This window comes from Ixodes scapularis, unplaced genomic scaffold (assembly GCF_016920785.2).
Source record: "Ixodes scapularis isolate PalLabHiFi unplaced genomic scaffold, ASM1692078v2 PGA_scaffold38__2_contigs__length_395552, whole genome shotgun sequence".
Classification (NCBI taxonomy): Eukaryota; Metazoa; Arthropoda; class Arachnida; order Ixodida; family Ixodidae; genus Ixodes; species Ixodes scapularis.
The window spans coordinates 1,284-73,372 of NW_024609866.1; the positions used below are offsets into that span (position 1 = coordinate 1,284).

At 46.0% G+C, this 72,089-nt stretch overlaps 2 protein-coding genes and 1 pseudogene across 2 annotated transcripts; all 3 read left to right on the forward strand.

Moving 5' to 3' along the window:
- The first annotated feature begins 6,749 nt into the window (after window positions 1-6,749).
- LOC120849102 lies at window positions 6,750-8,792 on the forward strand (annotated as a pseudogene).
- A 23,515-nt stretch (window positions 8,793-32,307) lies between these two features.
- Window positions 32,308-33,556, forward strand: LOC115331287. The gene has a single exon (XM_040221227.3). The coding sequence runs from the start codon at window positions 32,339-32,341 to the stop codon at window positions 33,554-33,556; it is 1,218 nt and encodes a 405-aa protein (XP_040077161.1). The 5' UTR covers window positions 32,308-32,338.
- A 2,544-nt stretch (window positions 33,557-36,100) lies between these two features.
- LOC115322401 lies at window positions 36,101-37,001 on the forward strand. The gene has a single exon (XM_029982749.4). It carries the CDS (start codon window positions 36,141-36,143, stop codon window positions 36,999-37,001), a length of 861 nt encoding a protein of 286 aa, XP_029838609.2. The 5' UTR covers window positions 36,101-36,140.
- Window positions 37,002-72,089: the final 35,088 nt, after the last annotated feature.

A 72,089-nucleotide genomic window follows, 5' to 3' on the forward strand; every position in this document is an offset into this window, starting at 1 on the left:
TGCCGTCCGTGGACATCAAAGAGGATAGAAGGGTAGGAGAGGGCATGAAGTTAGCCGCGTAGCCTCTACAAGCCATGCTCCCTTGACGCCTCGCCTCGTTCTCATTTTCCTCCTTACTCTCCTCACTCACCACGCCAACGTGACCACATCGCGTGACCGTAGCTAGCCTTCGTCTTGCTATAGGGTACTAGAATACACCGGAGTCTAGCCTTCGATCTCATAAAACCTACCGGATGGAGCGCGCGCAAGCCTGCAAGGAGCCCTTCTACAATCAACCATCCATCTCACACGTGACATGTCACGCGCACCAATCGCCAGAAAAGATCTGCGGTCACGCTGGGCACAAAAATCGTTTAAACTTTTTATGACTAGCTTCACCAATATTGCAACGTGCCCTCTCCTAGTACTTATAACCTCCTTGGTGGACATACGTTTGGCGTTGTTTTTTTTTGTCACGCGATGGTGTGGTCCGTCCGATGAACCAATGAGTTTGTTAGAATTGTGTCACGAGGTATAAAATGGCGGATGAAATAAATATAATAAATGAAAAGAAGCGCGCAGTTCCCCCTTCCTCCTCGGTGCTTTATTCTTCCAGGGGCGAGCATCGCAGTGCCATGGCGTTCAACTTGTGCCGTCTTCATGGCGCCATGAAAGACCCCCTTGAAGCAATTAATTTGCTTTAGCGCATTGGCCTGCTCCTGGCTTCTGGGTTTTCGTCCGTCTCCAGAGTGCGAAGCTGCGACGACAAGCTGCAAGTCCGCGCTAGATCTACGGATGGCTACGGGGGGGGGGGGGGGGGGGGGGGGGGTGCGGTGTGTGGATGATTCGTGAGGTGGCCAAGAGGAAGCCGGTGTCAAAGTACAGTGCCGGGGCGATGTCTCGGTACGGAGCGGTTCCCTTTTCGAAGGATCGCACGCACCTGACGCTTCTCCAACTCATGAAAATCATTCTCCGGATGCCAGAACCTACCGTGCGCAGTCATTCAGCGGGAGGCTGATATCGCAAGTGAGACAATAACTGATCGGGCGAGCCTTTGTCGGTAGGTTGTGGTAAATGCCGTCTTTAAGCATTCAGACATGATTGGTGGCGAAGGCGTGACTGTAGAACTAGACGAGAGTATGTTCGGTCGGCACAAGTACCATCGTGGGTATTTAAGGCCTGGCCAGTGGGTTTTCGGCGGTGTGGCGCGTTGCAGCGGGTGCTGCTTTTTTGTTCCCGTGGAGACCCGTGACGCTAAAACCCTGCAAGGGCTAATAGCCGAGTGGGTCCGCCCTGAAACAAGAATAATCACTGATTGTTGGGCTGGCTATCGCAAGCTTACAGATGACGCTTGCTTCACGCACCTCACCGTCAACCACAAGCTTAACTTTGTTGACGCGAACACTGGTGCGCACACCAATACGGTGGATTGCACCTGGGCCCACGTCAAAAACTCGCTTTCATCTGGACGGCGCGAGAGCCACCATTTCACTGGTCACCTTGCAAAGTTCATGTTATGGAGGAGAGCGCGCGGAAACACTGACAGATTCCAGTCGTTCGTCGCCACGGCCGCCAAAATCTAGAGCCCCGACACAGACAGGGCGAGGATTCTGACGGCCCCGGTGACTTCGAGGGATCCGCTGCGTTGAGCCCGTCACCCGCCTGCATGCATAAAGACGACTTATGCGCGAACCGCTCGTCAAGTGCTCGTTACGTCAGTTATAGGTTCTGGTAGCGGTCTAAACGGTCCTTTCCAGGGCCCCCATATTTTGCTAACGGAGCTGTGTTTTGAATGCGGCACCCCGTGTCTCTGTAAAAAAGTTCACAGGAAAGACCCAGCAAAGGTATGTGGTCCCCAACTTGGATATCGTGTGTTATGATTCAAATAAAAATTGTTCTTGCTTATTTCGCGCCTTTGAACCCAATAAATGCCGCAGTTGCAGTCGTCCCGCAGTGCTGTTGCTCGCCCGTTCGTCGTCGGCGTGGCTTACTGCATGTCTGTCTGTCTCAGGGTGAAGACATCCATTGTTGCACTGAATGTGCCAGCGCGTGACGCTCTCGCGCACTCGGTGCATGACTTGGGCGGTAAAATGGCGTCTATGCATTAGCCAAAGCTACGCGCTCGAGCTGAGTGACACCAGATTGCGCGCACTTCAAAAGGCATGAAAAACAATTGAGCGGAAAAATGGCTGAGATGTCACCACTCAAGCAAAGGCGCGCGTGTGTATGAAGGCTCTCTAGCGTGGCTCAGCTTCGTCGTCTTTGCTAGCGGCGCACCGGCGGAGCCGGCCTTTGATCTGAATAAATGCCGCCGTTGCAGTCGTCCCCCGGTGTTGTTGCTTGCTCGATCGCCGTCGGCGTGTCTCAGCTTCGTCGTCTTTGCCAACGGCGCACCGGCGGAGGCGGTTGATCTGCCAAACCGCGTTCGGCTTTGGCTAGCAGACGGCGTTCGTAAAATAGCGTCAGCTGTTGCTGGCTTCACGCGGCGGTACCGTTCGTGCTTCTATTCATTCGGGGTTCGTTGCCATGGTGACGGCGAGGAAAGCAGACTAACTTTTTGATGCGGAAGAACGCTGCGGCGCAGCGATACCAGGTGCGTTTTAAGGCCCTTCCCGCATGCTTTTCAATGGGCGGAAGGCGAACAAAAAGAGTTCGAAATAAGGACTTAACGCAGAAGGCTGCATTTCTCCAGCGCCTCATAATTTGACGAGCCTTGCACGAAAAGCATGTTTTTCTGGCCATTCCGCGTCCTGTTTTTTTTTATCCGGAACATGGGTCTAAAGTATCAAACTGCCGAACTTCTTTGGCAGCTCTTAAGCCTGCAGCCCAAGTGATAGCGTTGCTGAACGATGTGTCAGTACTGGGGGGGGGGGGGGTAGTCAATATTAATTAAATAATCTCCCTGAAAACACGGGAATATTTCAAGTAGAGGATAGCACACACTCTAGAGGCATTAGTCCAAAGGCAGAACTACGATTTATTATACTTCGTTTCACCTTATGTTGTACCGCAGCGAAGGCTAGAGGTGCGAGCTCATAGCGTTGGCAGCTGCTCTTAATTCACGAGCGCGTGTGCCGCCGAGATGTGCCCCAGAGCAAAGAGCTCGCGCTTGTAGCATTTCCTGCGGTACATCATAAGGTGAAACAGAGTATACAGAACAACATTAGCAGTTGTTTCGCACAGCGAAAAGCTCCAGTCAAACCACAGTAGTAAGCGCCGAACAGCGCTGATGATGGGGCTGCCGGGGGCGCGCTCCTAGGGCACAGAAGAGCAGCGGCATGGTGTCGTCTACGCGCAAAATCTTCACAAAGCGGCCGCCGCTCTTGCCACTACAACCCCCTCTAGAACACCGTAGTCTCGTTTTTGTTCCTTGCGACGCACGTTTCCGCGATTCCTGCTGATCTCAAATGTTTGCCCCTTTTCTTTTTGCCCAACCGATCCACCGGTGACGAGGAGCTAAGCTTCTCTTCACCGTTGAATTGCTGGCCACCGGGAATATGTAGAAACCTCGATGATGTCGGCATACTGTCGGCGCACTGCGAACAGAAAAACAGTACAATGTCCCAGCTGTTCACCCGGAACGAAGAGTTTATCGAGGATAACACCCTTTCTTCGCAAAGTGTAACAAAAAAAAATGTTAGTATAAATATATACCAACACTCGTTCGCAAAACATTTTTTTACTCACCAAAAAAACACTTGCAAGGCTTATGTACCGTCATATGTCTTGGATCCCGGACTGCTGAAGAGTGATGCGTTCGCGTAATGCTGGCGTCGGTTAGTTTAGTAGTCCCTCTGAACTACCGCTTTGCTTGACGTGCTAATAGGTTGATGGTGCGTCATTAATATAACAGCCGGATCGAAATGGAATTTCAGAAGAACCAAGAAGAACTATTAGCCCTCATTAAGCGACGTCGCGGCCATTTTGCTTGTAGGTACCTCTCCACCCTTGGCGCCCCTGCTCTCCCAGTCACGTGACCTAGAATTCCCTCTTCTAGGGACAATAGTTAACTTTAGCCCACGGTTCGCGTTCGAGAAGACCGGCCCAGGGGGGGCCGACATTTTTATGCCATCACGTGGCCTGCCTTCCGAGGAGTCGCCCGCTGTACGGTTGGGCCGGAAAATGTTCGCACACTGCCTGAGTCCAGCTATAGTCGTTTTCTGTTTCATGTCCTTCTCAGTCACGGGGTAAGCGGTAAATGGTATAGGGGAGAAAAGCATATTAAAACATTTCAACCTGGATTAGAGGAGAAAATATAGGTGAGGCAATACCAGAACTTGTGATAATCACGCATTATTTGTAAACCCCTTTCCGCAGCGTGGTAAAATCCCCTATTGAAAAAAACCACACAAGCTGGTCCCAGCATCCCAGCTTCATGCTGGGTTATTGTTCCAGCATGCCCAGCTTGCCGTCCCGCCCAGCTTGCCGTCCTGGTCGTCTTTTTGGATGCTGGGTCGTGCTGGGTAAATGCTGGGCAAATGCTGGGTCATGCTGGGTGAACTACCCATGCTGGTTAGGCTGGTGTACTTCCCCAGCCAGCTGCAGAGCGTAAACTCACGTTTGCGGACGCCGTTCGGATGGCCAACACCGACACTGCAACCCAGACTATTAATACGACAGAAAGGAGAGGGTGTAAACATGCTCAAAAATCGCGAACCTCGCGCATTCTGGAACCGGTGGCACAAGTCAGTGAGGAGACGCAGACAGAAACAGCTGTACGCATCTCAGCATCTACAACACCGAGCACACAAATCACCCTCGAGGCACAGCTCGAGCGCCGCATTGCTCAACTTGAACAACGCGTAATGGAGCACGTGCAAAAGACAATAGACCGGGCCATTGAGACATGTGTCCGCACCCTTATGGAACGACTCATGCTCTCCAGTACGAGCCCATTCGGGGCGCCCATCACACAACCGGCTCCGGCCGCCTCTAAGGTAACCTCATCAATTGCTATTAACGCCAACAGCTCCAATAGCGCACTTGCCACCGGGCACCCACCCTGGGCTACAGTCGTGCAATAGAATTGTCGAACACTTCGAAAAAAAAAGGCCGACCTAGTAGCAGAATTTCATTGTAACGGCACCACACAAGGACCATCCATACACGCACTTCAAGAAGTAGATGGCCCAGTACTCAAACTCCCGGGTTGCGAAGGGTACCCGTCTTATAGCGATCCCGGGCAGACCACATCCGTGGCTCTATACGTATTAAGAACGCTCGACCACGTCCAACTGGATACCGAACCCTGGAATACTAGCGCCACCACTACGGTAGGGTGTAGGGTCAAATTGACGACTGATCACACCGTTTTAATTTTTTCCTTGTACGCACGCCCGAAGTACAACCGCAACAAAGGGCACAAGCCTCTTATTGACCTCGGTTTTATACAGCATTTCCATAGGCTCTATCCTCGCGATCAGGTAATCCTATGTGGAGACTTCAACGCAAGGCACACAGCATGGGGTTACGACAAATGCAGTCCTAGGGGGCGCAAGGTAATGGCTGATACCCAAAACTACCACCTTAGTTTGATCAACACCCCCGATGACCCCACACGGATTGGACAATCTATTCGCCAGGCGGACACGACCCCTGATCTGACTTGGGCATCACACCCGCGCAGCGTCACCTGGCACCTTCACGAAGACCTAATGGGAAGCGATCATTTCCCTATAGTGATCAAGATAAAAATCCGTCGCACTCTGGGATGCGCGGTAGGTGCACGCACAGCCACGAGACCATCATTTTTGACGCACTGGGACAAATACCGAAAGCTGCTGGAGGAGACATCTCCCAGCGGCGATATCGCACACCTAACTGGTCAAATATTAGACGCCAAGCAACACGCCACCCGTCGAATACAAGTCCTCTATGATCATCCGGACCCAGACAAACGCCTTCTAACGCTCTGGAATCGCAGGTTGCGCCTATTGGCCAAGTACCGCAAATCTGGGCGCAGACGCTCTATCAAACGCAAGTTGAGGATCACGCAACAGACAATAGAGGATTACACCACCGCCCTTGCATCTGAGAGATGGATGACCCTCTGTGAAGGCTTTAACGGGAATACGTCTGCACCCCGAGTTTGGAGTATACTACGGTCCCTTCTTGGACAAACCAAGACCTACAATGGGGCCAGACGGGTGGCCCTTAAAGAAGCGATAAGCCCACAGGAGCTAGCCGAACGCGCCGCTTCTGAATTCTTTCCCAGCACTTCTCAACCCATCGCTACCACTTATGAAAGGGACGACCCCGTGGAGGACTTTGAATCCTACAATCAACCATTCACCCTTTTTGAGCTTAATAACGCTCTTAACACTGCCAACACACACAGTGCACCTGGGGCAGATCAAGTCACCACGACACAACTGAGAAACCTCCCAGATACCTACAAACAAGCTCTGTTGGAGGAAATCAACAGGATCTGGGAAGAAGAAAAGCTTCCACCCACATGGCGTTTCTCTCTGGTGAAACCAATTCCCAAACCCGGGAAACCGCCACATAACCTGGCCAACCTCCGACCTATATCCCTGACGTCCTGCCTATGTAAAACGATGGAGAGGATGGTCAATACGCGCCTTACATGGTACTTGGAAAATAATGGCATTCTCGCCCCAACGCAAATAGGGTTCAGAGCGGGGTTGTCCACACAGGACGCGCTTCTTCAACTTAAGGAGGCAGTCCTCGACCCGCAATCTACACAACCGAGAGCTGTCGTTGGGGTTGACATTAAAAAGGCATTTGACGGGGTCCCGCACAACACAATCATGTCCCAAACCAGAACTGCCGGCCTAAAAGGAGGACTATATAACTTCATTGCCGCGTTTTTGGAAGGTCGCTGATTTCAAGTGCAGGTAGACCAAGCCACAAGTGCCACGCGAGCCAACAAAGTAGGGGTACCGCAGGGGTCAGTTATCTCACCGACCCTCTTCAACTTGGCGATGCACACCCTCCCACACCGTCTTGATGCAGTGCCTGGACTAGGTCATACAATATATGCCGATGACATCACGCTTTGGGCAGCAGGCGGGTCCATCGGCCAGCAGGAAGACATACTCCGAAATGCCCTAAACATTATCTACAGTTTTGCAACCGAAATTGGCCTCAGCACATCCCCAGAGAAGACTGAATACTTAGTCATACACGGCGGCCGTAGTACTCCCTCCAAGAGAGCCGAGAAGAACATGTACAACCTCTCTATCGGAGACCAACCCATCACCAGGAAGTCTACCATTCGCATCCTGGGCATGTACCTGGACGAAAATTGCACAGCCAACACATGGTTCCAGAAAACGACTGGATCAGTAAAAAAGATCTACACGTCCTTCAACGAAGATCTACACGTCCTTCGCGGACACGCACCCGTGGTGTCCGCGAACGCGAGATGAGGCAATTCCTGCAGGCATTTGTCGTCTCACGGCTCCTGTATGGTCTTCCCTATCATCCAGTCAATCGGACTCAGATGCTCGCTCTAGAAAGACTTATGAACGAGGCCCGAAGACTGATTACTGGCCTTCCCAGGTACACACGCCTAGACGCGCTCAAGAGTTGCGGGGGCATTAATGATCTCAGCGAACTCGTATCCGCGCACTACAACATCCAGGAGGCACGGCTTCGCACAACACCAGCCGGCCGGTCTATCCTTGCAAAACTAGGCTACGCCGTGCACGATCTGCCCGAACTCCCACAACAGACCCCGCCGTGGGAACACATTGTCCTCACCGACGGGACTCCTCCCTCAGCGGATACAGAGCACCGGCAGGCGCCTCCCTCTCGAGAGACGGCACTTAAAGTACATTCGTTCGCTTGACGATTGCACCCACGTGATCTACGTCGATGCATCCCTGCCAGCTGATCACAAATGCGCTGTCTACGCCACGGCGTGGTACAATTGTAACACAGAAGCACAGGCACGATACCTGCACGCAACGGCTACGCCCCCGCTCAGCACCCAAGCTGAGCTTCAAACCATCACGGACTATGCGCGCGACGCACTTCTTACGGCAAAGGAAGACGCACCAGTCACGCACATCATTTATACTGACTCGCAAGCGGCACACCACATATGCTCGGACACCAAATATACCGGACCTACCTTACACGAGCTCAAGGTGGCCGTCTCATCTCTGAGAGCGTCCGGCCATCAATTCATCATACGATGGGTCCCTGCCCACTGTGGCATACCCGGTAATGAGAAAGCCCACAGACTAGCGCGCGCACACCTCCTCTCCGCGCTGGCCAAGGGACCCTCCTCTTCCTCATCTCTAGGCAACCCCTCACAGGAAATTGCCAACCCTTGGCACGACTTGCGCTCTACCAAAGCCCAGCGAGCCACCTACCTCTCCATGGCCGCTAACCCGCTATCCATCCTTAAGATTCCCTCCCAACATTTCTCTCGTAGGGAAGCCGTCATGATTCGGCAAATTCAGACAGGGACCCTACTGACACCGCATCTCTTACAGCGGTTTCGCGGGAACGACGGGGCGGGACCTTCCGCAGCCTCTGGCATCTGCAAGAACTGCAATTCTAAGGCAGACCTGGTCCATCTCATGTGGTTTTGCCCTTTGTATAATATTCCACGACAACAGGCTTTGGACCTAATCACAAACGCCCCAGTACCCGCATCCCTGAACGCCTGGGCATGTCCAGACACCACCATATCCCCCAAGCATGCTCTGGAGCTCTGGGAGGCACTACTCACCTTCATAAAAGACCCAACTGCGCCTCCAGTGGGGGACCGGCTCCTTCCGGCTGCAGCCAAGAGGATACGGCCTCCCCCTCCCTCGTCGACGAAGGCCTTGATGCCATGAAGTGTTGCCCTCCTCCTCCTCCTCTCCTCTTCTTTGGCCCCCACTTCCTAATCCCTTATCCTCCTTCTAACTGACCTCCGCAGCGCGCTCCGCGCAATATAAGATCAATAAACGTGTTTTCAATCAATCACGATTACACAAAATAAACAGGCCAAACTTTTTCAGAAAAGCCAGCTCGGCATCTAATTTGTTATTTTCGTATTCGCGGTCTGCTCACATGAGCTCAGATGCTACACATCCACTGCGCTGACACAGAACTAACCGACGCACAGATAGTGGTTCTCGGTGCAAGACAAACAATGCTATTAAATCTAGATCGTTTATCTCTCAACGCGAAAAATACTAGACACACGCCAAAAACAGGCAATAACAAAAAAAATTTTACACGGATGAGAGAAGCGAACTTGGGTTCCGCCAGTGATGGGGGCGAAGCGGCCTCTTGCGTGGTCGGTAGAGGCGAGTAAATCCGTGTGGCTTGGACGGCATTGGCGATACTCCTCGGCACCACCGTCATTCACGAGCACACATATGTTCGAAGACATGAAATGACGCCTCAGTCGGGGCATCCGACTTCTTCCAGAGCTGAACGGACTGCCGCTCGCTGTCTTCTTAAATCCCGCTTCGCTTGCACCGCCGTTCAAGTAGTCGCCAAACAACGCGCACACAGCCGTCCCTTCAAAAATCTGCCCAAGATAGCGAAACCTGTCTCGAATTCCCCGTTCCTACACTCACTCTCTCTCTTTTCTCGCACACAAAGGAAGCTCGCAGCGTGCCTGAAGCGCCCGGTCGTCTACCAAAAACGAGAGGACAAAGAACAGGACGTGGCATCGTCCCCACCCCAGCCGACCTTGGCGCGCGCGATCCCGGCAATGCCAGTTCGACAAGCTCTCGCCCAGCTTGGCGTGCCCGCTCCCAGCAAGACCAGCTTGAACCAGCTTGGGCCACATTCAAAACCAGCTCGAACCAGCATGACAAGCTTGAACCAGCTCAAGTACCAGTTGGCCCATCTGCAGTGCCAGCTCAAACCAGCTTGAACCAGCTTGACAAGCTTGAACCAGCTTCAGTACCAGCTCTAACCAGCTTGCCCAGCTGCAGTGCCAGCTTGAACCAGCTTGAACCAGCTTGATTATTACCTAGACCAGCTCGAACCAGCTCGAACCAGCCTAAAAACTAGCTAAACAAGCTTGCCCAGCTTGATATCTTTGCTGTTTTTTTCAATAGGGAAGTCAGAGTACCTGCACAAATCGCCGCGCTCCGTTTGAAAAGAATGGGCTCCAGTCGCCTGTGAGCACAGATGCTGAAGCCTTCAGGCCGCGAAATCCAACACTTTTGAAATCATGGTTCAAGGGTTGGCCTATGATAACACAAGTTTGTGTTCCATGGATTCAAAGGAATCATGACAGGCATTTAAGCGAGAGGCTCGTGCAGCTCTTGTGGTGTGCAGGTGCGTTTTCTGCCCAATCACCATAAACCGGTGATTTCCACAAGAGGTGGATTGGAGGGCATCAAAACTCTCCCTCTGGTTTTCCGACTGAAGCGGAATGGCGGATTTGTAAAAGAGATGCGCATGGCGAAGTGCAGTTTCATAAAAATTGTCCATTGGGACTTTCTTATCTTTAGGTCTCCGGAAGTTCAGGCGACAAGTCCTTGCTTTGTCGATGGCTCCTTTATCATTTCTGGACAACGAAAAAGCGGTTTCTCGTGCTCTCAGATAAAGCTTGGGATAATTGGCAAAAATGATTTTACGCACCGAAATGGCTGATGTTTTGTGACTGAGCTGTTGCTTATTCAGTGTCCCTAATGTAACCGCTCCCAACTATTTACAAGTAGCAGAGTCTAAATAAACCCGCCTTCGAAGAGGCTATTTACAAGACGGAGACACCGGACTCCTTGTTCCTACACTCCGTTTCACTTTAAGTGTGAGCGCAGCAGAACCTACAAGAGCGAGATCCGGGCTTTCAGCGTCCCTGCCATGCACGTACGTTCGTGCAATGCAAGCACTGATCAGGTCCACACACTCGCGCTTGTAGCATCGGCTGCATATAGACTTAAAGGGACCATGAAATCATCTTTCAGCTGCTACCTTCTTAGTTTTAATGCTCAACTCTAAAGCGAAATGAGAAGTAACGTGGTCGTGACGTGCATGGGCATCAGAGGCGATGACTCCAATTTTCCGCCGTGCTATTTAGGCACACCATAGAACTTGTAATTCTCAAGCGATGATAAGTGCCGCCACGGAACTCATGGGCCACGAACACGAAATCAAATATTCATCGACGGATTGATTGTTGACAGGCGCATACGTCCGAGTAATCCAGTGCTCGTGTTCAATGCGTGAGCTGGGTTCGGCTGACGAGCTTGGTCATCGCGGATGCATCACAGTCAAATTGGGGAGAGATTTCCAAGGAAAGGAAGTACGAAACAGTCAGCTATTTTGTCTAACTTTTGTGCCCAATAGCAGGCTTTATACCTTCTACGCTCGTGCGCTAGTTTTATTTTGGCTACACTTAAGGATATGCGCTTAGCAGAATGCCAATTTATCCCAGCCGAAAGTGTTTTATTTTTTTTGTCACTTTAAAGGGAAGTTGAGGTAGGTCGTGAAAAAAATACGAGTAAGAGTTGAATTCGAAACCTTTTCTAGTCCGCGAATTTGAATATCACGTTTGTTTTTCCGGTAGTTGAACGCAAGACAAAACGAAAAGCATCTAGGTGGACCCATATCGAGTTGCTCAGCTTGGGTCCATCAAAATAATGTCTCAAGTGTAGAGCGGGAAAAATAGGTTATTAAAGAGGGGCATTGAAGTACTACTAAGCTTTTATATACACAAAGTATATGTAATTAGTGTAGCCGTATTTATTTACAATTCAAAGAATGGTAATGACGGGGAAGATGATTTAACAAGAAAGGAAATGGCAATTTTTCAGTGCTTCGTTGCAGTGGAACTGAAGAGGAACTGAAAAAACAACCGCATCTCCACGTGGTGAATGATGTTGATTGGGGCGAAGCTCTGGTGGTGCTTGTCTGCGTTGACGGTGAGCCGCAGCATGCCGAGCCTTTCGTTCGTTTTCATCCATGTCACGCTGCGGTCAAATGCTCAAATGCGTATATCACCACGTTCCGTACTACACATTCTCTTTCTGACATGGATGAAAACGAACGAAAGGCTTGGCATGCTGCGGCTCACCGTCTGCGCGGACAAGCACCACCAGAGCTTCGCCCCAATCAACATCATTCACCACGTGGAGATGCGTTTTCTTTGTTTTTTTTTGCCCTACACGAGCACGGGAGCACGTACTGACGTGCTCGTGAGCACGTGAGCGCGTGAGCTCACGAGCATGAGCACGTTCACCCGACGGCGGACGGATATACCGACAAGGGGTATTCACACGAGGGAGAAATCCCGGGGATTTCTCCCCGGCACGCGCATTCCACGACGAAAACGTCAAGCTTTGCGATGTGCAAAAGCCTCGCGTTTTCATCTCGTGATGCGCGCGTGCCGGGGAGAAATCCCCGGGATTTCTCCCTCGTGTGAATACCCCTTTAGGAGCTTCACCCCTAAAACCTCCGATAATCATTCGTCATACCAGCATCTTTCGGTCAAGCGTGTGGGGAATCGGTGGCCGAGTGGGCTAGCGCACACCAGCTCGGAGCACGTGGTGCGAAAGCTCGCGCTGCAGAACCCAGGGATCTTGGGTTGAATCCCCACCCCTGCCCATTTCGATCTGGATGAGCATCGTACCGGTGTGCGGTCATGTATCACTACTGCGTGGTACACGTTACAGACCCCAGGTTAGCGGTTGTACTGCACTGGCTAAATTTACATTGCTCATCTACAGCGAGTGACTCGTCGCAACTCTGGAATGGCTGACCACCAACACACTGTATAAATATCCACACAACCCCAATTATTTTTCAAGCGTGTGTTCATCGTGTGGGCAGCGCGTGCAATTGCAATCTTGTCAGGTATATTCCCGCGCACTGACACCAGTCGTGGCGTCCTTCTTCGACCTTTTTGAAAATAGCAAGTGTGCGCGTGGATAGCTTTGATAGGCGGTGAACATGCGAGAAAGCGGAGATTCCGAAAACTTCTAATATGACGTCAAGCTCCGGGGAGAAGGGGCTTCAGTGGTACTTTGAAAATGATTTTCTGAAATTTTCGTGCACCGAGTTAAAGAACAATCTAAATAATAGAAATCAGGAGGCCAAATGAAGAGGATTAAAGGGTTGCTCTTTTTTTTAATACGGAACCGGTATATTAGCGGCGAGATGTTTTAGTGGCGCCCTCCTATGTTTACCTTTCATGACGTCATTACCTTGCGAACACTAAGTTTGATGGTGTTTGTAAGGAGCATGGGGGAAGCTTGAAATCATTACGATCTTAAAACAACACTACCAACACCGTCGAAATTGAAGTTCTTCCATTCCTCTTATTTCCGTCGATGAGAAATCCTTTGCTGACGTCATAGTCAGCATTCGGCCAATCGGGGAAGGCCGACCGCAGCGACGGTTTCGATCGCGCACGTCGCCAATAGCTACAAGCCATACACGACGCGATCAAAGCTGTCATCAGTCTGCCCGACATCAAGAAAGTCCATAAACACTGACTCGCTAAACGCAATTTAGCATCAGACAAAAGTTACTCAGACGCTACACATATGTCAGTAGATACACACACTACACAAAATTTCAACCATCAACATAAAAGTTCCCTGGGTACAGGGCTATAGCCACGACCACTCTAACCTCTTTGGCTGACCACCATGCCCACTAATCACAACCCTCATTTGACCTACCACCCTATTGCCTCCCTTCAAATCACCGGTCCGACCTCATAGCCCAGAAATCCCTCCTCCCACGGGCCACACGCGCTTTATTACTTTAGTGTGTCTGCATTCTTCCCCGTACCCTTACCCCGATGGAGGTAGTTTCTCACTGGAGGATTTGGGCTGGGGCGGCTCTAACACCTTCCGTCACCTGGCCCTGGGAACACCCACCTGCCGACCCGGGTACCGCAGTCCAGCGGAGTGTACGAGGCGATTTTAACATCTCCGCTTTGACCCTCAGGCTAACATCGCCGGTCGTCTGCAACTGCACTACCATCGCAGCTGCAACGTCACCACGCAAGGACCGCTGACGGGCTGCGGATGTCGAAGATGCGGAGCAACGCCCACCGACGCCGCGGCATATAAGCGACAGACAAGCGTGGAAGCAGCGCAGTCCAGCGGAGTGTACGAGGCGATTTTAACATCTCCGCTTTGACCCTCAGGCTAACATCGCCGGTCGTCTGCAACTGCTCTACCATCGCAGCTGCAACGTCACCACGCAAGGACCGCTGACGGGCTAGGGATGTCGAAGATGCGGAGCAACGCCCACCGACGCCGCGGCCTATAAGCGACAGACAAGCGTGGAAGCAGCGCAGTCCAGCGGAGTGTACGAGGCGATTTTAACATCTCCGCTTTGACCCTCAGGTGGGTGCAGGTCTTAGTTTGACCTTTGACTGCATTCATCACTCCGCTGGTCTGCCTGCTGTTGTACATTGCTGTGGTATATTGCAAATCATGTCTTCGCCAGAAGAGAGCATTGATTGCATCGCTTGTTTGAAACAATTAACACCTGACAGCCAAAAGCTAAAATGTGCAGAATGCAACCTTTTCTATCATGTTGGAAAATGTGCGGGAGTTAGCAAAACTAAATTCAAAGCTATGACTCCCTCTGATGTGTTGTCTTGGAGGTGTACAACATGTACTGTACACTCCCAGCGGCAATCACTGCCAACTGATAGTCAGACAGGAGCACTAGCCCCCGAAACTGAAGAAGGCACTCAGTCTCAGAAAAACCTGATGACGCAGCTCTTAAAAACTAACCAAACACTAATGGAGGTCTTGAGTAGAATCGAGACCATTGAAAAAAAACTAAATTTGCAGTCAACAAAGCATGACACAGTTATTCAGAAACTGGATAAGCAGGAAAAGACCATCGAAGCGATCGAGAAAACAACTCACATGCTGTCGAAGCAGTACGACGACTTGATAAAAAAAGTTGACTCACTCTCACATGTCACAAACGAGCTGAAAAAAAAGACAAAAGAACTAGAAAAACTAGGTACAGAAAGGGAGGCGCGAATTAAAGAGCTTGAATGGGCGGTTGAAAACGCTGAGCAATATTCGCGGCGGAAGAACATAGAAATTCACGGTATCGTCCAGAATAATCAAGAAGACCTGGCAGCGGTTCTCGGTAATCTAGCAGCAAGGCTGGACCTTCCTGTGCCTCAACCGGATAAGATTGAGTCTGTGCATAGATTGAAAGCGAGGGAAGGAAAAATCCCGCCAATCATCGTGCGGTTCAGGGACAGGTCGGAGAGAGATAGATGGGTCAATAAGCGTTCCGCATTAAAATCTAAACGCATTTTTATCAACGAGAACCTAACGAAGCTCCAGCGATGGTTGTTTTGGAACGCGAAAGAATGTGCAAAGGAAAAAGGCTATAAATATGTCTGGATGAGTAATGGAAAAGTTCTAGTAAGGCGGAAAGACGGGGCGGCTGTGATACGTATCGAGGATGAGAGTGACTTGAACCACATCCGCTGATATGACCTCGTGCAACTCATTTACAGATTGGGACAGGTACACCAAACATTTACTAGTTGAGGACGGAATAGAAGGCAGCCGGCAGATTCTCCATCTCATTCAAATCAATGTTAGAAGCCTTAAAAAACACTGGGGCGAACTAAATGTATACCTGCGGGATACACTCATAGATATAGATGTACTAATACTAACCGAAATAAATATCGAGGCGACAGAGCCTTTACCTTTTAATTTTGATGAATTTCACGCATTTTCAGCACTCCGCCAAGGCAGAAAAGGAGGAGGAATTCTCGTATACGTAAAAAATACCTGGCTAACTGATCGTATTGAGCTGCCCATGAAACACGCAGAAGTTCTTGTGATTACTATTCATAAAGCAGAACTGTCATTTACAATTTGTTCTGTGTATAGACCGCCCAGCAATAATTTAGAGTTGTTCTATGAAGAATTCTCGAAATTACTAAATAGGTTTAATAACAATGATCAACTCGTATTAGCAGGTAACTCTAATATAGATACCATGTGCCATAAGAAAACGGGAGTTACGGAATATCTCGACATATTGTCTAACTACGGTTTATATAATTTAATTAACGATTACACAAGGGAAGAGTACCTAGGGCATACAATTACCAGATCGTGCATTGATCATGTGATAGTAAGGTTGAGTAATTTAAAATTTCTAGGGGGAACTATTAAACAAAAGGTAGCAGATCATTATTTTGTTGCGCTTAGTATAATAAACGAAGAGCATACGACCGTGAGAGGGAAACATGAACGTAAACAAATCATTGACAATAAGAAAGTAGATGACATTATTCAAAGATATAACTGGAATGCTTTGCTTCATCTGGATCACATCAACCTCTATGATGCGTTAGTTGAAACATTTAAAAATATATACAAACAGTCTACTAGAACAATAAAGCTAAAGCCGAGAAAACCTGGAAATAATTGGATCGATAAAGAAATACTAGAAATGAGTGTTGAAAAAAACAAATTATGGAATAGGTGTAAGCAAAATCCGCATGACATAAAATTAAAAGAAGAATTCAGACGAGTACGAAACAACCTCACTGCGAAAATTAGACTTGCTAAAAAGAGATTTCATATGACGCAACTCCAGCAGTGCGGGAAGAACTTAAGAGAAACATGGAATATCGTAAATCAAATAATTGGCAGACCCCCTAAAGATAATATAGATGCATGTATACAAAAAACTTTCGGTGCAACTGACTTAGATAAGCTTAGCAATGAGTTTAATAACACCTTCATCACAAAGATACAAGACTTGCGTAACCAAGTAAACAGCATGGTAGGAACAGCTAAGCTATTAGGGAATTCAACTGTTTCGGCGTACTTGCCCCAAATGACAGAATCAGATCTAGAATACATAGTTAACAATATGTCTATAACAAAGCCAGCGGGATTTGATGAAATAAGATTTAGAGATATAAAACATAACATAGACTGCTTAAAACGCGTTCTGCTTGCTATAATAAATGGTATGTTGTCTACAGGAAATATACCCAGTAAGTTAAAAGTTTCAATAGTACGGCCAATTTATAAGAAAGGAAACAAGAAAGATATTGCTAATTACAGGCCCATCGCGTTGTTGCCGGCAATTTCTCAGATAATGGAAAAAATTGTTTTACAAGTCATGACTTCGTTTTGTGACAAATTCTCACTAATAAGCAACTGCCAGTATGGATTCCGGCAACAAAGAGGCACGATACTTCTACTGGAGGAGATAACAGACTTAATTAATGAACAAATTGATAATAACAAAATAGTACTTACACTGTTTTTAGACCTGACAAAGGCCTTTGATACAATAGATCACTCACTTTTAATTGAGAAACTAGATAAAATTGGTTTCAGAGGGCATTTCCGTACATTTTTTAAAGGTTACTTCACTGAAAGAACCCAACGAAATTCGAATAGGAAATAGCACAAGTTCTACTGCGCACCTGAACTCTGGGGTGCCTCAGGGTTCGGTTTTGGGTCCCATGCTGTTTAACATATATGTAAACGATCTATCTTTGCTTCCTTTGAAATCAAAAATGTATCAATACGCTGATGACACAGCCTTGGTTATTACACACGAAGATTATAATACTGCCGTTTCAATTTTACAGGATGACATCAAACAAATTATGAGTTGGTTTTCAAAAAATTATATTTTTGTGAACAATGATAAATCAAACCTCGTGTGCTTTCGAACTCACCAGAAACGAATTAACCTTAATCAACCCATCTTTTTGGATTCATCGGAATGTAGACAATGTTCTTGCTTACCACTACTTTACGCCAGTGAAACTAGGTACCTTGGTATACACTTTGATGAGTATTTATCTTGGAATCATCATATTGACTACCTACTCAAACACCTGCGAATAATTTCTTCATACCTCTATAAACTCCGAAGTTCTGCAAGCATTAATCTAAGGCGATTGATTTATCAGATGTTAGGTGAGTCAAAACTAAGATATGGTATCCACATATATGCACTTTCATCCAAATACAAACTACAGAAAATAAATAACCTAATGAAAAAAATGATACAAAACATGACGTATGGTACACACTTAGAAAGTCTTTCGTTTCAAGAACAGCTGTCAGAACTCCAATTGCTAACAGTGAATGACCTGCATAAATTCATGGTCCTCACAAAATATTATTTCGCACGCGATTTCAAAATACCATCCGCTAATGAAAAACAACTAAGGCACACAGAGAGATTCACATACCAAGAATATACACTAATTATGGGAAAAGGTTGAGGGAGTATTATGTACCAACATATTTTAATAATCTTCCCGATGGTTTACTTAATTTGCAATCCTTAGCACAGGTGAAAAAAGAAATGCGTAAATGGTGCAGTACGCCAGGAGAAGAATAGAGAGCTCCCAGACCCATGCCTTTTTTCTTTTTTTTTTCACGTCTCTAAAGTATTTTAGCATTCCTTTTGCACGCCTGCATTCACTGTTGTTCCATTCGCGACTGTTTGCATTGCCATGATTTTAAAAGCTAGAGTTTATTATTCTGTGTCATTTTTGGTATTACAAAGTCTATGTAAATCATTACTAATATTGTATAAAAATAGGTAATTTCGTTTCATGCTTACTGGCCTAAAAGTTTGTGCTTGTATACTGTTAAGGCGATGAACCATTTGTTTTCTTTCACTTATGTTGAGTTCCGCATAAAAAGGACTCCAATCAGTGTATCAATTTAGTTTACATCCGATTTGTTAAATTCATCCCACGCTGGACTGTAAGTACTCACGCACAAGCACGCAAGTGCTTTTGTGAGACTAAGTATATTGTATGTATGCTTTCTTTGTGAATAAACTCATTATTATTATTATTATTATTAAGTGTCCGGCCCTTGCGGCTACAATGGGCGCTTGTCACCTGCTGTGGCTCTGCTCCAGGGCCAAGAACACCCGTCATTAGATACTCAGCGAGACCGGACTAAGGGGTCACCCGCGCGTTAACTACAACCGATAGGTGAATGACGACAGATACTACAAGTCGCTCCTGCAGTTTCGTCACGACGCTGGACTGCACTCCTTTCCTTGGAACCTCCCCATAATACACTGTGCGGCACATCGTAAGAATTTAAAAAAAAAGAGGCTACCTGTCCGCGGCTCCGGCTGCAGGCAAGGCGAACGTCTGCGCGCCCTGGCGTAGCTTTTAAAAAAATAAACTTCCAACAACGAATACCCATTTGTAAGGTTTATTACCAATCCGTAATAATTCATTTAGAATATTCTAAAGCTGGACTCTAAGATTGCCACATCGCTATTTTTGTTTTTTGCATCAAAATGGCATGCGTGTGCTTAGAAATGATCGGTTACGAGAAAAAGTGTGCTTCTATGTATTTTATTTTATTTGTTTCTGTGATGATTTGTTTTCGTGTGTACAGAATAGACGTTTATTTGTATTCAGGTTGTTTGCTTATCAAATCCAGAATGAGAGAGATCGCGAAACATTGTGCCCCCTTTGGGCACTACTTAAAAAAATGAAAATCTAAATAAAAAAAAATTCTCTTAAAAAAAAAAAAGAAAAAGTAAAGAACAATAAATGCTTTTACTTTCTATGACAGGATCGCATTACAGGACTCCGCGAGTAAAACGAGTCCCTACGAATGGTAGAGTTTGAGTCAAAGAAATTCGTGCAACATGTTCGCCGGCTATTTTTTTTTGTGGTTTCTTTTCCGACACACTTGCTCAACAGATGGAGTTGTTCTGGAAGGTAAGGTCCTCAATCTCCCACTTTATGTACGAAGACACTTCATATGTGCGCCAAAATCCAGCAGCGTATTTCCAATCCCACGTTTTGAGGCATATCTTCTCGCTGTCCTCAAACTCCAGCCCAAATAGCGCCACACCGAAGAGAAGGCCAGGATATGTCTTTATGCTTTCACACATCTGAAAGTAAACAAGTACCCCTTCACCGAAACAGCTTACATGCATACCTTCTCTGGGTTGTTAAGAAAATGCAAAATCTTTAAACCCCCCCATACTTTTTCTTCATATTAAGTTTCCTTTTTCATAGCTGCCATCTTGAAAGGCTACAAATCAAAATTTGCTTTATAAAAACGAAAGCAAACATTAATGATCAGATCGCTGAAGTGGTTCCTCTGTCCTGTGTGTTTCTAAATCCGAGGTCACGCTGCTTATGCATCGTACAAACGACAACCCACATACAGATTCGAACGTGCTTCGAATGCTGCATGGTAATGAGTTCAAGAAGAAAACTTGGCACGCGGCACTCGAACCACGCATATTGCGTTGACTCGTATTTTCAGACCGTATTTTTTTATGATGTATGAGCAGTGCGACCTCAGAATAAGGCAAGCTAGGGTGCCTCAATGTTCTTCTGTAAAGGGTGATGCCACCCTTTGTAGTACCCGATGCCGACAGCACGCGCTCACGGGTAAAATACAAAGAAATCGACGAAAACAAAATGTCGCCATAGCACAGTCAGCGCCACAAACGCGTGCAGAGACACGCTCTTTCACGCGCTTCTGAACAAAAAATAAAAATAAAAGTGTGGGACAAAATGGCCAGATGTCTCCACCCTAAGCAAAGCGCACATGAAGGCACCCTAAGGCAAGCTATTGTACAAAGATTTCTACACATAAAGGTGATTTCATTTGAATTCAAAGAAACTTGCCCCCCCCGACGGGCGTATTTTTTAGAATATATATAACATAGCTCAAAGCATAGACTAAACGAAACTTTGCTTAAAACACGTTTGACTGAAGAGTTATCCATTTATAAATATATACATAAATTATGAGACAGAACACGTTTATACCCTCCTCGAAGACCACGTATGATGGTGTGAAGTGCCCGTGTTGTATATTCAATAACGTGGCTGCTGATTCTCGCAGATGATGATGATCTCGTGTCTCTAAAAGCTCATAAACAAAGAATAATACCTGTACACGGGACGAGACAGAACAGTGGAAGTATTTCTGGAGCACAAACGAGCACGTACCACGTGACACCAAGCGTCGTACCGCGTTCCACGCGGCGGCGTGTGTTTCCTAAACACATCCAATTGGATACATTGCGTTTCTTGTGCATTAATAAGACGGATAGGAAACGCCAGAAAGTCAAGGTGGAGTGGTGTCGAGGTTAGCACAGCCGACCGGACAGTGGGGGGCCCAGAGTTCAAATTCGGGCTCCGCCGTTATTTTGGCTTTCGGCGGATTCCTGAAAGCTTTAATTCTTTGATTCATTGGATTAAGTCGTTCTCTAGCTCTGAGGTGCCGTCAAGGATCCTTAAGCAATACAAGTTGATGGTAAGTGTTATGTCGATGTAGGTAGAAGGAAAACAGTTCATTTAAAATGTCTGGTGGCAGCTGGACATAAACTGCTCGGTGTAGAGTTGGATAGACTTTAAGCCAGCCTATCTCCGATGGTCTTATTGAGGTAGGCTCAATTGAGGCGGTCTAAAGGGGGGTGATTTCAGATAAGATCGACCAAAGGATGGCTAGTCGACATTTTCAAATCAACTGATGTTTTTATATGTTATTGTCTAGTGTCTGGTATGAACGAATCCAAACTTAGTTTTGACTAGAAAAAATACTTGGGGACAGGAAAAATCGTAAGGCATGAGGTGTGGACAGTTGCATTAACGCGCACGGATGGAGGGGGCCCGTTTGAGAGTGAATAACTAAAGCGATAACATTAGGAGAACTCTAATACGTTTTAGGCGCAAACTATGGGTATAGCTTGCTTGTAATATAAAGTAATCATATTTATTTAAAATTTATTTATTTTTCTAAAAATTGACAAACATGCCTGCTCGAACGACAAATGGCAAACTTTGGAGGTCTGTATCTCATGAAATAATTTAATCATTATGATATCATTTGCAGATATTATTCTACTAATATATAGACAATATTAAAAAAAAACTAAGGTATCTGTGTGATACAATAGTTAGGATATATTTAGTCAAACATGGAAACAAAATCAAACAAAGAAAAATTCCGATGCGAATAAAAAAAAAAACACCACCCTCTATTTTTTTTTAAATTTAGGTAACCTGTTATACTCTATTTCGGCATTCATTTCCATTAAAAACATGTTGCATCATTTTATTGAAAAAGAAGATAGAACTCCCCAAAGTAGGGTCCTTTTCAAAGCCTACACTTAGCAGTGTTTTATACAAGAACTGACTCTGAGTTCCAGTTTCATGAAACCAACACACATCTTTTATATATTTTTATTCAGATGAGGCCAATGATAACTAAAGAAATCGTTCACACACTTAAATTAAGGAGAAACTACTGTGTACAAAGAGGTATCATATTACGGACTAGTGATCCGAGAAAAGATCATGCAGCCATCGGCCACTAGGAACTTTGTTTACTTTATTCTCCTGCGACACTATACGCTATTCCCTCTTCTGCTCTACCTTCATCTCTCTCTCTCTCTCTCTCATATATATGCCTGATATATATCCAGAACAAAAACATGTTCAAGCATTCCCTTTCTGCGTGGTAGTGTTCTGTGGCTAGCAAAAATAATTTCCTCGCTAAGCTCACGATTATGGCAAAATAGTTGCCGGAAACCGCAGACGACACTCGTCGCTAGTTCTGGCAAAACGGCCGATACAATCTTTTTTTCGCATTTCCCCGCTCGCTGTCCAGGACAAGGGGGTTCGCTTCAACCAGCAAAACATGGCCGCCGACGCCTGTTTACTGAGCAGTCATGCCTGTCGCTATCTCACTCGCTGGCGTCACGGGCGATAATATCAGGCACAAAGGGGCACACCAACCGGCAGCATTATCCCCAAATACTCGAGCCTCGCGTAAATACATAGAGTGTAAACGTTGTCGCCATGTTATCGTAGTAAACCCCCCCCCCTCCCCCAACGGGGGACTGCAGTACGCGACGGCGTACTAACACAACGGCGACGATATCGACATCGCGGGCTCCGAATTTTCCCATAGTTCTACTCCACGGGCATTTCTCGAAACGCTTGATATTGTGTACGCCCGCCTGGAAGGATTTCAGGCGCGTAGTTAAGATAAGGCGGTTCTCCGCGGCAAAAGAAGGCAATTTCACAAAAGCTTAAAAGCGGCGGCGACGCGTGTGCGGTGAACGCTTGTAGTTTTGGTGTAGACAGGGTGTGTGTGTTTTCGTTGTTGACACCAGCCGGCGATAAGGCACTGCAGGCGGTAGCTCAGTACAGCAAGGGCTAATCCGAGTGACCATCAACGTAACCCCACCGCCAACCCCTCGCGAACCGGTCGCCGACATGGCTCAGGCTGTGTCATGAACCACGTGGTAGAAGCTCGGGTGCTTTCATATCAGCGCGTGGAGGGACGACAGTGCGATTCCGGAAAGTCTTTTTCGAAGGCCACTGACCACAATTGTTTGCCTGGAGACTTTCCCTCTTTCTTCCTTTGACGTGGATCAAGCTTTGCCGACAGCCTCAGTTGTGACCTCTCTTTTCAAATGTACGTTTGCAGTGAGTGAGCTCCTCAGCCTCGGACTTGTCACTTGTGCACCCAGTAGTTCTTTCACTTGGCAATTATATGCCATCAGTTGAGGTTTAATTTCTATTATTTATGTATACATTATGAAGACGTCCTGGAGCTCCGAACGAGTGTTTTGTGCAGATTGCTTTTGCAAACACAAAAAGACTATACCAAAGCAGCGGAATTTTCGAAGTGTTGGCGAGTTGGACCTAAACTCGTTGAAGCAAATTCTTCCGCCTGACTGTTCCACCAAAGTGAGTGCGACGGACTACCTGTGCTACCATTGCTTCATGCACATCACTAAGGCGATCTCGATGCGAAGCTCAGAGCAGTGCCCTGACATATTTGTGCCAGCTGAAGAAGCAATTGAAGATCTAAATCGCAGCATACTACCTACAGATGTGTCGCCGCTGAGACAACCAAGCGTCGTAAGAAGTCGGGACAGGCCTGCCTATGTCAAGAGAAAGCAGACAGAACTGGAGCAGGTTGCTGTCAAGAATATACGCTCAAGGCTACGTATTGCGTACGACAGGGACGCACCATCGGGGTCGTCCGAACCAACATGCTCCACATGCAATGAGTGGGTGGACAACTTTCGGCAGGCCTTTGAAACCGCCACCTCTCTCCGGGAACGTTGTCCACTGCTTACACTCCTGCCGTCAACACTGACGAAGAATGAGGTTCAAAAGATGATTCCACAGGCCTCAATGTACCTCATCAGTAAATGCCGAAAACTCAAGGAAAAGCATGGCGTGTGGTATGAGCCGGATCCTTACACGAGGTGCAAGGTGAGCCCTGAGAACCTGTCTGCTGCCCTAGAGTACTTCACGAAAGACGAGCTACAATGTTCGCGACAAAGTCCCAACCAGAAGGACGTCATCTCTGTCATGCTCAACGGAGAGAAAACGTTCGTGCCAAAGCGCTTCATGACACGCTCAATACGAGAGGCCTTCCGTATATACAAAGACAAGCATCCCGATTCCGGCGTTGGGCTAACGAAATTTTATTCGTTGCGCCCTAGATGGGTCCAATGTATTCCAGACCAGGAAGTGTGCGTTTGTGTGCGCTGCGCAATTATTATCTTTGTATTGCCGCTCTAGTTACAGGCTCAACATTCAACACAGGTGAAATGAACTCGGCATTTCTGTGCGACCCAGCAACAGAACTGTGCCTTCAAGGAGACTGTGATCACTGCCCAAAAGGCCAGTTTCTTACACTCCAGGAACTTCATATCCCGGAGGATGAAGAGATTGTGCTTGCAACATGGGAGTCCGGCGACCTTGTGAAAAAAACTTTGGAACCTGAGACTTTCCTAAAAGTCATCCAAGTGACGGTTGGAAGTTGGGTACTTCACAACCATATCCGGCCAACGCAAGGTAAAGCGATCTACGATGAAAAACCGTGGATGCAACGCGGGAGCATAGTCTTTCATTTGACTTTGCTGAAAACTGGACCATCGTGCTTCCTGACGAAGTGCAAGCATATCACTGTAAAAAAAAAACAAGTTTCGATATTTACATGTGTAGTGACGACAAGAAAATCTACAAACAGCTTTGCCATCATCAGTGAGGACCTCTGTCACGACGCCGCTCACGCTTGCTTGGCTCTAGAAAAAGTGAAGGAGTGGGTTGAAGACAACGTTGCGGTATACTCGTACGTGACGTACGTAACTGACGGCGCCACCAGTCATTTCAAGAATGGCTACCAGCTTCACCAATTTGCAAAGGACGATTGCACACAAGCTCAGTGGTTATTTTCTGCATCTGGACATGGGAAAAATGCATGTGACGGAGTTGGCGGACTCGTGAAGCACCAGGCCACGCTGAACAACCTGAGAGAACGTTCAGTAAGCGCAATTCAGACGGCCAGGACAATGGTGAGCGCTCTATCAAAGAAACTGAAAGGCGTGCATCTTGTATATCTCGACGAAAATGAGGTTGTTCGGTATCGTGAACAAAAAAAAGAAGAGTGGCTGACGGTGCGCGCCTTCCCTGGCATTCAGTCTTGGCACGCGTGGCGGCTCAGCAAGTCATCAACAGGGGGGACCTGTGACGTATATGTAGCAGGGACAGTCGGATCTGCTTGGAAGCAACTTTATTAAATGGGTACAGCGAGGAAAACCTTAGCGTAAAGTGCCGAATTTGATTTCCCAAGGACTGCTCATTTTGAATGCTGGGACATCTTATTTATCACATTTTTCTTCACGGGGTATTTAACCTACTGTTTTTGTTGGTGGTTACTAATAATTTTTATCTGATCACTATGAAAAAATTCCCAAAATGTTATCCTCGAGCAGGATAAAATATATCGGCTTGCCACGATTCATTCATACACCGAGAGCATCGAAGCTGCTCCAGTTAGGCACTATGGCATCCGTCACCTGAAATTGTTTGTAATCGTAAATACACAGCCAACCTAAATATCTTACTATTATATCTTTGTTTTTGTGTGTGGAAGTAAAGTTATTTATTTTACTCTAGATGTAAAATATACCGGAAGGTACAACTTCACACTGCATCATCTTTTCTCAAATCATTAGTCTCTAATATGATACTACTTTGTACGCTTATGTAAAATGCTGTATATAGTTTCTCCTCCCTTTTACTGTGTGACCGATCGCTCTTTTTATCAATGACCTCATCTGAATAAATGTATATAAAAGATTTGTGCAAGTTTCATGAAACTGGAACTCAGAGTCACTTCTTGTATAGGACACTGCTAAGTGTAGGCTTTGAAAAAGGACCCTACTTTGGGGAGTTGTTTCTTCTTTCACAGTGCAATGATGCAAGATGTTTTTAATAGAAATGAATGCCGAAATAGAGTATAACAGGGTACCCAAATTTAAAAAAAATCGAAGGTGGTGTTTTTTTTTTTTTATTCGCATTGGAATTTTTCTTTGTTTGATTTTTTTCCCATGTTTGCCTAAATATATTGTAACTATTGTGTCACTCAGATACCTTATTTATTTTTTCAATAATAGCCATATATCAGTAAAATAATGTCTGCAAGTTATGTAATAATGATTAAATTATTTCATGAGATACAGATTTCCAAAGTTTGCCATTTGTCGTTCGAGCAGGCATGTTTGGCAATTTTTAGAAAACTAAATAAATTTTTAATAAATATTATTACTTTATATTACAAGCAAGTTGTACCCATAGTTTGTTTGTAAAAAATTTAAAATTCTCCTAATTTTATTGTTTTAATTATTCACTTTCAAACTTGCCCCCTCCATCAGTGCGCGTTATTGCAACTGTCCACCTCTCCCTGCCTTACGATTTTTCTTGTCTCCAAATTTTTTTTCTGGTCAAAACTAAGTGTGGATTCGTTTATACCAGACACTAGACAATGTCATATAAAAACATCAGTTGATTTAGAAATGTCGACCAGCCACCCTTTGGTCGGTCTTATCTGAAATCACCCAGATGACTTTCTGCTTGATTTTGATGTCCGGATAGACTGCTTTTGGCTTTCGTGAACTATCTTGAATCGGCCATCATAGGAATGTTGATGGGGTCTTTCGAAGAGCATCTTTACGCACAAAGGCGCGGGGAAAGTGTATGAGGTCGGAACTGAGAAATGCGGGGGTTGGCATTACGCTGTCGTAATAAATGGTTTAACGGTTATCGCTGCTGCACAAAGTCGGTGAGAGCAGCCAGGGGGTAAGGCAATGATGCCTGTAAAGAAGGACCAAACAAATTGAAAGACGTTTACTAATATTTGTAATGCAAAATCAGAGCGCAGCTCTTGACTTGTTTTTATTTCGGGATTTACAGTGCTAAAGAATTTGGGAAAAACATGTTTGTGCAACTATTGACCTCGTGCTCCTGCGTATGTAATATACATTATACATACAATGTGTTTCAGAGAACGCAGGCCAAATCGCTTCTGCGAAAAATAAGCATCGCACAGGAAATGGTTGATGCCGTGTTGATGTCTCCCCAAGAGCCCATTTAGAAAAAATAACATTTCCATAAAATAGGTCTTAATTTTTTTTTTAGAAAGCAAATTTTTCTTTTTTTTCTTTTAAGGCCATATTTTAAATTAGAAACTCGTTGGCCATCGTCAATAACCCATATATTTAGACAAGTATAAAGCATGCCGAGCATTTTCCCATCTTTTAAAAACCCTTCAATTCTGACGCCTACTGTGGTTTCGGATTCTTATCCAGGCGCCTCTTGGTGGCAGCTGTCCTGCCCTCCGGCGGCCGAAGCACAGAACCAAAGCCAGACAATTCGTAATACTTCTTTTCAGCTCAGGTCCGAGCGCGGCCGATGTTATCAGCCGAAGGGCCAATGAAACAGCTAAGGGGCCGCAACGTCATGGCGTGCTCTCTGTAGTTGATAGGAATAGCCGGTATTCACCGTCTCTCTGTGGGGGCTCCTCAGCCGTCTTGTCCTATCAAGCGCAGAGAGCACGCCATAACGTCGTTGCCCTTTTTGCGCTGTTTGATTGGCCCTTCAGGTCATAACATCGGCCGCGTTCGGACCTAAGGTCAAACGAAGTATAGTCACGCCCGCCCACCCGCCCGCCTCCCTTCCCTCTCTCGTAGAAAACGAAGAGAGTAGCGCGCGCGTGGTTAGGCGATAAGGAACGCCAACGCCTCGCTGTTCGAAAGAGCATGACATTCAAAGATTGAGCTTTGACTTTTGGGCTGACCTTGGTTGCGCGCTTCAGCCGTTGGAGGGCAGGACAGCTGCCGCCAAGATGCGCTTGGGTAAGAATCCGAAACCAGAGTACGCGTCAGAATTGAAGGGTTTTAGAAAGCATGGTAAAATGCTCAGCATGCTTTATGCTTCTCTAAAAAGGGTTGATATAGGGGTTATTGATGATGGCCAACAAGTTTCTACTTTAAACTATGGGCTTAAAATGAAAAAATAAAATAAAAAGCCCCTTTCTAAAAAACTGAAAAAAGTATTTTTTTCTAAACATAACTATTTTTTCAAAATGGGCTCTTGGGCAGACACCAACACGACTTTAACCTTTTTTCTGTGCGATGTATGCTTCTGAAAATTTCAATGGGAAAATGGAGCCCATTTTTGCCCTTTTTAGGTTTCTGGTGCCATAGAGCCCCATGTGTTTGAAAACTCAGTCGGCCGCCATTTTCCCATTGAAACTTCCAGAAAATCACATATAACTTTTGATTAAGTTGTCGGATCGAGCTGAAACTTTGGCACCTGGTTGTGACCTCTAGCACTACCTTTGGACGGAGAATGAGCGTTCGGCGAGGCCTAGTTTATTTTCGCGGTAGAAAAGGCCGTGTAAATTTTCTTTTGTGACACCCCGTACACTCTAAAAATGCTTGCGCGTCTACTTTCCCGCAAAACACTCAAAGAGCCAATCTCCGCGATCTACAAAATCAGCTCAGCGAATGATGGGGCGGAACATCCCCGAGGCAGCACAAAATTTTGGCCCGACACTGGCCAATGCCTGATTTTTGCTCGGCACCTGCCTGGCCAGCCCGGCCACTGGAAAGCAGCTGGCCAAAGGTCCCCAAAAGATCACTATTAAGTCCCCGGCCACAGAGTCTTAGTTTTTCCATTGGCAACCAATCACCAAATTATGTTCGGGAAGGGCTTGGCCACCAAGTCTTTGTTTCCTCCCTGGTCACCGGCCTCAAAAAGGTGACCAGCACTCATCCGGCCAATGTTCACCGGCATGAACTTGGTCAATGAAGACAAAAAAGTGCCCGGTAGAAGGCGGAGTACTGATCACTCTTTTCATCCCCGGCCACCAGTCCTAAAAACATCCTCAGCACCTGTCCGCTCAATGTTGACTGGCAGCAACCTGGTCAACGAAGACAAAAAAGTGTCCGGTAGAAGCCTGGGACTCACTACTCTTTTCATCCCCGGCCACCAGTCCTAAAAACATCCTCAGCACCTGTCCGGTCAATGTTGACTGGCAGCAACATGGTCAACGAAGACAAAAAAGTGTCCGGTAGAAGCCTGGGACTCACTACTCTTTTCATCCCCGGCCACCAGTCCTAAAAACATCCTCAGCATCTGCCTGGTCAATGTTGACTGGCAGCAACCTGGTCAACGAAGACAAAAAAGTGTCCGGTAGAGGCCTGGGACTCACTACTCTTTTCATCCCCGGCCACCAGTCCTAAAAATGTCCTCAGCACCTTTCCGGCCAATGTTGACCGGCAGCAACTTGGTCAACGTAGACAAAAAAGTGTTCAGTAGAAGCCTGGCTACTGACCACACTTTTTATCCCCGGCCACCAGTCCTAAAAACATCCTCAGCACATGTCCGACCAGTGTTGACTGGCAGTAACTTATTCAATGATGAAAAAAAACTGTCTGGTAGAAGACTGCATGGGTACTGACCGCTCCTTTTATCCCAGGCCACCAATCCGAAAGATGGTCACCCTATTTGGCTTGTTTCAAATTGGTCAACAAAAGAAAAAGAGTGTCCCATAGAACATGGGTATGCGGAGTGCTGCTTTTATTCTGGACCACCAATCCTCTCTGGCATTACATTGCCCAGTAGAGACAAAAGTATACAAGCCACGGGCTTGGTAAGCAATGACTTCCGCTTGTTCTGCAAATATTAAGTCTGGTCACATGTAGGTGGCTACATGTTTGCCCTGGCCAGGTAAGACTGGGAGAAGGGATTAACACTTGAGGAATCCAGGCCGTGGCGCATTCCATACTATAAAATTGGCTCAGAAAACTTCATTTGGACAAAAATTATATTTTGTTATTTGAACACAAATTATATGTACAAAATGCGAAAACATTAAAAAATGACTGTGCCTTTAACAGAGCAGTGAATTCTGGACTTGTTGTACACAACAAAAATGAACCAGAATATGAAAAAAAGCTTTCTCTGGTATTCTTTTGCCAATTACAAAATTCTTCATAACAACAGCTTTTCTTTAGTCACAGATTTCTGGCCAAGATAAAACCAGAAAACCTGAAAACAAACACAGAATAAGCACATGTATTTCATAACCAAAACCTGGCTGGCAGTATTGCTACATCAAATATAACAGAAAAGTTCTATCACTTAAAAAACAAATTATATAAGCGACAGTCAAAAAATATTGAGTGAAATCACGGTCAGAAGTCGGGTCTCTCTCCACCTGAGAAAACCTCAAGGTGACTGGTAGCAGTAAGGACGTTGTCAAATGGCTACAAAAGAAGCACATTGGGCTAATGGCAGCGCGTGCAGAGCAAAACAAAAAAACAAAAAAAAAAAAAGCTCGCCTAACTAAGCCATGGTTAAAAATATTGGGTGAAAAAATGGAGGAAAACACATATCCGACTCTTCGCGACAACGAAAGAACTTTATCGAACGAATCACACTTCCCGCCGTGGTAGGCCGACGTTGTCACAATCACGAGACCTCCACTCGTCGTCGAAAACACGCCGCTGGCTTTTTGAGGGGAACGAACGGCACAATCGTACTATACACAGTGCGACGGCTTTGTCCCGATCACGATATCTCTACACGTCGTCGAAAACGCACCGCTTGCTTCTTCCACGGCACGATCGAGCACCAGTTGCACAATCCTGCGCACCTTCCTTCAACTACGTCCGACAGGCGTAGCGTAGTCTCGCTTTGCCCAGCTCGAACACTCACCGCGACGCCGCGCAGTTGACGATGCGATGCAGTTCTCACAAACGCTCTCCCGTGCACAAAAAACATAAAACAATCACATGCCGATGCCTCGGTTGATTTGTGGGCGTCTAACTTCGTTGAATGTCTCACGTGTACACAGATTTCCACTGACCCGTCACATAAAGTTACGTAACTTTGGCTACGGAGGCCAAATAAAACGAGATGCGGTGCTTCTTCTTGGCTCCGTAAGGTCCAGAAACATACACCGATCTATCTTAGGTCCGGTCCAAGGTTAATTGTCCGGTTTTCAACATACCTTTCCAATTTTCCAACAAGAAAAACTAAAAAAAAAAAAAAAGGCGCGCTGCTCATCCCTGCTCACCGAGCAAACATACAGATGAAGCAGGTGAACCGGAAGTGATCTCGTCCCAGCAAGTTCCGCCAGTTCCGCCATTACTTGTTTATGCATACCAATGCATACCTTCCTTGGAATTCCCTGTACACCGACTGCGTAGGGTGAACACGAAAACTGGCGACTCTCTTGCATAAAAGAGGAGTGACGGGTGCTTTAATTAAAATATATTCATGTTCGTCCTAATCCCCGAAAATCTGACTAAATTCCCTGCGCGGTGATAGTTGTCCGCCAGGTGGCGCGAACTACCTCCCATTGCAAAAAGTGTACTTATAATTTTATTATTCACCCATCCACTCGATCGTGTCGCGCTGATGCCGGTGCAATGGCCGGTGCAGCTGGCTGATGGTGGACTCATCAGGCCTAGTTCAACTTCAAGCGGTTCAAGGCGTTCAAGGTTCGACGACTTGAGAAGCTTTGTTATCGGTTTGTGCACATTTCAAGCCACCCAAGATAGCACGCGGCGGCGTCCAGAGACAAGAGGCCATGAATACGCTGATCAAGGAGTAAGTCCATTTTCTACTTGGTGTTTTGTTTTGCAAAGTGACTGGAACACAATGGGCATAGGGTTAGTAGTAACGGCTCAGTTGACAAGCTCTGCATTAGCGGTGCTTCGGAAAGGCGGCCCCGTCCGTTCGTGCGAGCGTGATGACGCTGTCGTCGCAGCCCGCTTGGTTCGCAAGGTCGGGGAAGCTCGGGCCACTGGCTTGTCATTGCAAAATCAGGCGGTCGGCGGCATGTCAGCGGCTCTTGTGCACTTTTTAGATTCTGCTGCAGCCACATGATTGTATGATTGTTAATAGGAAGCGGAGATTTTGCCGGCAACCGTCATGACAAACCTACAAAGAAAAACTGTCGCGAACGCCGAACTGGCATGTTGTTTCTTGTATAACACGATCTGTAAGCGTAGAAGTCTCCGAGCCGGCAGTAGCTCAGGGAGAAAGAAGAAGACGCCGTTTCGAACGGCCACGTTTTCCATGTTCTCCGGGGAAAATTTATCGGCCGCTGGCCGAGGAAACGTTATGACGTCTGATAACGTTACAGAAGACTACCGGATAATCCTGCCACGTCTGACATCAGGTAACCTGAGCCTGAAATCCGTTTTCTTGCATGGGGACCTCTCGGCGCGCCCGTATCGAGCTCCTGATTTTCGAGACGCCCTACGTGGCATCGTCGAATTGAAGGACGTTGTGAGCCTCGGACAGTTCCAGATGTCTCACGTCTGGATGCTGACGTGTGTCAACGCTGTTACCAAGGCAAAGCTCGTCGCTCAACGAGAGCTCCGCGTGAAAGGCCGAAAGTGCCTCATCATTGACCCGGACAAGCAAGAAGTAAACCTAAAGCTTCTTTGGCTTCCACAGCATCTAGAGGATCGACGAGTTATCGAAGCTCTCGCCCCGTTTGGCAAAGTGCGATCGATCAAGAGAGAAAAATGGAGGTGCAGCGAGCTTGAGCACATGGAGACTCTAAATCGAGAGGTAGTACTGGTATTAGGGGATGGTGTCAATGCCAGTCAGATACCACATCTCCTTCAAGTCTACGGATGCCAGAGCCTCGTCCTTATTCCTGGCCGACCTCCGCTGTGCTTGCGCTGCAACAAAGTGGGACATATTCGACGCTACTGTAGAACACCGAGGTGCTCCAACTGCCGGCGGTATGGTCACCAAACCGAGGAGTGTGTCAACGGCGCCACCTATGCGGACATGTTACGACAACGTCAAACACACGAAGATGACACAGCGGCGGAGCTCCTAATGGACGTCAGTGAGGTAGCTGACGTCACCGGGGAATTGCCACCCGTTGAATCGGCCCATCCTTCACGAGACGCACGGCCCGGGGACAGTACAGACACCCAGCCATCACAAAACATCGACAAGAATGAAGAATTTCCAGTGTTGGAACCTGCAGCATCCCCAAACACCAGCACCACACAGAATGCGCACGTGGAACCTGATGCGACTCCCGTACCGACTGTCTCCAAGGCTCCGACTACACCTCAGCACACAGTTAGCGAGGACGGCCCTTCCTCGAGCAGCAGCCAACCACTCAAGCGACCGGCACCGGTTGACACAGAGGCACCTTCGTGTTCAAGCGGGTCCTCAACACTACTCAACCGTGTTGGCGACGGAGACGTCGCCAAAAAGAAGGCATCGGGGTCCCGTGCCAAGCCGAACGCGAAGCCAGGAGCTACCTAAAGTGTGGCGAGTGTCGTTCAACGCTGAAATGCGGCCTCTATGAGGACGGATAGAAGCTAAGTCTATTCCCCTAAATTTCACAACACTAAACGTCCGAGGTCTAAGATCTCGTGCGAGGCAGGTGCAACTTTGTCGGCTCTTGCAACGTGAGCGGCTGGACATTGTTGCGATTCAGGAGACAAAGATAGAGTCGGAGGAGGCCACAACAAGTGCGCTCCAGCCTTTTCTACACAGGTATGAAGTTTGTGTGAGCCACGCTGTGGGGCCATCGGCTGGTTGTTTCTTGTTTCTCCGCAAAGACTTGAACTACACCTCGCTCTCGTACACGGTTGACACTGAAGGTCGTTTTATCTGTTGTGACATCTACTTAGAGGGAATTCACTGGCGGCTGATTTGCGTTTATGCCTATAATGACTCTTCTAGTCGACTTTCACTTTTCCAAAATTTAGATGCTTTTCTTGACACCGACAAATGTATTGTCCTATTTGGCGACTTTAACTGTGTATGCGAAGCCCACGACCGCTCGACGATCAGTCTGAGACGCGACAACAGCAGTATCGCTCTCGAGAATCTTGTGCGCCAACACTGCCTAAGTGACGTCGGTGCTTCTCGAACGTCCATCAATCGCTTCACGCACCTGCAAAGTTCTCGCCACGCACGCCTTGATAGAATATACGTGTCTAGTTGTCTTTTGGAACACACGTTTGAATATTTGGTAACGCCGGTATCCTTCTCTGACCATTGTGTTGTAACCGTGAGGCTAGGCGAGAAACGCAAACAAATATCTAGGCCAAAATGGGCGCTGTGGAAGTTAAACAGCAATATCCTTAAAAACAATGACTTTAATGAGAGACTAATTACCTGTTTTATGGCTATTCGTAGTAATACCGATCTTTCCATTTTTGCACAGTGGGATAGTTTTAAGCAAGAAGCTAAAAACATCGCAATTGAGTGTGCGTGTATTCAGGCATATCATGAGAAAGCTGACAGGCGTGCACTTACACATAGCCTTCACGAACTGTATGAGCTGGAATGCGAAAAACCAGGTAGTTTTCATGAGGAAATTTGCTTTCTCAAATCTGAGCTCCAACGCCACGAGCTTCAGCGTTACCGAGGAGCGGCTGTGCGATCAAGATGTCAACGCCTTGTGTCGGCCAAACAGCCTACTAAAAATACTTTAGATGACGAGCGCAGGCACGCCTTAGCTAAAGAAATTCCGGAGTTGCTATGTAACGGCGCTTACTCAAGAAATACCGAAAACATTATGAACACATTCACACAACACTATCAAAACTTATTTGGTCAGGTCTCCCCCTCATCAAATGAAGAGTATGCGCCTCTCGTTTCACTGCTGCCCAGCTTGAGTGACGAGGACTCCGAACTATTTACTAGACCGTTTTTTCTCAAAGAGATATGCCAGGCCGTGGGGTCTCTTCCTAGCTCGAAGGCACCTGGACCAGATGGCCTCTCAGCAGAATTTTATAAGCAACACATAGACATGATATGCCCATTCCTCCTTGAACTTTTCACAGCTTCACTTCGGTATGGCAGGTTACCTCCATCGTTTTATCAAAGTCACACCGTGTTAATACCAAAAAGCTCCGACTCCGACAAGTTAAGGACTGTTGAAGGGTATCGCCCAATAGCGCTCTGCAATGTCGATTACAAAATATTTGCCAAAATTCTTACTAAACGTTTACAATGTGCCATTTCAAGAGTGGTTGGAGCTCATCAAACATGCGGGATTAAAGGCCGCACAATCCAGACAAACATTCACGTAGCGCGATCAGTTCTTCATTGCTGTGACAGTTTACAAGATCAAGTAGCCATGCTTCAAATTGACCTAGCGAAAGCTTTTGATCGCGTAAGCCATTTCTTTTTGTTTGCTCTTTTAGAACACATAAACGTAGGAAAGGTCCTCCTTAACGGTATAAAAATATGTTATTCGGAAGCAACAACTCGAATAATAGTTAACGGAGCTCTTTCCAAACCAATTCACCTTCATTCATCTGTAAAGCAAGGATGTCCCTTGTCTCCCCTTCTGTTTGCATTATATTTGGAGCCTCTGTGTTTAAGTATACTGAAAAGTACAGACGTAAAAGGTTATGAATTGTTATCTCGTGAAGTGAAAGTTCTGGCTTATGCCGATGATGTAGCTTTTTTCTGTGTTGATAAGCAAAGTATCGACGCTGCATTACAATTAACCCAGCAATTTTGTAAGGCAGCTGGAGCGCTGGTTAACACCTCCAAGTGCTGTGGACTTTGGTATGGGACTTGGGGGACAACGCCCTCGGATTATGCAGGAATGGCGTGGTCTGGCGTGCCAACTACTTACCTTGGCGCGCCACTAGAATGTGTTCGAAATAGCTCACGCTACTGGACAGAAAGTGTCAAAAATCTTAAGCGCAGAGCGGACATGCTGAAGCCTAATCATCTTTCGGTGTTTGGCCGCGCTACTGCATGTAACATCTTCCTAGTCGCAAAGCTGTGGTACGTGCTTCAGGTTATTCACTGTGCCCGAGGACACCTTCAGCGTTTCCATAGGATATTTGCGACCTTTATATGGGACTCTTCATGGGAGCCAATGCGGCGCGACAATCTGTTTCGGTCTATCGAAGCGGGAGGACTAGGCTTAACCCACTTATTTGTACGGAAAATTGTTTCACGTTTCATGCTCCTCAGAACGTCTTCCCACCCGTTCATTAGGACCTTTCTCCAAACTCACTTGATGGATCTAATCCCTGACCTCGTTGTTTCATCCGACCATGTGGCAATGCCGCGACCTTTTGGCTTTCTCAAAGAAGTCGTCGAAGCTTTTGAGTTTTTGAAAGTGCGTTTTTCTTTGGATTATTTATTCACCGTTTCCAGAAAAGAGCTCTACCATAACCTAATAGATTTGCTATTTCCAGACCCTTTATATCGCAGCCACTATCCAAACAGTACAGATCAAGATGTTTTAAAACGAGTTCGCAGGATGCGCTTTCCCCCGACTGCAAAAACATTTTTCTTTAAGCTTCATACTAACACACTACCCGTAAAACCATGGCTACGTGACAAAGGAATTTTTGTACCGTGGTCGGTCAACTGTCGTTTATGCAACACGCCAGAGACTATTGAGCATTGCTTTATTTTTTGCACAGATGCATACCTTTTCTGGGATGTGCTTCAAAGGACTATCAAAAAGGACTTGTATATCAACGCATACTCTATTCGTTTTCTTCCTGTGGAAGATCCAGACACATTTCCCGCAGATTTTTTTATGTTGCTTGGTATGCATAGTCTCTGGAAGACTCGCATGATAGACAGAAACGCTGATCCACCAAGGACTACCAAATCAAATTTTATCGAAACATGCAATCACGTAATAAGTGTCCTTGATGAACTCGGGGAAAAGCCAAGATGGTACTGGCGACTCGAAAAGTGCCTTTCGTTTCCTGATTTCTGATACAGCCGATTCAGTCCTGCGCACCCGAAGAGCTGTGCAAATTTGTCTGAATTGTAAAAGTGTTGGTGAAAATGTATCTGAATAAGCTTGTATAATCTCAGTGCATTCTCGTTTCATAACTGCAACTATGACCCATGTGCCCACCCGTCTGTGCTTCCATGCAATAAAGAAAAAAAGCCGGCAGTAGCTCAGTGGTAGAGTGTCCGCTTCTCACGCAGAAGTTGCGGGTTCGATCCCCAGTGGGTATACTTTTTTTTTTTTTTGTCAAGCTTTTTGCGATGTTTGCACATTTTCTTTTAGACAATTATCGCTGAAAATGAATATATATGTTATTATTTGTTTCCACCGATAATTAGTTTTTTTTTTATACTTAATGTTTTAGTGATAATGCTTTTTTATAATTGATTTTTTAGCGGTAATTGATAGCTTTTTGCGATATTTGCACGTTTTCTTTTAGACAATTATCGCTGAAAATTAATATATATTTTATTATTTGTTTCCACCGATAATTAGTTTTTTTTATACTTAATGTTTTAGTGATAATGTTTTTTTTATAATTGATTTTTTAGTGGTAATTGATAGCTTTTTGCGATATTTACACATTTTCTTTTTGACAATTATCACTGAAAATAAATGTATTTTATTTTTTATTTCAACCGATAATGGATTTTTTTTTAATAATTAATATTTTATTGATAATGTTTTTTTTATAATTGATTTTTTACTGGTAATTGATAATATCATATGCGTGAAGGACGTTTTAGTGAACAACGCCATTTGAGTGCATAACGGAGGCGTGTCTTAACCCACTCCCCAGCACTGCACTCGCACCGCTTTTCGGCGGCAGTCTGCAGCTGCTTGTACAAAAATGTTAGCTTTCGATTGTTTCGATCTCGCCCAGAAGTTTGTTCATTTCTAACTTTCAATGAAAAAACGGTTAAAGTGCGGGCGAGCTGGTGTAACTTATACATGACGATTGAAAACCTGAGTCTGTGGTTGGAAAACGGAAAAAAGTGATGTAGAAAGTATGGTGCCTGGATCGCGTCTACGACTGGTGTGTTTAGCATCCTATCCCGCCCATACATCAAAAGTGGTCCCGAAGTGGCAACAGATGACGTCACAGAAGCCGGAGTGTCATGCTGTTGACTGTCACGATCCTGGCGGTTGGCCATAGAAATGCTGGCGAAAAGCACAAGCGAACGCGAGTGTCGCTGTCGTCACGGCGTCCCAACTTGCAGCTGCTGTAGCTTCCGTGGACTGTCACAGTGGAGAGCGACCTGCAGCAGAACAGGCGTCGCCACATACACCACAACTATTGGGACGCCACCAGGTTCGCGACCAGCGACAGCATGACACTTTTATGACGTCATCAGGCGGAAATCGAGGAACCACTTTTTTGGACACGGTAAACACACCAGTCGGAGACACGTTCCAGGCACCATAGTAGAAAGACAAAGTGACAGAGAGCATCTCTTCCATTTTTTAACCACAGTCTCAGGTTTTCAATCATCATGTCTGACTTTTGATTGGTGTTTCTCGTGCAGAAGTTCATTTTTGTTACAACAAAGCAGCTGAGTAGTTGGGTAGTGAAGTTTCGACAGGGGCCTTTGCTTGGCACGTAGCCAGGATTTTTTTTTTGGGGGGGGGGAGGGGAAAGATAGGAGGAGGAGCAGGAGAGGAGGAGCACGCCCGCCCATGACAAAATGCTGTATGAGGGGGGGGAGGAGGTCCCAGGAAATGGAAGATTGCGGGGGGGCCCCATGGTCCCCCCCCCCCCCCTGGCTAGGTGCCTGGTCTTTGCACCCCAGCCTTGCTGTGTCAACATTAACAGGGGCTGACAGTGAAGTGGCTAAAGACTTCTTATTTTGGCTTGAAATAGATAGCAGAAGCATCACGACATCAATTGAACAGCATCATCATGAACCTATGCCCTAAACAGACCTCTTGCTTCGCTCCTAAGTGTAGCGTATTCACTGTTCAGTCTGTGGTCGTCTCTCGTGAGGGACAGTGAGCTCCTTTTTCAAATCGTGCGGCGAAAAGATGTCACGCGCTGCGGGTCAAGTGCAGACGTTTTGCGTCTCGCTGAAAGTTAGACGTGCCTGTTTTGCTAGATGTATTTATTTTGGATCTCTGCTACAGTTTTTTGTGAGTTTAGTGCATTATGCTTGTATCAGATACCTGCATTTGTAAGTACCTTTTTTAAAAATTTGTTTAGCGGATTTCTCCATCCAAAAATAAACAAATCTGGCAGTGGTTGCTGGCGGGGCCCCCAACATTGCCCAAGCTGTCTAAAATAGGTTCTAATATTCTGGTAGAATGCATATTCCACACTTTTTCTCTATAGCTACCACGTCGTGCACTTTAGATGAAGGGAGCGCATACGTCGTCTCGGAGTGTTGGCTGGTCAGGAAGCTAGGGCAAGTCGTCTCCTACTGGCCACCTTACAAGCAAAAGCAGCAGGTCCTCAATGCAATTTTAGAGAAAGAACAGATTACACTGACTTGGTCGAATCACCCAGTGAAGATTCTTCACTCCTACATTAGGTTGGCGATTTTTTTTTTAATTGAGCGTATAATTGAGATGATCGTTTCTCATGCAGCCACACTGCAGCACGCTTCAGACCATCTGGTCGCAGCTGCCTGAGCACCCAATTTGGATTGACGGACCGGATGTAGCCCCAAGACAGGAAAGGGCTAGGGTGCCTGCTGGCCATATGGACAGCGACTCTTCGGACGATGCCTCAAGAGAAAGTGTGTGTCCCGGTAAAGGCTGTTCATTATAAATTATTATTCAATGTGAATCAAAACTTGCATGAATAACTTTAGCTCCTTATGCAATTGTAAAATTGCTAAATAGTTATAGTCATTAACAGGTCAGTAACAAAGGGCAAGGGAAACGAAGGCTGGATAGAAAGCAGACTGAAGGTAGAAGAGGTTTTTGTCCTCTCACCTTCAACACCCCATCTGTTTTCTCCTTTCCCACCTTCGTTTTCCTCGCTCTTTGATCTTGATTTATCACTGAGTGTAGGTCAGTCTGGTTAGTGCACGCACATTGTAAAATTCAGTAGTTAAAATTGAAAGAATGAAAGCACGAAAGATGTATACAGACAGCTGAGAGCTGTCAGTTAGCAACATTTAATTCTGGATGGAAAATTTTGTGCAGTGCCCGAAACAACCAACAGTGGTTCAGCCTTGAGCGAGCCTCCCCTCTGAGCAACATGGAACTGTCCGAATCATGTACTGCGCCCCTTTCGGCCATCGCCTCGGCCGTGCGCTCCGAGTGGGTATTTCGTATTGCTGCAGACTGTACCACATCAGTTAGAATTGCTTGTCCTTGAAACCTTGCAAGCCAGTCCTTTAGTTACCCTAGTTACACATACACTTTCAACTATTGTTGAGTCTACAACACTATCGGCCTCAACTTTGACTGAACTCAACTCAACTCAACTCAACTCTCTAGAACCCAGTTAAAGCTAGCACGAAACTGGTTCTTGTGCCGTGTGATCAGTCTAATTTTTAAGTAATTTACTCGGAGACACACGTTTTATTTATTTTAAGTAGATCATACTATATGTTTGATACCTTGTTGCTTTTTAGCGGCATTTACACGAGTACCAAAGCAGATTCAGGGCTAGGTTGCACATATTTTAGGCTAGGTGGTGCAAGCTACTGCCCGCTATGATGGGTGCCCCACTACTATTTGTCTATTTATGCAGCACGTTCCTCCGCCATTTTTGCTCGTTTGGAATCTTGCCGGCTAGCCGGGATGCTATTATTGGCAGCTCGGACGCCCAAATTTATTCCTTCCAGAAAATTTTGCTGCTACGATTCTTTCTAGACGCCTTCCCCTGCATTTCGAAACAGTAAGTGCCTCACAAACAATGGTTGCTGGCAGCGGTCCCGCGAACAGGTGCCAATTTACCTCCGTTGGGGAAGTCCGTTCGGTTGAACTGAGGTGGGGATCTCAGTCGAACTCAACTGTCATTAGCGGCTCAATGACGGTTGGCGCTGCCGTGTAACTTTGGCTTATCGCGGTGGACTCGACTGTCGTTGGACTCAATGGCAGCTGAGAGCGCCCGTGTAACTGGGTACTAGGGCACTAGCTGTCCAACAAAGCTTCCAGACAAAAATGTCCCCAGCCTGCGCCCAGGGTAGTTCTCTCAGCCATGAAGTGAACAGGTGTTGACCATGGGGTGCCCAAGAAATGTCAGTAGTCTATAATGCCTTGTTGGTGGTCTTTGATTTCTGACTTTGTTGGGCTCAATCTTTCATACTTTCAAATATTATATACATAATCTATTTTCACTTACGTGGTACAATCGACGCGGCGAGGACTCAAATCCAATCGCGAAGCCTGTGATTGGATCCGAGTCCTCGACGAACTCTGACAGAGCGCTCATTTGCAATATGACCTAAGTTCACGCCGAACGCTGACGCAACTGCCGTGTCCATTACATGCTCAGAGTATGTGAGCAAGCAACGGTGGCCGGGTGTTGGTACAAACTTTTGAAAAGGCTCTAAAAACAAATTTATGAAAGCTTTTATTTCAGACGACCATGCGATTGAGCTTTTTGTTCGCTGTTCTAGATAGCTCGGAAAATGGCACTCTGAAATAAGAAATAAAAAAAGTGCCTTAGTTGTTCACCATACCTCTAACACAAGAACATTTGGGAACATGGTGCTTAGATATGCTGTAGCTTTGGGTTAAGCAATATGGCCTGTTCTAGGCTCTAGGCCTGAGGCCACAGATGTGGCCTCAATCCAAACATTTTTGTCATAAGAGTTGTGCATTCTTGCGGTAGGATATTACAAAAGCAGTCTGCATGAATTGAGCGTCAGTCCTGCATTCCTTTTAATGGATTGCCAGAGAAGTGTCAGAAATGTGGGTAAGAGTTCATAAGTCCTACCTTTGTTTCAGGGAGCCATTGCAAAGGCTACACTGTAATAAACACTGCTTACATACCTATAGTTTTTGTAGCATTGTTTTCTGTATCTACAAAACAGTTTCACTCTTTCTGATTCGGTCTAAGCATCTCTCTTTTTTCGTGTTTGAATGTCTTCTACTTCAGGTTCAGTCCTGCCAGCTTATCATGTATCAGGTTAGTTCGGGCTCATTATGAACTATCTCAAGCTAATATAGCTGGTCCCACTTTCAGAACACATTCAATTTTGCTCTTGGTTTTATCTCTTGTGCACTCCTGCTTACTTGAGGCCGTCTTTTTTTTCTGCTCCCTACAGGGCTGAAGAGAGCCGCGTCTACCACAACCTGGATGCAGGGAACTTCTCCGAAGGGGTGAGAACATTTATGACATTTTGGCTTGTTAAAGAGCACGTAAACAGAGGATCGGGATTGGCTGAAGTGTGATGTCGTTGCTTGCTTTTTAATAATTTCTGCAACTCTGCATGCACCACCAAAGATTGGTAATTTTGTAATTTCACGGCATCCAGTCCACAGATAGCAGTCGATGCGGAATGCTAGCCGTGGCTAGCTACTAGTTCAAACTTTTCTTGGAGGAAGCAACATTAGTAACCTCATATTAATGCCTTGCAATTTTGAGCAGGATTCCCATGGTGCTATCGTTTTATCTATGCATGTTTGATAAACAACTTTTTCATCAGTCCACATTTTATCAACACTCATTACGCAACCTTAACTGTTGCGATGTTTGATTGGCACCGTGATAGCAAGCTACAATTCCAAACATGCTGCGCTTTGTGCGGTCACCCCTTGCTTTGCAAGGGGAAAATAAATCTATTCTTGGGCTTGAACTTGCAGTGAGCGTTTTTAGAAAGCTATGCTAGCAATCAAAAGGGCGGATATGGGGCGCTGTTGGCCGAGCTTCGATCCTAAAGAGGTCTGGCGATATTCATGTTAACAAAAATCAATTTCAAGGCTGTCATGAAAAGGAAAGCTATCTATGAAATGTGGCAAGATGTGTTGCTGAAACAGACAGTCTTCATCGACAAAGCAATTTGTCGGTGAGACATTCTTTGATGAACTGATTGCCACCAGGGAATCTAGACAACATCTGAAATCTCAAGGCCTGCATGCTTCAAATTTGACAGTGCATAGGTAGGCCACTGCAGTGCACAAATTGAACACGAGTGCCGCATCTGCATTCGGCAGGGTCCTTGGTAGAGTTAGAAAGGGTTGCAAAGTGAACAACTTTCGAACATTGCCATGGTTTGAATTTACAAAGTTGCTTTCGATGTTGATAAAAGTAGAGTTCAACAGTTTCCTCTTTCTTTTTTGCAATTTTGATTCTAAAAATATTTGAAGATTTGAAATTTCTTGGTTTAAGTTAGAATTATTCGAAGATTAAGAGTTTTGTTCCAAGTATAAGTTTGTAAAGTTAGAAGTCTTCAAATCGCACGAGGGTCCCAAATTCAGTTTCGAGTGATTTCTTAATTTTCGGATGTGTGAGCTCTGTTTAACTGAGTTTAAACAAAGCTTGCGGAAAACAGAGATGGGTACAGCTGTTGCTACCACCAGATAGCTTGCTGCATTTGTTGGGCAGGTCGGCACTCGGCCACTTAGCTTGCCTCTTTGAGCTGTGAGTCAGTCTCCTGCGACAGCAATTGTTATCTGCACAGTTCAAGCGTGGTTCAAGCGTTGAAGCAGTTGCTATGTGTTCTGAACATGTAGGTACCGATTGAATCCTGTTTCGTTAGAAGTTCCTCAGATCAAAAGTTTAAGCTTCGTCAAACTTTTGGACTTCACGGGTTCGAAGTTCGACAAATCTGTAGAGAAATAATGACTAAAATAGTCGAATTTTTTGACATGATAGGTTCAGTGTTATATTTGTTAGTGCCAAAGTTAGAAAGGTTTAACATCTTTGAATTCTTCAGACCTCAGGTTTGGAAAATGTTTGCTTCATCTCTAGTTCTTGGTCTGATCAGTGAGAACACGAGCCCCAGCCGAATGCTGATGCAGCACTCGTGGTCTGTCTGCTTTGTGCTGGCCTATGTGTCAGCATATTTGAAGCAGGTCAAAATGCTTTAGGGGGGGGGAAGAAGAGAGGAGGTGCCTGCAAAACTAGAATTTCTGAGTGAGTAATGACTTGGCAACTACTTAGTAACCAATTTTCTGCATCTTATTCCCACAAGTGAGAAGCTAAGACTAATTGGTGTGTGGTAGAGTATAACCGGATTTGGGAGGCACAAAAGGGGGCCCTGATAAGAGGCGAGCTTCTTCTTGCCCTCCTGCCTGGTGGTCATCGTAGCGCTTTTTGAATGACGTCGCGTGCTACCCATGTGTAGATTGAACTACCAAGAGCGCCGTTTTGCTCTGCAAGCTGGCTTTCACTCAATGCAGACAAGCCCTTGAGGGAAAGCCAGCTTGCAGAGCTGGCTTTCCCCCAGTGCGCCTGCTGGCAATGAGGCCGCTTGAAATAAAAAAGCCAGCTTGTAGAGCAAGCTGGCTTTTCTCTTTCAAGAGGCCGTGTCGACCACCCGGAAGAGAAGAAAAAATTCTCTTCTGTAAAGGGTGTGGGGAGAGGGTGAGTGGGTGAGACCTTAAAAAATGAAGAAACGGCCACTGACTATCCGCGTGACGCGTCCCTCATGAGATACAGACGCTCCTTTGAGAGCAAACAACTTTCCTAAATGTGGCGTTCTTGTTTGTTGTCAAAATCATTAGTTTTATAGACACACACGCCTCCCTGACGTCACGCAGCTGCGGTAGTACTGTCGACGGCACTGCGCATGCGCAGAAGCCTCAGTTCACTCGAATTCGGTTGCTGCGCGTGCGCAGTGCCCACACCTGGTGTGGGCAAACGCGGGCTTGTTAGTAAACATTGTGTCGGTCTATATCGAATTACTGAGTATGTCAGACTGGTAGAGAGTTTTTGCGAGTTCAATAAACGTTGTTGACTGTAATTTTATGTCTAAACTCAATGCTTTTTATTTTCTCAGCTGCCAGCAAGGCAAAGTATACGGACTTGAGCGAGGCGACGGTTCAAGATATCGCAAAGAGATGGCTGTGGTCATTTGTCGACCGTGATGGTGGGCGAAGCAAGAAGCAGGATGAAGAAATGGAAGAGGTTAAATAAAAATAGTCCCAGAAAATCCTCAGCCTTTTTTGTTTTAACAATACAAACCAGTTCTCAGTGAGTTTGTGCATCCCGACATTTGATCTCAAGTGGTTGATCTTAACTGATACAGCATCCACAGCTACTGCAAAGTGTGCAGGCAAAATGTCAGGCACAGGCTCTTGTTCAGTAGTGCGTCCATGAGTTAATTGCAAGGCTAACACCTAACTGCAAGTCGCTCACTAATGTGCGACCTCGGCTGTAGGGCCAGCACCCAATCGCAAAGGTACGGCCTATGATTAGTTGCGAGGCATCGGCCTGTGTCCAGCTGCATGTCATCGGCCTGTGCCCGGTCAAACTTCTTCGCCTAGCACCTGACATCTAATGTACGGCTAATGCCCAGTTGCTTAACTCCGGCCTGCCTCTGATCACAGGACACCGGCCGATGCCCTGTTGCTAAACTTCGGCTTGCTTTCGGCCACACGGCATCGGCCAGTGCCCAGATGCTAACCTTCAGCCTGTGTCCTGACACAAGTCTTCGGCCGGCCTCCATTTGCTAAACTCCGGCCAGCTTTCAATCGCAGGTGATTGGCCAATGTCCTGTTCCGCAACTTCGGCTTGCTTTCGGCTACATGGCATTGGCCAGTGCACGGATGCTAACCTTTGGCCTCTGTCCATACCAAAGTCTTTGGCCGGTCTTTATTTGCTAGCCTTCGGCTTGTGTCCTGCTACAGGTCATCGGCCAGCCTCCAACAGCCAGTCCCCTCAAGTCTTTGGCCAAGGCCCACAGCCATGTTCGGGCATAGTAGTTTGACCAGCCTTAGGCCGGAGGAAATGTGACTGGCCAAAATGCTTCAGCCATTGCCCGGCCGTTCATTTTGTGCTGCCTGGGTCCGTTTAGCCCTTAAAACTCCTTCCTCCAAGCGGCGTCGGCGTCGTGATAGCCGTCGGCGTAACCGTGAGGTCGCCTGACCCTGGTGACGTCGCATGACCCTCGTGACCCCTCGGGGGTCACGTGAGCTCACGGGGTCTCGTGACCGCCGTAACGTCGCGCGACTGTGTGCAGAAACGTCACCATGCCGAAAAGTCGCCGCGGTTACGCCGACGGCGATACAGTTGCCTAGAGAGGGGTAGTTGGTTCACTCGGCCACGAAACCGGCCTTGGCGAGGAACCCGAAAACGTGGAAAAACGCAGATAGCGGTGGCGCTGTAGTCGACTTTCCTGAACAATCTCACCGGCCGTGAACGTCCAGCGTGTTGCGGTCGCTCCGAGTTCGCGGCCTTTCATTTAATTTAAGGCACATCCGCTTTTTCAAGGAGCGAACATTTTGCACATACACAATTATGAAGCCTGAGATGTTGAAGTAAAATAAATATAGACAAGGCAACGAATCGCGAACCGAGCTGGGGGTTTATTGATCAGGAAATTCGAGTTGACTTTGATACGATTCGAGCAAGAAATAGGGGGAAAAAACACGTGCCTAAGCTTAGTACGTTTACGGGCACTAGTCCGGCTGGCTAATCCCCTTCAAGGTTCACCACAACACCACTGAGACAGAAAATAGGCACGCAAAGACACAACAAGGAACCATCCCCCAAGAATAACAGACTTTTGACAGACCCCCGTAACTCCCTTCTTAATACAATCCGCTTAACAACAAACCAGGAGTTAGAGCAATGAAAAGAAACGAATAAACTTAAAATAAACTCCTCTACCCATTGATACCAACGAGTATGTCTCCCGTAAAGCGGGACGTACTACCTTAATCACAGTTAGCGGGAACGCAGGAGCGCGTGGCTCCGGGTGCTATGAGAGCGCTCTGGTGGCACGGCGCGCAACTGCAACGCATGCGTGTATAGCGCCGTTCATATATATGCAACCGAGTACGACCGAGAGAGACCAGACCGGTTTTTAAGCCTTTTGCGACTTCTTAGGACCGGATGCACTGCAGCGGAGCTGGTCCTAAGAAGTCGCAAAAGGCTTAAAAACCGGTCTGGTCTCTCTCGGCCGTACTCGGTTGAAAGAGTGTGAACGGGCCTTTACGCGTACGGCGAGGATATATCTTCATCGCGCGCATCGCGTCATCGGAGCGATCATGCGTCGTCTGCTACTCCCGTAGTCTGCTACACCCGTAGTCTGCTACTCGCGTGGTGCCGGTGCTAGCGAAAAGATCAGTATATTCACAGGGCGATGAACTGCGGTAAAATAAAAGTCTCCAGCAGTATGAACCTCTGCCGATCATTGTTTAGTTGCCATGTGTGTTAAAGCAAAGTAGCAATTGTCTTTCTTGTGTCAATCAGCGCCAGCATCGTTGAATCTGAATCCATGCAGTTTAGTGCCAGCTACACCTGTTACCACAATATGCAGCGTCGACTGAAGCCTCTACATTATTAACATAGCCCAACCTTCGATAAATGCTTTTCTGACTCGTGGCCATTTGCTTTTCCAACTTGTAATTTTCTTCTGTAAGCCGTGGCCGATTGCTTTTGTAACCTGTGTTCTATTGCTTTTGTAACCTGCGGCCCTTTCACCTTTGAATCCTTAATGTGCGGTTTCGGCTGCGGAGAACAGACGTCGCAGTTTTTTGCACATAGCGGAACATAATGACTTGGTGCAGCCGATTTTTTGTAATGATGAGGCTACGCAAGGAGTGCTGGTTAAGAATGCAAACTTTATTTTTTAAGTAAACCGAAATCACTGAAGAACTGCTGCCTTCGCAGTTAAACCAAAAGAACGAATCAATCAAAACAAGCTCATTTAAGTAAAAAGAAATCAGTAAAGAACTGCTGCCTTCGCAGTTAAACCAAAAGAACGAATCAATCAAAACGAGCTCATTTATGTAAAAAGAAATCAGTAAAGAACTGCTGCCTGCGCAGTTAAACTAAAAGAACGAATCAATCAAAACAAGCTAATTTCAGCACTGCAGAAAGAAATCAGTAAAGAACTGCTCCCTGCGCAGTTAAACGAAACGAACGAATCAATCGAAAGAAGCTCAATAAAGAGTCATTTCCCCGTTTAACTCGATGACAGCTGCCATCCTTGACGGCAGTGACTCATAAAGGCTAGGTACAAAAGTTGTATCTGCCTTCAAGCGCTTCCATTCTGCGAGAACAGCGGCCCATTGTTGATCTTCGGTGGCCGAATAAATTGGCTTCCGAACCATGGCCACTTTTATGCCCCACACGTTCTCAATTATGTTCATGTCTGCGCCCTTTGGAACCCACGCCAGTTCCTCTATTCCACAATGCTGCAAGTGGTTCTTCACCACGCGCGCGGTGTGCACGGGCGCAAGATCCTGTTGAAACAAGAAGCTGTGGTCGGGACAAAGACCACTGTGGACGAAAGGTAGCAGAACGGTGCCCACGATGTCGCAATAGCTGGCGGACGTCAGCCTTCCAGGGATGCGGTGCAGCGGACCGAGACCATGCTTGGAGACTGCGCCCCAAACGTTGACACACGTCCTCCCGCTGTTAGCGACGCGCTGAACGTAGGCCGGATCTTTACTGCAGGAGAAGACCAACTTTAGTTGAGCAATGCGCACTGTCACACTGTCTAGCAGTGCACACAAACGAGGAACAGAAAAAAAGGAGCAATGAAAAAATAACGTCAATGCTAGGCGGATGAGGACGCAGTATTATAGAAAAAAAAATGTTGACAGGAGCGACTGGCAAAAAGATTTATTTCAAGCAGCACTGCATAACTTGGAGAGTTGAGAAATTGCATTGTTTTGCTGAACGGAAACAACGAGCGCGTAGAAACACCGCTGACTAACAAGATTAAGTTACCGCAACAAAAACGATTTGCTGGATGTATAACAGCGGGCGTATTAAAGAAAGTCTTACCGTGCGCCGCGGACGCGCCACACGCGCACACGTTGGTCCTGTCTCGTCGTAAACGTCGACTCGTCTAAGACGACGACCCGACCCCAGTCGTCCGCAGTCCACGACGCGTGCTCAGTTGCAAAACGGAGCCTCGCCTCCTTGTTTGAATCTGTAAGTAGAGGCTTCTGCGCGGCCATGCCGCTAATCAAACCGGCGCTCCTCAACCTGCGACGAACTGTGGCGTCTGAGGCGTCCAATCCCAGGTGCTTGCGGATTTCCCGTGCCGACAGGAAGGGGTCATCCACGGCAGCGGCTACAATGTAGTGGTCCTCGTGCTCAGTCGTCGCTCTTGGGGGAGGTCCTCGAGGTGCGTCTTGAATCCTGCTTTCGTAACGGAAAGCTTGCACGATGCGGTTAACCGTCTTAAGAGGCCTATTTATACAAGAGCCCCAATGACCCGCTGTGAGTGCCCATTTTGGGCGAGCTCGACAATCTTCCACCTGTCTTCATCCGGAACCCTGGCCATGCCGAGGTGGCTGCAATAGCTCTGACAGCCGTGCAAGGACACACCTATTTATCAAGCACATCGGATCCGTAGAAAGAACCACCATTCGTTGATTCTCACAAAATAAAGTATAAAAAGAAAGATATCTATGAGCCCTTTTATCAAACAAAATGCATATCTTTGTTGTATCAGTTTCGTTGATAATTCTGTCTACACGCGGTTTCTTCCTCCCTACATGCCGCGCGTAGCAAACGACGCGGCCATAGCAGACGACGGGAGTAGCAGACGACGCACGATCGCTCCGATGACGCGATGCGCGCGATGAGAGTATATCCACACCGCACCTCCAATGCGCATGCGCTGCAGTTGTGCGCTTGGCCGCCAGAGCGTGCTGATAGTACCCGGAGCCACGCGCTGCTGTGTTCCCGCTAACTGTGATTAAGGTAGTACACATAAATACACGGTTAAATATGTTTGGCAAGGCACTTTCCGCAACGCAAACGCGTCTGTTTTAATTAACCAAAAGCTCGGGCCCCTTTTCTTCATGATTATTTAAACAGACTGAGTGATCTCAGGGAATCGTCTCTCCAGAAGGGATATATCACATCGGTGTCATCGTTGAAAGGGGAACGGAAAGACAATTCATTGTTTTTTCCGTGCTTCAGACCAACTAGACTGAGTTATTCTTAGCGGTCCCGAAGGGTACAAAGCTTAATAAAAAAAATAATAATTTGCTGTTTAAAATAGTTTTGAAAAAAAAAAAGAAGATATTCTGGTAGCAAAACGAGAAGTGTGTACGATTTTGGGCGACGATGAAATAATTTCCGCTTTGAAAGGAATACAGGTCTTCTTTCACCGAGAAGATTTTGTAAAACAAAAGTCCAAGGCCACACTCAGTGCTTTCTATCCTAGTGGCAATTGATTATTATCGCTCATAGCAGAAGGTTAATTCTTGCAGTTTTTACATGTAATTGTCTGGGGGAATGTTTCTGCGGAATGCAATCGTGCTTTCTGAACCTCCTAGAAGCTACTCGAGACTGCTCGTTTTCCCCTTCATCAAAACACTTGCACCATGGACGTAAACGAACTTTACGTTTAGACGTAAAGGAACTCTATCATTGTATAGACCGTAACATACTTAGAGTTCCGCATTTTCGGTTTTTATTTTTTTTTAATTCGGCATACTTTTTTCGGTTTTTATTTTAAAATTCTATTTTCGTTTTTTTTTTTGTGTATATTTATTCCCAAAAAAGGTTACCGTTTTTTTCCCGGTGATTATGAAAGAAACTCCATCGAACTCTGGATCAAATGATCCTTGTAGCTGTTATATTTGAGATCACTCAAAGAACAACGACATATACATACGTCGTCTCCGCCACTACTTCCATCAGGACACACCTCAAAATCGCGGAATTCGCGGGCATAATATTCAGCGTGCTTCTTTTACCTTCCCATTCTGACGACGTGACCGTCTGAGGGGATAACTGTACAAAAGCCAGCGGAATGGCAAAAAAAAAAAATGATTGTATCTATGTTTAATTATACAAAAAATTGAGAGAGGGTGTTAAAAAAGGTATGAACGGCTTTCCTCGATGTCCTCTGAAGTGCATGAAGCCAAAAACCTTACACTAGCCCATATCCGAATTTTTTTTTTAGGACCGGGAACTTGACACACTAGGCCCGATTACAGAACGAACACACATGTCCCGCGAAGGCCAGTCCAAGACCTCTTTTGTTGCATGTTGAATCTTGGAAGAGGGCAATCACGAAGGTGTCACACAATGTCGAACCTTGCAAAGCCCTCTCCCTCTCTCTTTGTCTCCCCCTTCCCTCCCCCACCCAACACGACGCGGCCCTGAAAAACAGGCCTTTTTTGGTTAAAACTCAATTTTAGAAAAGGAACTAGACGCCTTTTTATCGGTTTAAACTCGAAAGCGCCGAACCTACAAACTGACCTTTTTCGGTTAAAACGGAATTTCCGAAAATGGATTCGGCGTTCTTTAATCGTTTTTTATCGGTTTAAACCGAAAAATCCGAATTCTAAGTTACATACTATAGAACGTTTCCTAAATTACCCAAGCGCCAAGATGCGTGCGCGTGGTAGTGTTTGCAAAATAACGTTTTAGAGCAAAAAAAAAAAAAAGGGGGGAAGAATTTGCACGCTTGTTTTTTAACGCCTTATTTTGGTTATCTGCGTACTTCAAATATTTTATGCAGATGAAAACGCGCGCGTGTACTCGCATTACCAGTATTCTGCTCGATATGGGTAGGCTGGAAAATAAAAAAATGGAACCGTCCAGGAGCCGTTTCTTGGAAATATCCTTATTTAACAGAGTGAGGTACATTCTGGAACTTAATTGGTCATTTTCGAAGTTCGGGCTGGTATCCGGTTGCTAAAACCCTTGAACTGTTTTTAAAGAGCATCTGACACGCCCCCCCCCCCCCCCCCCAATTTTTTTTTTCATGCTAGGTGTTAATATGGTGTATCAGGATATCACTAAAGAATTGTTTCACTTTAGAGTTGCGTAGATTTGTTTTTACAAAAAATAGAAGTACTAAGCCAGTTCAAAGTTCCCGCCAGTGCACTGTGAGGTAACAGTGTACCCCAAGAGGTCGGGGCGGTCAGAAGGGAGGCATCGCCAGAAGGCACGTGAGTTGTATCACTCCTCGTGCTTACCGCAACCGCGCGTAATATCGTTTCTATATTTTTGTTATTCTCCGCACCTGCGGGAGCAATCGAAGCATACAAGGTTTCTTTATTTGCTTTTCATCGTTTAATGTTGCTGTAACGGTAGAAGAAGAGGAGTCAGTGAACCTAGTAAACAAGTTCTTCTCATGTTCTAGACAAAAGACGTACTTTATACTCCACGCTTACTTGTACTTGGTAGACTCACCAGTTCGTATTCTCTAGACGGTAAATATCTTGATCCTGGAGAGTATCCGATGATTCGACGACCTCGGTGTCTGAACCTTCAACAATGCGATAGGCGCGTCGTATGCTACACATCCTAATTTCTGCGAGCGTTCTTATTTTTATTTTCTAAACTCGATAGCTTGTTTTGTGGCCAGTATGGCTCTGTACTATCGAACTGATGGTATCCACTCGTGCACTGGCTTGTACTCGCGAAGCTTTCCTCGTTGACCTCCATCAGAGCCGTATATGTAGAGAGTTTGGTCAATGGGAGGCGCGGGCAGAGCCAGGGCGTGTGGCAGACTCCTAAAGAGGGCTTGGCATGCTCTCTTGACCAACCAGAAGCCGAAAAGAATACCCTGGCGGTGGTAGCGACAAACAGTTCTGATAAAAGGTCTATGTTCGTATATGGTTTTAATAAGCGCGTAAGAGTGAAGTGGTAGTGAATCTTTGTGGTTGAAAATAGGGTGCACGTGTTGTTTTGATCATGATCATACAGAAGGATGTAAGAAACGAATGCGCCGAGCAACTCTGTTTTGCGCAGAGAGAGTGTGACTGCTCGGACGGCAAATTCCCGGCTCTCGGCGCTTGGCGCAAGGATTATGTCGATCGTACCGCTAGTGGCACTCTTCCACCATCATTTTGGATGAACATGATTGAAACATCACGTGTACCATATTTTCAGCCATTGAGAGTTACTCCAATGCAGTTATCAGGTTTGTTTCTCGCGACCACCGCCAGGGTATTGTTTCCGGCTTCTGGTTGGTCACATTCGAATTTCTGATGACGCCCTGGAACACGCCCAGCCCGCTTTCGGCCAATGGCGCCTCCTGATCTGTCTCCTATACTTCCCAACGAATGGCCAAACTCTCTACATATACGGCTCTGACCTCCATCACGTCGATCTACTGACTCTTCGTCGTCAACTTTTACAGCGCGCAAACTAACAAACGGTGCAGTGATGAAAAGCTAGTGGAACTGAAACTTTGTTTTCTACAATCGCTCGTGGAGAAGACAAAAAAAAAGTTTTAGGCACGGTCGTGGGGAGCACGAGGAGTGTCACTCACGTGACTTCCGGCGAACATAATTTAGTGACGTAAGTCAATGCGTCCCCTCTGATCGCCCCGACACCTTGCGGTACACTGTTACATCACAGGGCACTGGCGGGCACGTTGAATTTTTTTGGCGTGTCAGAGGCCCTTTAAGATGAACTGCAGTAAATATTAATACCAAGTCTGATTTAGCGAAACAGTGCGAGCTCCCTGGCTTCTGCAGTGCTTTGGTAGCGGGTGCCTGCGCGTTCACAGTTGTGTTAGCAAAGGCGGGAAGCTCGCACTGAAGGCGGAGCTTCTAGTCTCTGCTTAAAGGCCGGTTCTCACATACTTCGCACACAGCTTAAAGTACGGTTTTCACGTACATCACACCCAACGCTGTTGCAACAGCGATACAACAGAGAAGCGCTGTTGCAGCGCTGTTCACGTTGCATTAGCTACTTATCGTCTGCCATGAGCACCAGTTTTGACGGTGCAATACAAAGCTGGTGAACGCTCCCGTCAACACGGGCTTAGCGCGATTCGTGTGTTGAGAGCCACTCGCTCACCAAAGCACCGAAGTATCGCGAATCGGCCTAAACGCGCTGCTTCGGATCGACTGCGTGAGTGCGCTTGTAACGGCGGAAGGTGCTACCGCGCTACTTGCCCAATTAGAGAACGAAAAACAGCAGTAAAAGACGGGAATAATAGGCAGTTTTATGAAAATCTTCAGACATATAATTTCGGAAATATTATTTTTATAAAAATATATTTTAAACGGCGGTTATCGCACAGAGCTTTGCATGAGTCAACGGAGCGGAGCCAGAGAACTTCAAGCGAAGGCGGCGGTGGCGCCCTCTACTCGCATCCAAAGAAAGAGTAACCTCTCCGGCCAGCATCTGGACTCACTACCCCTCTCTAGTTCACTGCGACGGCGACGCCGCTCATGCCGGAAAGGGCCTTAGAGCGGTGCGATGTCTGCCGTCGCGGCGCTCTGGCCAGCCGCAGCGGTTGAGCGGCACGAGCGCCGTGACGGCAGAAATCGCGCCACTCTAGGGCCAAAATCGCTGCATGTGAAACACTCTTAAAGCCTGGTTCAGACAGTTGCGTTTGACTGCATTTGACTGTGTTGCGGCGGCGAGAAACCTGGACACCCCTGCTGCTTATGTCGCATGCCATGTGATTCCTTGAATTGGATCCCACGCTTCATACGAAGCACAGTTGCGCCGGTGATTCGCTTTCGGTTCTCGACGCAACGCAGTCAAACGCACTCAAACGCAAGTGTCTGAAACGGTCTTAAGAGCTGCGCTCTAAAAGGAGGACACGAGGAAGACGACAAGGCCCAAGCGCTTGACCCTGTCCCCTCTTTATCGTATCCTCGTTTTTAGGCGCTTTACAAGTTAAAGGAAAGATAATTGGGGGGGGGGGGGGGTGGGGGGGGGGGGTACTCTGAGAAAAGGAGGCTAAATTTTTTTTTTTTTTAAATCGACTTCAAACATGCGTGTTTTTATAAATATTCGTTTTTCAGACAAATATTCCGCCTTATATCTCTAACGCAAAATATTTAAACTATAGCGAAAAGAAAGAGCTTAATTTGATATTTACGGTGATATAAAGATCCTAAAAATATATTTTTTAGCAAATCGACCTCCAATTGGGAAAAGTTTTGAAATTGTTTTTGTTTAATGAGAGTACACTGCCCTTTGTCTTTTACCCAAAATACTAAATTTGTTGTCAATAGAAAGCTTTTGGAAAATACTAAATACGTCGACCTATCTCAAATAGGTCACACGGAAGAGCTGGTCACACTTTGACAAATATTGTGAAAGGGACACACTTTGACAATTTTTAAAACAAAAGTGAAGAAAAAAAAGAGAAAACAGCCTTTCCACTCTGTGAAGAAGGAAGACCAGAGGAGCTGTGTCGACATGCTTGGACACGATGCTAGGGAACCTAGCCCTTAACAGCTCCGCTCTAAAATTACAATAAAATTTTGACCATAAATAATCCCTATCTTGTGAGTGGCCGAAAAACGCTACATTGAACTACCAAAAAAAAAAGACAAAAAGGAGAAAGGAGTGAAACATGAGACTTCCGACGGGCGAGAGAAAGGTCAGTTTGCGCCTCGGCTGCTGAAAATGTCCATAACTCGAGAACGGAAAATCGTTCGAACTTGTGGTTTGCACTCCGTAGCACAGAAGGGTTTTCCCCGGAACATATAATTTTTGGACAAAATTCAAAAATTCGACCCCAAATTTGTGCCACAGTTAAGATGAAACCACCCATATATGATTTATATTTGGTCTAAACTTAAGAACAAAAAACTGATTTACATGACTTTTTTAAAATTATAATTTAAATCTTTTATTGAGATGTTTTAGTTATTTTTGCATTAATCTGATCAAAACAATTTTGACGTTTTATTTTCATGTCACCTACAGCCCATCGGCCACCCCATGTGTGAAGAAAGGTGATTTCCACGTCCGAAAAAATGCTCATTATAAAAGAAAGCACACCACAAAAACTGGTGTACTAAAATGTAAATTATTGAGTGATCAACAATTTAGTTTTTCTTAGAGTCATATTCGACACTTTTTGTATTCGCCCGAATCTTTCTTCATCAAGTACAGGCTGCATGTCATACTGGTCCGGAAATATCATCGACACGTACGATGGGGTCGAAAGGTCTCTGGAGGGCGTTCCTCCAACGAAATTGGCACTGTATACCCCCCAATGTGGAATGGTATTTCAGTTCGTCTCATCGACGCCAAAGTATGTAGGCGTTGCTGGTACAAAACCCAACGCAGAGCACAAAGCGGCAGTGTAGAATACGTCAGCCGTGCCGACACAGTGACAGACATGATCGGGAGACAAAATTTCTCGCGTGGTACGGCACGGGTTCAACGTTGTTACTCTCCCACAAAACATCGGTGGGTGGAAAAACTATTAAAACATTTTCCCCACGAAACACAACGCATATCTATTGCAGCAATTACCGATGCAGCAGTTCATGCTGCGAAACCAGCGTAGCCGCACCGCTCAGACTTCACTGAGTACTAATGTACGCGGAGTGGTTTCGTTTTGCTGGGGATCTCAGTGCCCACCTTCGGTAAAGGCCGCGAGGCGGCGCGCCGGACACGTCTTGCGGGGTGCGTATTTCAATGTTTCGAGGCCTTTTTTTGGCTGTCACAATCCCACGTTGCAGGTCACTAAATTTGCCATGTGAAATAATTGCTTTGACATAACCGTATTAAAATATATTCCTGTCTAAAGAAAACTAAATAACTTAAAAGCAGAGGTCATTTAGCAACATAAACCGTGCACGGCATTTCAATACCAGCAGTGATGGACCGTGAGGTAATGTAGATGGCGAACATTTACTGATATTTCTGGATGACACAAGATGCATGCTTTTAACAACTGCTCATTATATTCAACTATAGTTTTTTTACGCATTCTCCCCTTAACTACAGACCTATATCTTTAACTAGTGTTCCTTGTAAAATCCTAGAGCATATAATTTAATCTAACCTTGTTAGTTTTCTTGAAAGTAATACATTTTTTTACATCATGCCAGCACGGCTTTCGTAAAACGTTCTCCTGTGAGACACAACTCATTTCATTTACACATGAACTTTTTGCTGCTTTAGATAATGCACCTCATGTTGACTGCGTATTTCTGGACTTGTCTAAAGCTTTCGACCTCGTATCTCATCAGCTACTTTGTTTGAAATTAAGCAGATCAAATATTGACCCTAACATTCTCGCATGGATTGAAAGTTTCTTGTCTAACAGAACCCAATTTGTAGTTGCTAACGACTTCAAATCATCCTCGTCCCCCGTCACTTCAGGTGTGCCGCAAGGGTCTGTGCTTGGCCCTCTTCTCTTTCTCATCTACATTAATGACCTTCCTAACTCTATCAACTCATCCATCAAGTTGTTTGCTGACGACTGCGTCATTTTTCGAGTCATTTCTACTTGTTCCGATTCCTATGTGCTTCAGTCTGACCTTAACAAAATCTCTAATTCGTGTGATATCTGGAAAATGCGTCTAAATACTAACAAGTGTAAAGTAATGAGGATTGCGCGTCAGACCGTTTGTGGCAACATTTACGATTATCAACTTTCAGGCAGTGCACTTGAACAAGTAACGTCATACAAATACCTAGGGGTTCACATAACGGCTAATCTGTCTTGGCAAATGCATGTTAAACATATAGTAAATAACGCTAACCGCATGCTTGGATATTTGCGTCGTAACTTTTCTGTGGCACCATCATCTTTAAAGCTCCTCCTCTACAAAACTCTCGTCCGCTCTAAACTGGAGTACGCATCTTCGGTGTGGGACCCAGGCCTGGAATTTCTTACTAATAGCTTAGAATCGATACAGAATCGCAGCGCGCGTTTTGTCTTGTCGAACTACTCCCGTTCATCTAGTGTATCCTCTATGAAGGCAACCTTGAACCTTCCGAACCTCTCTCTGCGAGAAAAATATCGTGACTCACGCTATTTCATAAAATATATTATTATGACCCGCACCTCAAAGCTGAACTTTTTTCAGAGCCATCATACGTCTCATCTCGTTCGGACGACCATAACAATGTAGGCGTGCCACATTGTCGCACTAACTTGTTTTTTGATTCATTTATCCCAAGGACTAGTAACGAATGGAACCACCTGCCCGCCTCCATCGCAATGATTACCGACGATTTCACTTTCAGATCCGCCATTGAGTGTTATGTACTTTCTTAATAACCGGCGTTGTCTGCATTTTTCATTCTCTGTTTCAATTTTTGTATTTACTACCTGTTGTTTGTTTTTATGTTTTCCAGCACTCCCTTCTGTAACGCCCCCTGGGCCTTGAAGGTACTGAAATAAATAAATAAAAAATATGAAGGGTGGTGGCGAGTGGGAAGCCGATGACGGCTCAAACGAGTAATTTTTTTTAAGGATAATTTTTAGAACTTTGATCGACTAAATGTCGCGCATTCAAGAAGTTCGGGTTATCCTCCACGTTACTCACCAAAGTTTCCAGCATGTCACTTTTCTAACTTTATTCAAAGCGCCTTAGACCCGAAAAGAAAGGGCACTGCCAAAAAGGTACTGTCGGACGGCCTGCACACAGAGAGAGGGCCCTTGGCAAGCGTATAGGAAGTATTCACTGGCGGCCATAGCTGTGTGCGCGACTGCTGAGCGCGTGCTGATGGCGAGCTTCCACAGTTCTTTTGTAACGTGCATTCCGCACCCTCGAGATTGCCGGTCTTAGCAGCCTAATAATGTGGGCTCGTTCTGAGAATTCGCTCTAAACAGCACCCACAAATATGGCGCCCAGTGAATACTCCTTATAGAGTAATGTAGACGCGCTATTAGCCGGTTAGCAGGCGCGCGCCCTTGTAATTGCCACATTCGACGAAGGAAAAGGAGCGCAGTTTAAATGCTACTTCCAGTTTATAATCGTACAAAAACGAAAGGAATACATAAAAAAACTCATGGATAGAAGAAAATTATATCACATGGGGACGTCAGAGCGCGAAGCTCTGATTGGATGGATTAGCGGACGCAAATGTCAAGCGCAAAGGCTAGCTTCCTTTACCTCTATTCACTGTTTGTTCCTAATCATAATGAACAAAATCGTTGTCTGCTTCTCGCGCAGCGTCTCGAGTTTGAACGCCGGACGCCGCCGTTGTGCCTTGGAACAGTGGGTCCTAGAAAAAGGCAGCTAGCATCTGCATCTACTCCATGTCCCTCAAGAGAGAGCTTGGCGCTGTAAAGTGCTAGCGGGCTCTCATATCCTAATATCTCTCAATTTATCTTCATAAGAAGCCCATTAAAACATTTGTTTTCGTTTTACGAAGAGCGTCAAATGCGCCAATCCAGGAGGCGGATGCCTTGTGTTGCCCTTCGATGCAAAAAGAGGTGCAGAACTGAAACGAGCGACCCTTGGAAACAGCCCTGCAGCTGTCGTTAGTTGCACGTATCTTGAGCATTGGCACAGCAATGGTTGTGAGTTCTTGTAACAAACGAAAAGCGTCACGTTTATCCTCGGGGTCTTTCAGGATTTTTGTTTTTTCGACATTGACAAAACTGACTTGGGGGCTACCTTTCGGTGCCTATCGGTTAGTGCCAAAAGCGCAAAACCCTAATCGTATCAACATGAAACGTCATGTATCTCCGAATTATTCGTCGAAAACTTGAGAACGAGATGTGCAGAAAAAATTAAAAGACCTCTTACGTGTAGGAATGCTAAAGGCTTCGTATATGTAGAGCATTTCTACAAGCTGCGCGCCCCGCTATCCTTTGCAGAGGCCGCCCGGACAGCGTTTCCGGACGCCGGCCGGCCAGGCTCTGAGGAGCGGCGGGCGTCTGCTGCTGCGGCGGCGGCGTTCCTTGAAACCAGACTTGGGAAGTAATTCGTTACAAGTAACGGATTACTTGTAATCCGCTAGTTTTCTAAGCAATTTTGCTATTGCTACGTTACTTTTTTGGGGAATGTAATTTGTAATGTAATTTCCTAACAAAATATATGTAACGGATTACTTTTAAAAAATCGGAGCATAATACCGGAGCAATACCAGCAGAACATTCAGCAGCATAAGGAGAGCAAGTTCAGCAAAATAACAAAAACATACGGAAGGGGAGAATATACGAAAAGGAAACACGATTTTTGGTATGACCAGTCAATAGAACCACTAGAAAAACGGGCAAGCCATGTACAAGTATACAAAAGACAAAGATCAAATAAGACAACGCCGATTTAGCTCTCCGTTGCCTTCCATCGTGTTTTTCTTCTTATCCCTGCAGGAGAAAGCTCTTCGTGTTTATTCGTTTTTTTGCTTTTTTACATTGTTCCACCCTTTTCAACTTCTTCGACGTCCCCCCCTTAGCGAAAACTAATACGTTTGAAATATACCAGATTCTAATTTGAGTGTATTTGAAATACAGTTCATAATTGTAAGTACACGAAAAATAGACCGAAAATATAAACTTCATTTTTTTTTTTACTTTGTACTAAAATATACTTCTAAAAATCATTTTAAAATACCTTTACTTAAACTACATTTGAAGTTCCCTTCATGCGTTTTGAAATATGTAAATACTAAATTAATAGGCACAAAATACCTTTCAGTTATATTTCTTCAATATTTATTTAATTCATGCAAAATATACTCCAACTCTACAAAAATGGAGCAATCAAAAATACGTGCAGAATACTCTTAAAATAGCTGAAAATCGTAAATACTGTTGTGTTATACTCTAAGTACCTTTTGACTGCAATACTTTGGTAGTTTGACCTAAACTACCAAAATATTGAAAAGCTCCCCTTCTAGATGTTCACTTCAAGCAGGTATGGAGTACACTGAAGCGCCTAAATACAACATTTGATTAGTTTGTCCATTGAATTGCGCAGCATCGCACTGATAAATCAGCCCAGTTTATGTTATTGTTTCCTTTTTTATATCAAGAACACACCTGATCAGTTCCTTGCACACCAATCACAAACGGGGTTCGGGAACTGCAACCACAACATTTGCTGATGCTGGAAAGCTTCAGCAGGTGCGGTGAACAGATACGTTTGGCATGGTTTTGTTAGCACAATGTTAGTTCACTGAACGTGTATCCTCACCATTGTACGTGATGTGAGCAGTGACTTCAATATAGTGACATTAACTACCATATTAAATAGTCAACTACTAAAAAGGAAAGGCAAAATAACTACTGTAAAATATTTATTTTTCGCTGGCTCAATATTTCGCGATTTAGGTCAAAGTTGGAGTTTTGGAATAATTCGCAAATTCTAATTTTCGCGACGCGCTGGGATCGCAATATAGATTTTAATGTTTTTGCATTTTGCCGGAATTGTTCACGGGACCTATTTTTCGGAATTGTAGGCGATTCGCGAACTTTGCGAGAATTAGGTCCTCACGAAAATAAAGTCATTTACAGTATTTTAAAGTGAAGAAACTGCCTTGATTCGCTTCGTCCTGAGTGGTGCTACGCAGAGAAGCAATAACATGTATTTTATGAGCCGTTTGTGTGGATATTGTTTTAGGGACTGCGCCGAATTGTTATTAGTTGCACCAATGCTTTTAGTAAGAGATATTGTCCACGAACTTCAAAACACTGTTTCACCTTTGACAGACTCCCGAGGAGAAGACCGAATACTTGGAACCTTAATAGGCGCAGAGGTGGTCACCGAAAAAATGATTACCTTCAATATGTAGGCTATATAAGGCTCTAGAGCAGTCAACCGGACTGTGAATGAGCTGTTCAGTGCGTCATGGTGTTTGTGTTTGTGTTCGTTTCTAATGTAGCGTTGTGAAATGTATTTAGTAGTGCCTTCAAATACCACATTCGCTGACAAAAAAAAATGTGTTACCGGTTTTTAATGCACAAATGGCATCTTGAGTGTGAAGGGATAATATTTTTGGTGTATTTAAACTATTTTTTGATTTATATTTATAATGTATTTTGAATACCTTACGCGCGTATTTCGAATGCGGCCAAAATAATACAGAATAAGTACAAAATGAATATTCGTATTCAATATATTTCAACTTCGTTTGAAGTACGGCCTCTTTTTGCTAAGGGCCGCCACCTGCACAGGCATTAAACGCAGGTCCGTACTTTCTCGATTCGCGGGTCCACAACTCACTTAACAGACGACGTAGCCTCGCGCGATTAGGTCGAAATATTTTTGTCTTTGATGTGCGCTACTTTAGTCTAGCACGCTCTTAAGGCACGGCTGAAAAGCGCCCGGCACGAGAATAAGAGCATCCTCTTCGAGGGTACGGACGATACTTCTTTTGGTTTACTTGTGTGAGCATGGTGGTCGGGTCCGCTCGTCACTTTTCAGATAACTGTCACCATAAAAGGGTAGGCCATCTAAGGAGTGGTGACATAGAAATAAAACGCGGAAATATTCTGTGATCCTGAATTGTTTAGTGAGACTAATGGCCACCGCCCCTCTCGCTCTTTATGTCCTCCCCTCCCCTGACCTCCACTAATATTGGTATGAAAGTGAGAACCGATGAACGATCAATAATCTGTAACCGCCACTTTTTCTCTGACTGGTCGGTGTTTCGGTCATGGAGTGTCCGTCGTCTCCATGGCGATCTCTTAATGGGATGTTCGAAATTTAGGGCATTAGGGAGAACGGAATCCTAGAATTTCAGTGCACACTTTGACTGCCAAAATACACTCATTGTCGCCAGCAAGGACAACACACTTTATTGTACGGGAACAAATCAAGGTAAGCTGGCACAACTGCATTCTGCATTGGTTATGCAATGTAACGTTAAAACCAAGTTTTTTTTTTTTTTTTTTGTGAATAACAGGCGAAACACCCGAGTCAAAAGGGAGCTTTCGTAAATCCTTTCTTTAGGTCTGAAACTCGTAGCGGAGGTAGACGCTGCAACTGAGCATGCGCACCGCTAGCTTTGTCTGCACAATTCCAGGGACCCTTTCCGGAGGCCGTAAGCTAGCGGGCTGGCGGGTATGGCTGCAGCTTTCGGTGCCTTGTCAGCTTACAGGTGAACGGAGTGCACGCACACTCTTTCCCTTAAATACAATATTTTATTTTTAGAAGGACAACCATTATACGGGTGCATGAGAAATGGAAAGTAGCATTAAGAACATTTTTGAAAAATATCATAATTGCTTCTTTTGTTTTATGGATATGTGTACGGAAAAAAGTAACGTGAAAGTAAGTTGTGACGTAAGGAGTAAAGTAATCCGTTACTTTTCATTAAAACTAAATTGTTACGGTAATCCATTACATTTAGGCTCGGTAATTGGTAATTGTCATTCAGTACATTGTTCAAGTAACGAACACAAGTCTTCTTGAAACTATCTGGCGCGCGGGCCGCCTCGCACCCATTTTAAAAGCCATTCCGCGGATGGAATTTCACTGCCGTTTTTTCGCGGTTATGGACAACGCAGACTCCGCTCCACTGGACAATTAATGCTTCCGCATTGAAATTTCGCTATTACTAACGGGAATACATCCTACTTCGCTCCTTTGCGTTAGGCTGCGTGCGTACAGCACCAACTCGTATCTTATCGGCGTCAACAGACCGCGTCCGAGAGAACTAGTCCACATCGTGCTGTCTCAACTTGACAGCTTTCGTGCTTCTACGAAAGAGACAGAGGAAGCTGCCACCTAAGCGTCGAGATACCAGAGTCGCCAAGAGTGCAGACACCGTCCGCTGTTTTGAAGGTTGTTACCAGGGTGTAAGATAGACAGGTGGTGAAACGAGAGCCAAATGAGCGACCGGATTGTGTCCCCCTCGGTTTTCTCTTTTTCTGTGGCGCCATCTATGTTGAGCACCGCGAACTCTCACTCCAGGTGGGCGAACGCTGGCGACCGGTTAAACTGATGGAGAACGTTTCTCGTGGATTTTCAATGGAGGACTGTCGTGCTCTCAGTTTATTTTGCGCACTCTCCCATAGAGTTCCATGCAAATTCGATTCCAATTTTTTTCTTCTCGCCGCAGCGCCATCTGTCGCAAATCGGGGGTACCCGCAAGCCACCCGCAAGCAGACGAGTACACAATCCGGTCACGGCGCTGCGGTAGGTTTCTATGGGCCGTTTCCCCACCTGCCTATCTTACACCCTGGTTGTTACCGACAACATATTGCGGCAGTGACAACTTTGAATTCAAACCCCCGAGCAGCATTGGCCAGAAATATTGAAAACCGCTATCTGCAAGTGCAACTACTGTGAGATATGTAAAATGCGCCACATACACCGATAGGGAAATACATTTATAAAAAGGCATCCTGATAGTAGCAGAAAGCCAATTGCGACATATAAAAATATTTCAAAATAAATACAGCATTATCTTTCCCAGAAATGTATCCCCTATTTCTCCGAATTCTTCTATTTCTGCTAAAAAATTTTGCAGAAATACTCGTGGAAAAAGGTAAACGCATTTTGTAAAACATCTAATTCAGATACCTTTTACTTCTCAGAACTGGCTGGTACCCCCGATAGCGTACAGACAAACAAAAACACGATCTATATTAATTGTGTGATAGATATTGCCCACAGACCAGCAGAGACCGAAAAATGTTGATGTTTACACTTTTGTGCCCCCCCCCCCCCCCCCCCCCCCAGAAAGAAGTGTTCCTGTGAATATTGCAACAGTATACAACCGCCCGACGGTATCGCCATACGAGGAATTCATCAGCCAACTAATTTATATATATATATATATATATATATATATATATATATATATATATATATATATATATATATATATATATATATATATATATATATATTTATTTATTTATATATATAAATAGAAAATGCAACTGGAAAAAGTTTTATTGCGGTACAGAAATGTGAAGTAAAATGTATTTATAAATTACTATCGCGACACCTTTGCACCGCGATTGTGCCCAAATCTGACTCAGACGCTTGCGTCCAGCCGTTCTGAAAACGAAAAAGCTGTCGGCTCCAAGACCACTTGACTTTCGTATAGTAAGATGTATTATATAGCAAGCTATTTGCAACTGTCTTGGCACTTACTTTAAACCGGATGGTGAGGGGGGTGTCGTAAGTCAAGTAGGCTGCGATGGATTGCACAACCGATTGCTCCAAGTGAAAGTCCACAAGGAGCCTGGGGAGCGGATTCAGATCGCACACCTGCGTTTTTACCAGAGAATATGTCATAGAGCGTATTTAATTTAACTTGTGCCAGGACTTAGGTAAAGCTGGTGCAAGCAGCGCTTGCCTAACAAAAGCAGTATCGTTCACAGACGGAAGTTAAGATATGTGCGAAATGATGCCGAACGGGCAATCAGAACTAATCACTTAGCGAAATCTTCCACGCTCCGTCCGTGCCGTTACATATTTCATGTTTACTACTAACTCCGAGCAGAACTGACCCTACAGTCCGATGGAGCCAATGAAGGAGCCCCAAAATTGCACCGTCACCGCCCTGATCATCGGTGTGCCGTTGCTACAACAAGGTGGAGGGGCTTAGAGCGATAAACTGGTATCCCGTTAACCAGGAAAAAGTCTCCCCTAGTGAACTTCCGCCATGTTCCACAATTTTTACCACTAGAGGCGTGACCGTACCAAAGCCTCAGGCTTTTACGCAAAAGTTAGCCCATATTTGTCTCGTGATTGCTGTAAAAAACAAGAAAAAAAGATTTGTTTTTCAATACTGTTAGCCCAAGATATCAGTGTCCAGCTTCAATAAAAACTCTAAGTACAGCATTCCGACTGAGGGCATCTAGCGGAGGCCTTGCGAAGGTGCCCAAGTTTTTGTCGAAAACGCGCATTTTTATCTTAAAACAAACGAAACATAACTTATATCGTCGGTGCGGTTTTTAAAGATCAATAAACAATTATTGGCGCGCGGTACTTCGCTAAAATTTAGACATAAAACTATAAGGTCACCTCTCTAGTGGACAAAAATGTGCAATATGGCAGCGGCCTATTGGGGGTTACTTTCAGTTGCCAGTTTATTGCCCTAAGGCCCTCTACCTCTTTGCTTTGCTATCACCGAGTAAGGCAATCACGCACACTAAACGCGCCACAATCATACGTTTTTTTTTTCTGTTTTTTTTTTTTTGGTTTCACGTTTTCCCGGCACGAGCTCTTGGCATTGGCTTTACTACGGCGGCATTTTGTCACCGCATAGCCTCTTCTAGAGGGAGTATTCACTGGCGGCCATTTATGTGTGCGCGGCTACTGAGCGCGTGCTGGCGGCGAGGTTCGGCAATCCCTTTTCAACGTGCATTACGCACCATCAAGATTGCCGGTCCTAGGGGTCCTAGCAGGTTATTAATGAGAGCTTGTTTTGAGCATGCGCTCTAAACATCGCCCTCAAATATGGCGTCCAGTGAATACCCCCTATACTCACAAAGCCTGGCAGTTCGATAACGGAGCCATAGAATGCCCGATCACAGATTTGGAGCGCGAGGATTTGGTAGCACAGAGCATTTCTCGGAAAAGCCAAATCCCCTCTAAGAAAAGCTGGTAGTGAGCGCACAGCTTTTGCAGCGGCGAGCACGCGCGAGGAACCCGAGTAAGACGAGCGGACATCCCATCGCTCGGGAGAAGTGTGTTTTGGCGCCTCGCCGTAGAGGGGCGCCCGTTACATTCATTTTCTTTTATCCATTGTCTGCCGCTCTACCTTCAATTTTCGGCGGCAGCGTCTCGTGGCGATCTGCCAGGCTTTGTCAGTATCGAGGAGGCTATGGTTACCGGCTACTTCATTTTATTTTCTCAGTAGCCCGCGTTGTCGGCCTGGCTGCTATAGAAAATGCATCGCCCTAAACATGAAGTTAAAGAAGGCGCCGAGTCAAAGCTGTCGCCTAGCTCAGTGGTGACCAGCCCACTATAACGCGCGACGGACCCAGGTTCGAATGCCGCGGGAGGCCGGCGATCGTGTTCGAGGATTCCGCAATATAAACAACAACGCCGTACGAACGCTACGACAATTGCAACACCAGCTACAACGGACGTCATTCCACGCCCTGGGAAGAGCACATAACAGCTACCGCTGTAAACAGCATCTTCTATTCACGGTGACAAACTCGCAAGAGGCGCTTCTGTTTTCCTCACTATGGGTAGTGCACTTGCTACCCACGCGGTTATGTTATAATTTTTATAGTGAATAGAAGCTGCTTGACAATGCACGTGCTTGCATGAGCAGAATTATCCTCACTCTGGGTTGTGAAAAAAAAAAAAAAAATCTACCAGGCAACGATACCCAAACTTCTCGACGCGAATAAGAGGATGTTATAGTGTACTGGAATTTTCGGGGTGGTGTTGGGAACGGAGCGGTTCGGCAACGGTAGCTCGCGGGGGACGTATATTGACAGTTTGTGGCGGCACTGTAGTCGAGTTACCGAGAAAAAATCGCGGAAAATGTGTTTGGAGTCAACGACAGTATTGCTTTTTTTTTTCACTTTGAACGCTGCGCGCGTTGGTAAGCCGACCACGATTTCATAGTTCGTTTGCTCGATCAATGTGTTGAATATTGTGTGTTCTTGCTTTGTGGATGGTGAACGCGTAACGGTAGCGCCGATATGCCGTCGCCAAAACGGTGAGAGAACCCTTGCTGTGAATTTCGTTTCCAAACGGACCACATCCGAGTAAAAGGCGTGAAAACGACGTCCCTTTTCGGCTTTCTAAAGGACAGTGCCTCAAGAGATCTGTAGGAAAAGAATCTGCAACAATCGGACAAGCGTCTTGAAGAAACAAGCGCTGTCTGCAAGCCGCACTTCGAGCCGACCTCCTTCGAGACGACATCCACATAACTGGCGGAAAGAAAGTGAGGCCTCCTTGTGGATACCCCGCGCTTACACCAGGCGCGGTGCCGACTCTGCTTCCAAGTGTACCCTAGGACCTGAGTGGTGACCCTCCAGTACGACGAGTGGAAAAGAAGCGGAAGGCAAGTCGACCAAAGCCCATCGTTGCAAAGCGTTCGTGGCTCGCTCGGGAAATGGACTCGTTGTCGCCAGTGGTAAACGGCGAAGCTCCTGCCGTGATCCCACAAGGCATCGATCGCGACGCACTAGGCTCCCTGAATATGCAAAGTTCTTACTGGGTTGTTCACAAGTTCAGCAACTTCGATGGTGTTGGTTATTTGGAGACTGCTCTTGAGCCGAAGTCTAACAAGATCAGCATCGAATGGGCGGTGTTCATTCGTTCTGACCACTTACCTGAACTGGTGTACGCCAAGTTTAACTTCAGGGTCATGTATGCGCGGCACATTGCAACCATGTATTTCAATGTCGTGCTGTAAACTATTACAATTAACCTTTACCTTGCCTCATTAACGTGTGCTCTTGTTTTCTGGTCTAAGTGATGTGAAATATAATTGTTTTCTTCTTTGAATTTTATAGGGCATTACTTTTCCGGCTTACGTGTCTCAGTTCTTTGACATAAGTTCAATGCTAAAACGCGCGATAAAAATTGTCACGGCTTACAAACCATTTCTTACAAGTAAACGTCGGGTGGTCTTCGGATGGTCGTCGCAGCCATGACGACATAGAAGATTCTGACCTCTTTGCGACCGTCGGTTGGGTGGTTTGTCGCATGAAGGAACTCAGAAATGAGTGACAAGTGAAGCGAGCTGATTAAGGTCATGAAGAAGAAGACGGGCAGAAAAGAAGAGAGAAAGGTTCACCTGGGGTACTTAAAGCATACTAGAACAATCTCGGGCTATAGTATGTGCCATTTCGTTCCACCGTGGAATAAAATAGCAAAAAAAAAAAAGAGAAAAGAAACTGCTTCCCAGTTTTACATATCCTCGCCGTACATCTAATGTTTTGGCCTTTTGCAACCAAGGAAATGGGCATTTCAATTAAAATTATCGCCGTCCGACGAATCTGAAGTCGCAACTAATTCTACGCTGAAGCAATTTGCAATCCGCTTCTTTAAAGTCGCAATCGTTTTTATGTGAAGGCAGACTAATGTGGCTTGTACCGTCCACTACATTGAAGCATCACGTTGCCAACGGTCGTGTCGCAGCGTAATTGATGCCGCGATACAACCGCTGGCAGGTCGTAGCTGTATCAGAAATCCCATCTGCACTCTACCAAAGCGGCACCGAAAATTCATATTTTCGAGCTTGCAGCCGCGTATGCGCACATCTTCTGGGTAACGCGCCGGTGTCGACACCAATCGTGATCAATACCACGCGCCTCAAGCGAGCTGCTCCGGTCCCAACACTACCCAAGTATTCTAGTACACTGTAAGTATGTGGAAGGAAACACTGTCAAAGCTAGGGCACAAGCGAAATGGCACGTGAAGTTGAATCCCAACTCTTCGCCTGCCACAGGCTTGGCAGGCTTTATTTCCGACGTTGAGACGCAGATTTTAGCAAGCCAGACCTGATGCAGGTAACACTGCGCCATACAACGCTCACTCGATTCACCTGCGCCTCCTGTACCGGTACCGAAGCCCATAGGGCAGTGCACTCTCTTTATGTGTATTAAGACACGACTGCAAGAACACCACCCCACGCTTTTTGTAGCGTGAGCTACACTGGCCGAGGTTGAGTTGTTTCGCGTGGCTCCAAAAAGAGCCGTGCTGCGCAAGCGCGAGGAGCAGTGACGTCACACGGCGCACAGCTGGCGCGCCGGAGCCGTTGCCGCCGCAAAGCGGGCCTCGCCGGTCTGCGCGTTCCAGAGGAGTGACGTCATAGCCGCTGCAGACGCTCTGGCGCCGCCGCGTGCCCAGCTGTGCGCGTCCGTTGCGCAGTAGGAAGCGCTCACCGGAGCCGCTTGATAGCGCCTCTCATTTTTTGTGCATAAGCTCATGCTACGTATATCTTAGCATAGCAGAGGTGAACAACCACAATATTTTTTTTTACACCGGTGCCGAAGGTGTAGGTAAATCGAATTCCTACAATTAGCGTGAATACGATCTAGGCACTTTCATGCATTTTTCTTCGGCTGGCATCAGTTTCCCGCTTAGCTCAGTAGTCCAAGCGCTTTTTACCCACCATGATGGTGGTTCTTATGGCAGTTCCTTAATATCGAAACAAACGCATAAAGAATCGACAATGGCTTTTTCGCGCTAACAGTTTCGTGTAGTGCGCCTCAATCAAACAGACTGCCATCCACAGACTGCCATCCACAGACTGCATAAAACAGGTGAAAGGATGGCCGTCAATTTAAAGGGTTACTTACAAACGCCATCTTCTGCTGTTCAACCCTGGTGCAGGGACCTCCAAACTGGTAGGTGATACTTCCCGGTCCGGAAGTCGTTGGAGTGAACTTCAGCACGGCCATTGAAAATGACACCGCGAGTGAGAATCCCATAAATTGCGACCGCCGGCTGTTTACATAGTCCAAGGCCTCGACCTGCATAAGTGTGTTAACAATTATAGCCTGAGTCAAGAGGGTCGCTAACAATTTACTAAAACTGTGTAAATTGGTTTCTTAATCTTCCGAGCTAGGGTTTAACACAGACGTGTCTCGAGGTGGTAAGCCTAGTGTATCAGCATTTATCTAAAGAAATTTACCAGAGCATCAGGCTAGGAAAGACTTTTAGGAAACCATTACCTTGTTCCGCGCACCGCACCACCGAAGCCTTTGAGACATGTTTTTAAGCACCCCCCCCCCCCCCCCCCCCCCCCGCGGTCAACGTATCACCAGAACGCGCTCTTAAAAACATGCTTCAAAGGCTCTGGTAGTCCGTTACGCGGAACATCCTAACGGTTTGCTAAAAGTCACCAGTAATCAAGAACCTGAAATCCCTGCCCACGGCATCCGTCTGATAACAAAAGGCGTTTCTAAGAAACTAAAAGGAGAGGTAGTGAACAGCAAGTCAGTAGACAACAAACATATCCGCTTTTTTCCCCCATTTTAGTTGATAGTTTTATTTATAAGAATAAAAAAATGAAAGCCCTTTACCTGTAACGCCGGATTAGAGCGTTACAAAGAATTGTGAGGGGCTTTCATTTTTTTTATTCTTATAAATAAAACTATCAACTAAAAATGGGAAAAAAAATTACACCATCTTCCCGAGGGGAACCATGGGGTGATGCGGAGCATCGCGGATCGTTATTAAAGGGCATCTCCGCCGTAATTTTTAAATTCACCGATGTCTATAAAATTTTCACCATGTATTTGGATGCCCTTCCTGAGCATGTGTACGAAATATCTCGGAAAAATATTAATTTTCTTAGAAAAAAATGAATTTTGAAATTTACACGTCCACACCCAAATCACTTGCTGCCGCCCTACTGGCAACACTGAGGAAGAGCGGCACACGGAGGCTGCCATGATGGCACTGACGTTGCCGTGACGTCACATGTTGGTCAGGGTGCTTGCTTTGGAGCTTGTTGGTGCTAGGACTGTCTGGTTTTTGCTTATTTTATCGGTTTATACAGTTATGTAAGAGCGCGTAATCGCGGCTGGAGGGAATTGGTGTTGTGCCGTAGGGTGTAATAACACCACGAAGAAACGCAGCAATGTGACATTTCACAGTTTTCCGACCGACAAGTCGACACGAAAGAAGTGGGTCCTGGCAGTCCGACGTGAACGCTGGCTCCCAAGTAAAAACAGCCGAATCTGCTCCGACCACTTCTCACCGGATTGCTATGACGCTAGCGTGCGACTGAGGGAATCTTACGGGTTGGGCGGGGACGGGCGCAGAAAGAAGCTACTCAAATGTGCCGTGCCTACCGTGTTCGCGCACACACAACTCGGACAGCCGCCGATCGAGCGACGAGCGTTTGCAAAGAGGAGAAGAATGCAGGTAAGGGTGCTTTATGTTGCTCTGAAATAACAACCAGATGCCGCTTCCGCTTCGGAAGCGGCATCTGGGTCCACATGGCGGCGAATCACGAATGCAGCCGCCGCTGGCGCTTCCCTCGGAGGCGATGCCGGCGGATCGTATGAAAACGGGTTATCGTCATCGTCCTCAAAATCTAGCCGCATATCCTCAGCATTGCTCGATTCAGACGAGCTTGATGAGTCCATTTCCATCCGCGGCACGAACACGAAACAGTGACCTGCTGCCAGGCTGGCCAAGCTCAAACTGCACACGTGCGAGTGTTTATACCATATGTGACGTCACATCAAAATGGCGGACCAGTCGAGTGGCAAGTTAGTTTCGGTTTTGGTTTCAGCGTAATTTAACGATTATAAATTATGTAAACAGTTTTTTAATGATTTAACCGCTGCTATAGGCTAAATGTTTAGTACCCTTTCCGAAAATATGTTTCGATAAAAACGCTCAAATTGACGGCGGAGCTGCCGTCAATTTGTTATTAACCGTGTTATTAACGGTGTTAGTAACGTTGTTAGTAACGTT

Coding starts and splice junctions, on each gene's coding strand:
- LOC115331287 (XM_040221227.3), top strand. CDS start 32,339: ATGTTCTCCGGGGAAAATTTATCGGCCGCTGGCCGAGGAAACGTTATG.
- LOC115322401 (XM_029982749.4), top strand. CDS start 36,141: ATGCGGCGCGACAATCTGTTTCGGTCTATCGAAGCGGGAGGACTAGGC.